This window comes from Malaclemys terrapin, chromosome 5 (genome assembly GCF_027887155.1).
Source record: "Malaclemys terrapin pileata isolate rMalTer1 chromosome 5, rMalTer1.hap1, whole genome shotgun sequence".
Classification (NCBI taxonomy): domain Eukaryota; kingdom Metazoa; phylum Chordata; order Testudines; family Emydidae; genus Malaclemys; species Malaclemys terrapin.
This window is the reverse complement of record NC_071509.1, coordinates 14,322,617-14,394,258: the sequence shown is the minus strand read 5'-3', so window position 1 is coordinate 14,394,258 and position 71,642 is coordinate 14,322,617. Positions and strand designations below refer to the sequence as shown.

The following is a 71,642-nucleotide window of genomic DNA, read 5'->3' as shown; positions in this document are numbered from 1 at the left end:
GCTAAACGAAGTCAGTCTGGAAATAAGGCCTACTGTACATTGTAACAGTGCAAGTAATTGACGATTGGAACAATTTATCAAAGGTCATGGTGGAGTCACCATCACTGACAATTTTTAAATTTAAACGCTGCTCTCTGGCCTGGGAGTATCTGGCTCAGCCGGATGGAGGGGAGTCACTTACTTTGACACACTGTGATGGTGGCCAGCAGGGCAATGAGGAGGAGCAGGCAGGCGCTGGTTAAGGGGACCCAGATGTAAAAGTCACAGGATAAACCCAGCCCCTTCTTTGGGGCTTTCGCTGCAGAAACAAAATAGCGTAAAAAATAAAACTAAACCAGGCGCTTCAGCAATCCTCCGCCCCCGGCTCCGCTCCAAGAGGAGGGATCAGGCGGTGGGTGGGGGTGCAGGATGCACTTGCTGCAGGGGAGGGACAGGTGCAGGGTGCACCATGTGCTGTGGAGACAGAGACGACCCGTGCTGGCCAATAGTGGGGGGAGCCGTTTCTGCTACTCGGCAGCGATCCCAGCGGGGAGGACGGGACTGGTGCTCATATGTGAGCCGCTGAATTTATCTGCAGGGCTGGTTTAATGAGCCGCCAGGTTTCCCTCCGCAGGGAAAACACGTGGCCGGCAAACCCGGGTTTGGGATCTGTCCAGCCCTGGAAAGCCAGCGCGAGCCCGGGAGTCAATGCTGCGTGCAGAGCGAGCAGCCAGGGCGTGTGCAATCACAGCCAGCCCCGCCGCTGGGGGCTCTGGCTCTCCCAAAGCTGTGGGGACGGGCCAAAGCCGGTACCTGTGTTCGGGGAGTGTTGGCAGGGTTCCTTGCTGTCAGTGGCGGTGCTGAGCTTGGGGGTGGACGCCTTCGTAGTGGGGGCTGTGGTGGGGGGTGCTGGAAACAAGAATGGAAACAACAGGTAGTGAAGTCAATCTCTGTCCCTTCATCTCCTCTCGCTGCCTTCCTCTGTCCCTCCCTCCAGGACTCACTCCCTCAATAGAGCCAATAGAGGCCGTGCTCCCACGTACTCATAGCCCATGTGGACAGCAACTCCTTCCCCAGCCAAGGCTACTGTGTAGGGATCTTCTGGGGCAATCCCAGTCCTCGAACAGACTCCAAACTCATCTATCTATCTATCTATCTATCTATCTATCTATCTATCTATCTATCTATCTATCTATCTATCTATCTATTCTGATTTTATCCTGCTGCCCATCATCATAATATCTGGGTATCTTCCAGTCCTCATAAAATCAGTAGCAATAGCAAAGCCCCTAGTGGACGTTACGGAGTCTCAGTATTCATCTCTCTTTGAAATGTACTGTGGATGGTGGAGGAACAAGCAAATGGCATTATGTTAATTCGCATAGCTAAATACAGGTGATGGACTTTCTTCAAAGTCATCCTAATTACCTTTTGTTCCCTGAGGAACTCCAACTTGTCAAAAGACATGAAATTGTATAAAAGATCCTTGAGGCCTGAATCTGTCCTCTCTGATCTGTTTAGACTTCATCAGGGGAAGTTTGAGTCGCAAGACTGAGGTCCCAGTTATGCTGGTGCACCCTGAATACTGTATAAGATTTGGACATTGGACTATGACCTATGAACTGAATTCTAAAGGAACTCTTTGCAACCACAAAGCTCCCCATCTCTGCTATGAATCTGCACCTAAATAAATTGAACTCATGTCTGTCTGTATATTGATCTTTTAACCATACTTGCTCTCTTTTGTTTTTTAATACATTTTAGTTTAGTTAATAAGAATTGGCTGCAGCATATATTTGGGTAAGATCTGAAACATTCATCAACCTGGGAGGTAATGTGTCTGATCCTTTGGGATTAGTAGACCCTTTTCTTTTATATGATGAAATAAGATTTTCAGAAATCATCATATTTGACGTGGGTACCTGGATGGGAGGCCTGAGGCTGGATCAGTTTAAGGAAACTGTGTTGTTTGGACTTCTGAGTAGCCAGTAAGGTAATAAAGAAGCTGTTTTATGCTGTCTTGGTAAATCTAAGTATTGGAATATCCACCAGCTTTATGAGGATTGTCTGCCCCATTCTTTGCAGTTCACCCGAATTGAGTGATCACAGCTGGCTCCCCACTGGGACCCGGGTCACATGCGGTTTGTTAGGTACCGGGGGAGGGGAGGTCAGTGATGGGGTTTGTTGGGTAGAAGGGGATGCCAGTGTTTTAAGCATCATTCCTACGGCATTATCCATGCTGAGCCACGACTGGGAACGAGGAGGGGAAAGTGAGCAGGCATCTATCCATTGTCTCCAGTCTCCTGAAAGAGGGGGATCATTAGGACCCTACAGGGAAACCTACACCATGCTCAGGACACCCAACTGCTGGAAGTTATGGGCAGAGAATGGAGGTGAAGGGGAGTGACGGAGAAGGAGGGTGAGGGACATGCCAGGAGTCCATGTGGCTGAGACATTTAGGGAAAGCGAAACATTGAGAGGGGCGTCCTGGGCAGAAGGCTCTGTACAGGGACCCCTGACACCTGCCCACCTGGGCACACTGGAAGAAAGGGCCAGGTCTGAGGGATGATGAGGATGATAAGGATGATGCTGGGCTGGAGGGAGGGGGAATGCTGGGGCTCCAGCCCAGGCAGAGGGGGCTGAAATGGGGTGAGGTTGGTGCTGACCTGGCAGGTGGAGTGGGATCCCGGAGCTGAAGTGCAGCCTCTGATTGTGGTTGACGATGCAGTAATAATTGCCCTGGTCCTGCTCCTGGAAGGACTTCACGGTCAGTCTGTAGTTTCTGTTTTCTCTTCTTGCGTCAAAGCGTGCGGGTGGTTTTCCATTCTCCGTCGGTGCCACCCGGCCGAGGGAGGTAATGAACAAGATGAACTGGGGGGCAGAGTCCCGGAGCTGGCGCATCCAGGAGACGCCGCTGTCGGACAGCCCAGGGCCTGAGATCACACACTCCAGCTCCACCGGGGCTTTCAGGGTTAGGGGGCTGCCGCCGCTGCGGAGCTTCACACTCATTTTGCTTCCCTGGTCCTGGGATCTGCAGCAGCCTGAGGGAGAGAAATTCACCCAGCACAGTTATCAGCACAGTCACACCCATCCACAGAGAGCGTCCTCAGCACCATCCCAAGCCGTATTCCCCTTACTGGGGTCTCAGACCTCACTCAGAGCTCCATCCTCGCTGATTAGTGCCATGGAGACACCCAGAGCAGTGAACCAAGAACATGCACAGGGCTAAGGGATTAACATGCTCTCAGGCAGACTCGGGTAATCCGTTTCAGTGACTGCCAGGATTCAGCTCTACAGTGTGCTCGGCGATTGCCCGAGTCCTTACACCGGCTGCCCTAGTTCAGTAGATCATCTGATGCAGAGAAGCCATCTGGGTGAAAGCTCAGGTTACACTGACATATACCAAGTTTTTTTAAATGATGCATTAGTTTTAACTGTGCTGGAACTCAAAAAAATCTTTGGGCCAGACTCTGCTCTCAGTCATGCTGGAGTAAATCTGGAGTAACTCCACTGGCTGCACCAGCATGACTGAGCTCAGGCTCTGGGCCATTTTCTCTATTCGCTCACAGAAACAAAGTAAAACACAAAACTGAAAATTAATCTGGCGGGTTTGTTTGCTTTTTAACCTTTGTTTTGACTCCTCATCCAGATGACTCTGGAGAGACCATCCTAAACTCCCATTATTAATTACCCTTCTTAAAGAGATTACACTAAATAGCAATTCTGTACTCACACAAGTTCAGACTGAGAAAAAACAGCAAAGAAAAATATCTGGCCATTATCTCCTTGTGCTGACTGTTCTCAAGAAAGGCGCAGCAGAGCAAAGATGAATTCGCTGGTCTGGCTTGATAGGACATAGTGCTTTTTGGGAGGATGTGATGTCAGCAAACATCATGGGAAAGTTTCTCAGCCTCCAAAATTAAATGAACCAAGAGAGAAGAATTTATCCCTAAGTCAGTCTTGGTTCATTTTTAAATATTGGTTTCAATTATCTTTCCATTTAATGCCAAACACCTTTGCATTGTAAACAGGGATGATCTGTCATGTATCTGTCTTCTTGACAGCTACTGTACTTTTCCTTTACCATTCACTCAGACGAATGTTGATTGGAGCAGCATTGGATCCTTTAGATGGGTGGCTCTCAATTTTTTCCATACCGGGATCTACTCTCACACTCTCCTCCCATCTAACTGGGATCTAGTTGCAACCCTCCTCCCATTGAGATATATGGGAAGTACAAAGTGGTTGTGACCCCAGGTTAAGACGCTATAGTTTTGATCTCAGCGTTTAAATCCCATATCTCCTATTTCCTGATGGAAAGTTCATTGCATTAGACTGAGGGCTTAGTTACACTGAAGGCCTGCTTCAGCGAAGATGTTACCCATGCCAATGGGAGGGCTTCTCCCATCGGCACAGGTAATCCACCTCCCCGAGAGGCAGTAGCTATGTCGATGGAAGAAGCCCTCCCATTGACATAGTATGGTCTACACTGAGAGTTAGGTCAGTATAACTGCGGCAGGGATGTGAATTTTCCATACCCCGAGTGATGCAGTTATATCAACATCAGTTTTTAGTGTAGACCAAGCCAGTCTTAGTGAAATGCCATAATGCTATAATGAGGATTACAAAACACACTATTTTGTTTACGCACTAAGCAGGATATAGCACATGATCAGATATACTTGTTGTACAGTATATTGTATCAAAAAAACACATAGTTGGAATGTAGGTTAGTTCCACCCATGCCTTCAGTCAGGTGTTACTGTGCTTGCAAACTCTTTGCAAAAACAACTTTGCGCAATGCTGAGGGTCTGTGCTGTATGAAACCCACCAAGAGCGGCCCACGACCCTCATGGTATTTTTTCAGATCTTGTGGTTTTATTCTCTTAACCACTGTGACTTCCGCCCTGCAGAAAAGGAACACATTCTGTTATGTACAAGGCCTTTGCTCTCTGCACCAGGGCTACTGCAGACAGAGGTGGAGGGGATGAAACGCCACAGGGTCTTTGCAGCACAGACAGCAGCTCCACAAGACAGGAGGGCATTGGCTTTTGTTACGCCATCTCTTGTTTCTTCTCTTGGCTGTTTCTGCCTTCCGTGTCTTTGAACACTGATGGATCTTGGAGCAGAGTCCCATGCATGGTGTTTTTGCATTAGACTCTGTGATCAAAGCACCCTTTTCCCGTTCATGTTGGAAACCTGGCACCTCTGACCTTTGATACAATTGTTATTGTGGCTGCTACTTTGATGAGATGGTTATGAGAAAAGAAACGTACAGACTCTGGGCTAATTTCATCAGACATGGAAGGATCTTGAGTGTAGGTGTGTGTGCGTTTCTAATTTGTGTCTTTTCCGGGAACATACAATGAGAACGCCGGTGATTTTCCATCATGTCTCGCTGAGCAAACATCCTTGAAATGGTGAAAATGGCTGCTGAAGTCTGCCCGAATATACCAGACATTTGCAATATTAAGAAAAAAATGTGCTACTTTGATAAAAATAACACAGCAATTACATGTTTCTGATTAAAAAGAAATGTTCCTAATTTCCATCAACATCTATGTCTGAATCTCAGAACTAAATTCATGTGAATTCTTTACATGGTTCCAATGTCATTGCAATTGTTCAGCATCATATAGATCAGTGGTTCTCAAACTTATTTGATTGTGCTTCCCCCCTGCCCCGCCTTGCATTTGTATTAGTTAACACACACACACCCCAGTGCCCGGTCAGCAGCCACTGTTCTCCGGCCACCCAGCTCTGAATGTGTGAGGTAAGGTTTTTTTCCCCTAAAGCTGTTGTAATTGAAGGGGTCTGACCCAAAAAGGAGTTGTGTGTGGGGGGGATCAAAAGAGTATTGTGGGGGGGTTGCGGTACTGCTACCCTTACTTCTGTGCTGCTGCTGCTGGTCGCACTGCCTTCAGAGCTGGGCAGCAGGAGAGCGGCAGCTGCTGGCCTGGAGCCCAGCTCTGAAGGCAGAGCCGCTGCCAGCAGCAGCACAGCAGTAAGAATGGTATGGTATTGTATGGTATCGCCACCCTTACTTCTGCGCTGCTGCCTGCAGAGCTGGGCCTTCAGTCAGCAGCCGTCACTCTCTGGTTGCCCAGCTCTGAAGGCAGCAGTGCAGAAGTAAGGGTGGCATGGCATGGTATGGTATTGCCACCCTTACTTCTGCGCTGCTGCTGGCTGGGTGCTGCCTTTAGAGCCGGACTCGCAGCCGCCCAGCTCTGAAGGCAGTGCAGAAGTAAAGGTGGCAATACTGCGATGCTCCTAAAATAACCTTGTGACCCCCCTGCAACTCCCTTTTGAGTCAGGACCCCCAATTTGAGAATCATAGAAGATTAGGGTTGGAAGAGACCTCAGGAGGTCATCTAGTCCAACCCCCTGCTCAAAGCAGGACCAACCCCAGCTAACTCATCCCAGCCAGGGCTTTGTCAAGCCGGGCCTTAAAAACCTTTAAGGATGGAGATTCCACCACCTCTCTAAGTAACCCATTCCAGTGCTTCACCACCCTCCTAGTGAAATAGTGTTTCTTAATATCCAACCTAGACCTACCCCACTGCAACTTGAGACCATTGTTCCTTGTTCTGTCATCTGCCACCACTGAGAACCGCCTAGTTCCATCCTCTTTGGAATCCCCCTTCAAGTAGTTGAAGGCTGCTATCAAATTCCCCCCTCACTCACGCTGGTCTCCCTCATGAAATCTGTATAGTAGGGTAAAAGCACACAAAAGACCAGATTTCATGGGGGGAGACCAGATTTCATGGTCTATGATGCATTTTTCATGGCCATGGATTTGGTAGGGCCCTAATGATGGGCATGTTATAGAAGCCTGTATAGAATAGGATAAAGCAATAAACACTATAATATTGCCTAAAGAGGACATACCAGTTCTCCCTTTTTCCAATCTTCATTGTAAAGATGCCTACAAATTTCCTGACATGAAGGCAGTTTCCTGAATCTTAATAATGATTTATCGTTTAGATTACAGCAGTGCCCAAAGGTCGTTGGGCTGGGTGTTATACCGGGCCATAGGAAGACAAGGTCTATGCCTTGAAGAAATCTCAATGGGTTTCCATGCATCACTGCTCGTTCCAGCAGAACTCTATAAGCTCCTAGGACTCTACAGATGCATTTTATCTTCATGGTTTGATTTGCTGAAATACTTTGTGACTCATGTTTATAAGGAAAACAGTATCAACCCCATTCATCTTTATTCACTCCTTTGCAATGCAGATGGGTTCGTAACTTGTACAAACACTACGCTGCGTCAAAGCGAATGACGTTAGAGGGTGCTGTTCATTTATGGTTGCTGCAGCAATGAGATCGCGAAAATATCCCTAGTTCGGGTGGGACAAACTAACACATTCTTTTTGTTTATAGTAAGAGTGCCCTTCATTTATTCATGATGGACCTGAAAACCTAGCCCTCTTGGGTGCCATCCCCTCCGTCAGACATTTAACTACTTGGATAGTAGCCATTTAACTGGTACTTAGAGAGCTGAATGACCTAATTTGTACAGTACCTGCAGAAATTTGTGGATGCAAAAACTGTACCTGCAGTTATTTCCTTCTGAAAAATTGCCAGCAGGAAAAAGGGTGGACTAGAAATAGGGTGACCAGATGTCCGCATTTTCTAGGGACAATCCCGATTTTTGGGTCTTTTTCTTCTATAAGCTCCTATTACCCCCCCACCCCTGTCCTGATTTTTCACACTTGCTGTCTGGTCACCCTAACTAGAAAAGACTTGGCTTCAAATGAGACCCAATGTAAATAAACAAGATAAATAATATGTAAACAGCAATACTGAAACACAATGGTCCAGATTCGGATTTCAGTTGTATTGGTGCCATTCGACTGCAGTCAATGGTGTTACTGAGGATTCACACCAACAAATCTGAGCTCAAACTCTGCACCAATGAGCCAAACCCTGAGTAAGGGTCTTACTTTTACGCATTGCTTACTCTGTCCTAGTTCTGGTACACCCCCATTGTATACGAACAAAGTGAAAATCCAGTTTGACGGTGCAAACATATCTAAATAGGAAACATATACGTGGCTTACATTTATGAAGCTTCCTACAGCATGTCCCAAATTAGCTCCAAATGGAGTCATCCTTTCTGTGCTGGGAGGGATTCTGAGTTGTGGGGAAAGGGAAATCTGCTGTCAAGGCAGCATATTCATGGATGGACTCCTTCCATTTACTTGGGTAGGAGTTGGGTCATGCCCAGACTCCCAAGCAGGGTGCAAAGCGGAACAATTTCCCTCACATTGGCTTGCAAAGTAATTAATAATAAAACAGATGTCTTCAGAATTTGCAGAGGAAATTTCAGTGGGTGAAGATAGGGTGGTCCCTTAGCGAAGGCACTGGCTGGGGAGGCCTGGATTCTGTGCTTAGCTCCGCTGCAGGCTCACATTATGATGTTGGTCAAATTACTGAGCATGTGTGGGCCTTACTTTCCCATGGATAAAGTGAGAGCAATGACAGTCGGTGCCTTTTGTAAAATGCTGGTCTAGCCCACTGGTGAGAGTGCATTACAGGTCCCCTCTCTGCGTGTTTGTGACAGCCTGGCTCTTTAGCTCAACCTTTGCCTGGCTGCACCAAGGGTCGCACTGATACAGCTACACCGACAGCTGTAACGCGGGCAAATCCCCGGTTTAGATGAGGGCTGGTCAAATTTATGCAAATTTGTATAGATTGATGCAAATTGAAGATCTGCTGGGTGTTTTTGCCTGCTGATGTTGGCAGGTATGCATTGTCTGCATACTAATATAACAGGCTCTCTCCAGTTCTTATAGTCTCGTGGGGCTTTAGGACTATGAGTAAATTAAGCCTCAAAGTATTATAATACTTATTATTATTATCTCCATTTTACAGATGAAGAAACAGAGAGAAAGAGAGAGAGAGAGAGAGAGATCTGTGCAGTCTCAGGTTAGAATTGTGTTAAGATTTCCAAGATTTGTGTCTTAGCCTTTTTTTTTTTTTTTAGCAAAATTATTCTTTTATTGCCATTCTGTGCTATTTTAAAAAACATAACATTTTGTTTGTAAAATAATCCCATATCCAGAGCCACAGACTCTGCTGAAAGGGAGCTAATCTGAATTAATCTTGCTGAGCCCTGACCTCTCTGCTCTGTGCTAGCTGCCTGAAGCTAATTTCTGCAGAGATTCCTGGGGAGGCCAGAGCAGTGAAATAGCTCAAAAAATGATTGTGTTGTTTCATCTGTCTCTGGAAAAGTCAAGTATCATATTCCCAACAATGGCACTCAAGTATTACAGCCACGGGAGCCATATTAGCACCTGGATAGATGGATGAACAACTGCCTCCCAATGGGACTGGGTGGTATTGCACCCTGCAGTATGGATCATATTCTGTAGATATTGCAGTGTGGTGTGGTTGGCAGCTGGGGCATTATTGGTGGCGCATAGCCCCATCATCCTCTAATGACCATCTGCTTCTGGGGTCAGTATGCAGAAAACACAAGGCATCACATTGTCAAGCTATATATACTACAGAGATGACGTGTTGGCGGAGCGTGTGCGGGGTCACGTTCCCCCCCCCCCCCATTTGCTGCTTGGCTTGTACTGAGCATGCTCACATGGACTGAGCATGCTCAGTAACACTGCTGAAGCCAGCTGCCCTCACTCTGCCCCTTCACTATTGGCAGACGTGTCATTTCTGATACACTGCAAACTATCTTGGGTGTTATCCTGTGGTAGCTATAGTTTTGATGGTCAGTATTACTGTACTAAATCAGACCATTTGGTTCATCCTGCCACTGACAGTGCCCCAACCTAATGCTTTTGAAGAAGGAGATTCCCTCTTCTCTGTCTAGTCAACTGTATAATGTTGAACATGAGTAAAAATTCCTTCCTTACCCCTCTAAATGATCATCTTATGCCCTGCAGCATGAGACATGATTGTCCTTATTTCAGCACTCCTAACTATTGCTATTGTTGGTTATTAAAATCACCCATCAGGAACTCAGAGATTAAAAAGAAATTGAAGATTTTGATATATTATTTCCAAATTTAGCAAAGTCTCAGGTCACAAGCTTTATGTTTTGAACAGAGAAAAACAAACTCAATTGCTAAGAACAAAATTGTTTGACTTTTCCGGTGTCAAATGTAATAAAACTGTGGTTGATGCGCTAGGTAGCTTGCTGCTCCCTTTCCTTTGCAAACTGCAGCACTAAAGAGGTCTTGAGAACGTCAAATGTGCCACTACCTCACTAGCTCTTTACTTTAATCTGTAACAGGCAAGTCATTTCTTCAAGGCAACCTCCTCTCATCAGGCTTCTCTTCCCAGTGAGTGGGCTCCTATCTGTTTGACACGCACCTCAATTAACTTTTCCTCTTCAGTAGCACTTGTCTTTTGCTATTAATAATGTGGACAGGGTGTGTTTTTCTGAGTTATTTTTATTTGGGACTTCTACAGTTGTCATTGCCAAAGGAAGCTGTGTGTCTGAACTGCTAATCACTAGCCCAGGAGCCAGAGACTCTGAAGTTCTAATCTACAATGTGTTATTGACTTGTCTTGGACAAGTCACATTGGGCTAGATTCACAAAGGGACTTAGGTTGTTTGTATAGGGCCTAGCGCAGCGGGGTCCTGGTCCATGAGTATACAGTAATAGAAATAATAAGCACATTTAGGTGCTTTGACATTCGTACAGCCACCCCTCATCTGTCACCTAACCCCAGTGGGTGAGCATGAAGCCACCGCAGTCCTGATCCCACCGTACAGGTAGCGAGCTGCTTGGAGCCTTTGTTCACAGCTAACCCCTGTGGGATTCTCAGTCTAGGTCTTGTCTCGCCCGTCTGGTAGGCAGGTGCTGAGCATGCCTAACCCGAACAAAGGCAGCCAGGAATTTGTGTGTGTCCCACCATAGGCCAGTGATTATGGCACTCACCAATGGGACAGACCCAGATTTAAATCCCTCCTCTGCCTGATTTGGAGCAGGGATTGAATTTGGGTGTCCCACATCCACATGCAGCGAGTGGCTGCATCAGCTGGCTCTAGACTCAGTCTCCCATTAATTAGCCTCTTAGAGTTGGTTGGGCAACTCCCACCTTTTCATGTTCTCTGTATGTGTATATATCTCCTCACTATATGTTCCCTTCTATGCATCCAATGAAGTGGGCTGTAGCCCATAAGCTGTAGCTTATGCTCAAATAAATTTGTTAGTGTCTAAGGTGCCACAAGTACTCCTGTTCTTTTTGCGGATACAGACTAACACGGCTGCTACTCTGAAAACAGTCTCCCATTGTTTCTCTCTGGCCCAATGCATATTTAATTATTTACTACAAAGTGGAACAGCTTCAACAGGAGAGACTGAGAGAGCCCCATGCCAGAATGTGCCTATGGACCAGAACAATGGGAGTCAGGCACCTGAATCCTTTTGTGGATCTGGGCCCCATGCCTTGCTCCTTTCCTCTGCATTTCACTGCTGGCAAGCATAGGTGGCTCCCTGATCAACATGCTGGCTTCTGTGCCTCCCTGTCTTAGGTGCCTAACTCACTCTATTCAATGCATGGAGCTGCAGATTCCACTGGGTGGCAGGACTCCTAGGAGTCAGCACGCGCCCAAGTTTCCTTCCTCATCATTGCCCTTCAGCCAAAACTTTAAAACTTGGGTGTCTAACGTTAGGCACCTGCAGCTTCCTTTGTCTTCATTGTACTCAGCAGCTCTGAAAAGTAGGTCACTTTTCTTTAGGTGCCTACCTCTAGGCAGCCAAGTTTGAAAAGTTTGTGCTAAGTGACTTGTCCAAGGTCACACAGTGAGTCATTGTCAGAACAGGCTGGGAACTGGACACTGCTCACTTGCTCCGATCACTCGATAAGGTAAGGTTTTCTTTGGAATGACATATGATTAAGGTCCAGTGCTTATTGTCCTTCTGTTGATCTTTAATATAGATCAGAAGAAAATATTCTGTCTCCTGGGAAGCACTGAAAGGGATTCTGTGAGATGGAGACCCCCAGGGAGTCTCCTTCCTTTGTAACTTCACATGTCCAGTAAAGTACTCGATAGATTTCTGTTATCTTATGACACTGGTTACTAACCACAAACACTCCCTCTCTCCCACCTACTGCTTAGTCCTGTCACCTGATCACTAAATCACAGCTCATTTATCCTAATGCATCTAGCTAGCCCAGCTGGTTAATTTCAGTGAGGAGAAAGGCATTCAGTAAAGGTGAAATTTACCCCCATGCACAGGCCTCCTGCTGGCTCTCAGCACAGAGGTGAATTTCACCCTTAATTATCAATATTGCAGAGCTGACAATCAGCAGGGTGGGTGGCGATTTGCTAACTAACCCGTCTTTTTGGTAGTGGTGGATTTTTAATACTGAAAGCAAGGGACTGCCAGCACAGCTGGAGTGAGGCAAGTGAAGGTAGATGCTTTTCAGCCATCATCCTCTAGGGGGCACTGGTGACTTTGGACTCGGTAAAGAATCACTTGAAGAGTGAGTTTCTTCTGGCACTGAACAAGGACCTTTATTAGAAGAAGGGAAACAGCATTATCTGTCAATCTACTCTCTAGCGCCCTATAGAGCTTTCAGGTAGAACCTTCCTCGGCTCCTTTAGGCGTGGCTCACTGTGACAGATTTAAAGAAACAGTGCACATTATCCTCACAGAGTTAGGAGCTGAGTTTTTCAGTCTCTACAGGTTTGGAGTCCCACATTCCCCAAAAGTTTGGACCCCATAACTTTTACCCCAAAGACCTTAGAAGGAAACTCTGGAAAGTGACCCTATGGAGTTTCTGGATCCCTTTGTGGATTTGGTGTGTTTATTTTTCCATGGGGGGTTTGATATGACCTTCAATTATTGTTAGTGAGGATTGGGAGGCTGCTTTGAGTTTAGACTGGATCATTATTTCTAGGGGAACTGGTATGAAAGATAAAAAAAAATGCATTCAGGAGCTTGAACTAAGAATTTGCTGATGTGTTTCCAGTACTTATACCAGTGTGCTGTTCTGTATCGCTAGCCCCATCTATTTTCCAGTATTATTAGTGACTTCAGACTGACTTGTGGAAATGTGCTATTCCATCCTCTTTTCACATTTTCTTGAAGAAAACGTGTAGAATTTTCTCAATAATAATAATATTCTCCTGGGACTGGTTTTGTTCAACATCTTCATTAATGATCTGGATGATGGGATGGACTGCACCCTCAGCAAGTTTGCGGATGACACTAAGCTGGGAGGAGAGGTAGATATGCTGGAGAGTAGGGATAGGGTCCAGAGCGACTTAGACAAATTGGAGGATTGGACCAAAAGAAATCTGATGAGGTTCAACAAGAAGTGCAGAGTCCTGCACTTAGGATGGAAGAATCCCAGGCACTGCTACAGGCTGGGGACTGACTGGCTAAGCGGCAATTCTGCAGAAAAGGACCTGGGGATTACAGTGGACGAGAAGTTGGATATGAGTCAACAGTGTGCCCTTTTTGCCAAGAAGGCTAACAGCATATTGGGGCTGCGTTAATAGGAGCATTGCCAGCAGATTGGGGGAAGTGATTATTTCCCTCTATTTGGCACTGGTGAGGCCACATCTGGAATATTGCATCCAGTTTTGGGCCCCCCACTACAGAAAGGATGTGGACAAATTGGAGAGAGTCCAGTGTCGGGAAACAAAAATGATTAGGGGGCTGGGTGACTTACGAGGAGAGGCTGAGGGAACTGGGCTTATTTAGTCTGCAGAAGAGAAGAGTGAGGGCGGATTTGATAGCAGCCTTCAACGGGGTTCCAAAGAAGATGGAGCTAGGCTGTTCTTAGTGGTGACAGAACAAGGAGCAATGGTCTCAAATTGCAGTAGGGGAGGTCTAGGTTGGATATTAGGAAAAACTATTTTACTAGGAGGGTGGTGAAGTCCTTGAAAGGGTTACCTAGAGAGGTGGTGGAATCTCCATCCTTAGAGGTTTTTAGACAAAGCTCTGGCTGGGATGATTTAGTTGGGGTTGGTCCTGCTTTGAGCAGGGGGTTGGACTAGATGATCTCCTGAGGTCTCTTCCAACCCTAATCTTCTATGATTCTATGAAATACACTCTTAAAAATATCTTCTTTCAAAAATACAGAGGAGGTTTTGGCTTGAAGCAGCAGCAAATGGAACACTTCCACTGCTAGTGACAAAACCCCCCTAAACCAATATTAAAAATAGTTTCAGTTTTAGCAATCTGAACACTATTATTACTATTAATAAAAATAATGATCACTGTGGTAAATCTTTCTGTAAGAAAACCTCAACTGAACAAAGACTTAAATCGAATAATCTCTACACACACAAACACACGTCTATTGTTACCCCTTTTCACCTGAGTGACTAGTCAAAGTTTGGGACCTCGTGGGTTGTTTCCACTAGAAGGAGAAATTGACGACAGAGCCAGGTATTTGATGCAATCTTGTATATTTACAGAAGATGCACATAAAGTCCTGTTTGCCTGAACACAGTAGGAATAAATTAGCAGGAGACTTTTCCTTTGCTTGTTGTTCCAAAACTGCCTTTCCAGCCAGCACTCTGTGCCCACAAAGCGTTCTCTCTTCGCTTTCTCTCAGGGCCACCTTACTGCCACTTCTGTTACTGTCTATTTGGCTTTCTGGCCACTTCTGTCTCTTTCTCACGCATACACAGGGTTTGTCTGTACATACAGTGCTATAGCGGTGCATCTGCACTGCTGCTATACTTTAGTGAAGCCATCACTGCGCTAATGGGAGAACATCTCCCATCAGCGTAGTTAATCCACCTCTGTGAGAGGCAGTAGCTATGTCAGCGGGAGAAACTCTCCTATCGACATAGTGCTGTCTACATCAGGGGTTAGGTCGGTATAACTATGTCACTCAGTGGATTTTTCACACCCCTGAGCGAAGTAGTTATACTGATGTAAGTTTGTAGTGTAGACCTGGGCACAGACAAAACCAGGTCCACCAATCAAAGCCCTAGCTCTGGCATTTGAACCCCTTGGGCCACATGATTCAGCTTCTCTACTCAAGCTTTTCCATCTGCCTGTGCTTTCAGTACTACTGTTATTGTTCCAGCCACGTGTTTACATTTATCCTGAATGAAAGGCAGTGGTTATGTCCAACCCACAACAACATGGTGTAGCCCAACCCAAAACAATGTATAAACATACCGTGACACTCTATACCTTGGGGGAATGCCCTGTAACCCCCATATTCCTCATCTATGTATAATTGTGATATTGCATATAAAACATGCCATGTGAGGTATCAGGGGAAAGGTTATGATCTGCTGAAACCCACTGTTCCATTTAAATATGTATATCATTAATGCTTATGAAGTTATGAGAATGTGTTGTATGGCTGTCACTAAAATATGCTGTGGGTTGGGGAATTGCCCAGATATTAGATCCCCAGAGATGAGGACAAGGGAGCTAACCAACACCCAAGTGGATGTCAAACAACCATCAACAGCCATTGTCCTGCAAGAGAGCTACAATTCAATGACTCACTTGCACAAGGCCACACCAGGGGAATTGCTCAACCTTGCCTGGTGACTCAGCGTTGCCCCCCAGACATGCCCAGACTTACGTTCTCCAAACACATGGACTGAGGGTATGAAACAGTGGCCCCATGCTTTATGGGCCTTTTCTCCTCCCCGCCCACCTATGCTGCAAGCAACAAGGACACGGAGAAGACTGAAGACTCCAATAGAGGCAACTGGCCCAGGTCTCAAGGGTGAAACCTGCGTACTATGAACTGTAATATCCAGTGGGGTGAGAAATCTGCCTAATATAGATGTTGCCCAATCTAATAGGGTTAAGAGTTTAGACTGCGTGCTTACATTTTGGTAACTAACTCTGACTTTTTGCGTATCATTTATAATCATTTAAAATCTATCTTTTGTAATCAATAAACTTGTATTATGTTTATCTTTACCAGTGAGTTTGCCTAAAGTGCTTGGTAAATCTGCTCAGGTTTACAAAGGCTGGTGTATATCCACTTTCCATTGAGGAAGTTGTGAACCAATTAATAAATTTGCATTTCTCAAGAAAGGGTCTTGAATGGTGCAAGCCAATATATTCCTGAGGTACAAGGCTGGAAGCTAGGGGGATTTGGCTGGTGCCTGTGTGATTCATGAGTGGCTCTGGGAGCATGCATGCAATCTAGCTGGGTATGGGGCTCCACACGTGGTTGTGCTGAGTGATAACAACACCTGGAGAGATTTGCTGCTTGTCATAGCAAAGCATTTTGAGAGACAGCCAGGCTGGAGAGTTAAGGGGGCACAGCGGTTTCACAGTCCTAGGTGGCATCCCGGGGATCCCATCTCTCTCTCTCTCTCTCTCTCTCTCTCTCTCTCTCACACACACACACATACAGATTCTGCAATACGCACACATGAACACACACACACTCTGCAACACACTTACACTGAACAGCACTGAACAGCACTTATTCACACAAGCAGTCCTGTTGAATTCAGTGCTGCTCTGGTGGTAAAAATGCCTGCCCCTGGCCTCCACTACAGCTTATACCATGTGTTGTACATTTTCCTAGTGCAGACCAGGACAGGAGAACTATGGAGGGGTGAAAGTCACACTGTGCAGAGAACCATGCAGCATTTAAGCCCTCAAAATAAGGAGCTAAATAGAGAATAGGTGATGTGTTGGGCCTCTGCACAGAGCTGAATTTCACCCCAGGGGAGTACATGTAGCTCAGTGCAGGTGAGAGTTGTAGAATCACAGTATCGCCAATGCCACACATTCAAAAATCACAAGTTGGGCCCCCAAAATCATGAATTGCCTTCATGAGATGGTTTAAAAAGACGAATACAGTTTGAGTTCTTTTTATTTTCCTTCCTGTTTCTGAGCCTTTAGAGTGCAGTGGGGTCACATTTTCAAGCTTTTCTCTGCAACCAAGAGGGTTAGAAACTTACATTTTGTAAATGGAAGCTGAGATTCTTGTGCAGTCTCTGTTATGTGCAGGGCCTGAGGGTCAGGCCTAATGGTTAGACCGGGATAGTCAGAGGCCAGGAACAGCCCAGAACATCAGAGCTGGAGTCAGGGACCAGAAGTCCAAGCTGGGGTCAGAAGTCTGAGAGCAAGCTCAGAGGCAGGTCCATCACTACAGCTAGCAGGAGAGTCCATCTCATTGCACAGACACTTCCCGTAATGCCTCCTGGGCTTAAATAGGGCACCTGGACCAATCAGGGGCCAGAGGGAAGCTGTCAGTCTGGGCTTCCAAGGTGGTACTTCCTGTTGTATTTATCTCCACAGGGTCTATTTGGTAAAGTATGCATCCCTACCCTGGCTGCTGGCTAGCAGCCTAGGGGCATTGGCTGTCCCACAGATCAGAGTTCTACTCCCGTCTCCGCTGAATGTCATGTCACCCCTTCCTTCAGGGGTGCCCCTATGGTGCTGCTAGACCAGGCTTATCCAGGTCGTTTTTATGGACGGCATCCATGAGTTTGGATGGACATGGGAAGCTGTTTCCCAGGACCATTCTTTAGGGCCGTCACCTTCCCAGTCAATGAGATACCCTAGTTTGTTCTACCTATAGACGCCCTTTTGGCCTATTGAAAATGTTAGTTACCCCCTGTCACTGATGGTCTGCATACCACTTGTAGGCTTTCTTTGCTTCCCTGAGGTGGCTTCTTATCTCCTCTTGGATCTGGTGGATCTGTTGAACCCAGTCGCTTGCTGCTAGGTTTGTAGAGGCTATAGCTAATGCCAGGTGGAACTCTGGGTGGAATCCATAAGAACCACAAGAGGTGTTGTTCTAGAATTTGGTTTACTCTCTCAGTATGGGTGTGGAATGCTGAAGTGTCGTAAGCCTGGATCTCTTAGAAGCCAGAGGGTTTTGCGCCAGAAGTGCAAGATGAACCGCGGGCTTTGATCTGAAGTGATACAGTCCGGAAGCCTGTGGAGGTGGAGGACGAGTTTCACTATCATCACACATAGTACTTGTATAGTGCTTTATATTTTAAGATTCTTACAAACATTGTCTAATATATATAAATACATGTAGACCATCAGACATTCAGAATTGCTTTGAGATCACCCTGCTTAAAAGATGATACATAACGTAAGATTTTTATTACAATGATAATCTTGAACAAATAGTTCATTGAAAAACTCCACCTCCATTCCCTATAGTAAGTGAAAATACTCTGAAAGACTATTTATTTTTGAGTTTACATGTTCAGATTACATCTTGCTATAATGCACTGCAATGAAACTCTGGTTGTTGGTTGGACACAAAGAAATGTCCCTTTCACAGAATTAATCTTGAAATCTTGCCAGGTTACTCCACCATCTGATTCTCCATCCTCCGAACCACAAAAGCTGAACAAAAAATGGCAGAGAAAGGAAATGTTCCTAATTCTTTAATGTGGTTTCTGTTGCTTAGAGAAAGAAACCACTTTCTGGGTCTTTACATATTCAGTATGCAGTATCTGCTTAGCATCACTTGGATGGTATGCGGTTTTCAAACCTGAATTGCTGGTCATGGAATCAGAAAACAAAATGCGGGGAGAAGACGGATCAGCTTCCAGGGAAATTATTTTTGAAGGCACAAAACTATTTTCTCTTGACCACAGGCCGGACAAGAGGTACTGGTCAGATATTTAAGAAATGCTTTATTCGATGAAGGATAAATGTTCTCAATAGCTTTGCAGCTTTTCTCTCTATTTCACTGGATTTTCCTTCAGTTTCTTTCTGTCTGGTGGTATATAGAATTTCCAGCCCCCCAGGATACTTTTGGGAATTGGGTGAGGAAAAGTTCTATTTTAGCAAGGAATCTCTTGCTATTTTGATTTGTTTCTTATGGTAGGAGACTCGGGACCAAAGTAATTCCTGGTTTTGCTTACTCCATTACAGTTGATAGCATCACATCAGCGGTGAGTCTGACCCATTTTGTTACTTATGTTATTGTCACAAAAGCCAGCTCCAGTCAGACAATGAAGTCCATTGACAATGCAACTGCTTTTATCGTCTCCCGCAATGGAATCATCCAGATTACTTCTGAAACACAGAGGAGGCCAAAACACTGAGTCTGGTGGTCTCTAAAACAGGGTAAGTGATGTTGGCATGTGAAAGAGAATGATCAAAGCCAGTTGGCAGCAGCAGTTAAGGATCATGATGTACCTGATTGAGAAGAGGACACTATCTACTCTTCCCTGCCCTGAAAACCTGACAGTGGAAGATGCAGCTGTATTATATGGAAGCTTAGGGCAAGAGTCTGCCTTGGGCTATTACCTGGAGTTTTCAAAATCCAAAGCCGTGGTAACTTAACTGTTTTTCTCCAGGCGGTGTCAGGAATAAATCAGTGGGGATGCAGCTCCTCCGTCTGATAAATGATTGATACAAACCGGAGTGCCTGTACCTAAAACTACTCTTTTATTAGGTCTCAAGCACACACACACATGCGATATAGCAATAGGCTTCTTCCCCCCCACCCTCCCGGCACTTCTGACAGGATTGGGGCGCTGGGAGCTTCCACCACTGCCCCATGGCTTCTGCCAGGGATGGAGTCACGGGGTGCAGGGGCTTCCACCACTGCCCCATGGCTTCTGCCAGGGAGGGGGTCACGGGGTGCAGGGGCTTCCCCCACTGCCCCATGGCTGCTGCCAGAGAGTGGGGTCGGGGCATGGGGGCTCCTCTTGCCGGGGGCTCTGGGCTTCTGCTGCCCAGTGGCAGATTTTTTCTAGGGCCCCCCAGTTGCCTGGGGCCCCTGGGCATCATTGACTCTGACCTGGATGCACCAGCCTATGATAACAGGGGAGTGGAGTGCAGTGTCTGTGACCCACGCAGTCCTTGTTTTCTGTGCTCATCCCGCCAACGTGTGTGGAAATGCCTGTCTATTGCACAAGCGTGGGAACCAGGAACTTCTCTGTTCTGGTTCTCGCTCTGGTGCTAACTTCTCTTGTGGCCTTGGGCAAGGCACTTCACCTCTCCGAATCCGTTTGCGCAATGGGGATACTGCTATTTCCTTACCTAATGCACAGGGCAGGAGACTGATTAGCTAGCACTAGATTCTGCCACCCTTACTCTCGCTGACTTGTAATTTACTTCCAGGATAATCCCAGGGCTTCACTTGCCAAGCAGCCTCCCCTAGTTCCTTCTCCCTTTCTGGTGGGAGCATCTCAACAGCAGTCCCTGGTCTGCTGGGGCCGTGATTCGGAGCAGCCCTAAAATAGGCCATGTGAGAGGAGGAAGGCGCCTTACTCACAGACCATGCTATGCAACAGTGTAAGGATGGGGCAAAATCTGGTTCCAATTATTAATGATCAGAGCTGGCTCTGAATGCTTCTCACAGTTTAGATTTTTTCCCCTGCAGATCAGTTTCGCTGTGTCCTGACCAGCGAACCAACGTTCTTCAAAAATTCAAAATCGGGAAAAGAAACGTTCATGGAAAATGTTGAAACATTTCTGCAAAAAATTGTTCGGCATTCTCTGACCAGCTCTGGCGATAGCTATTGTAGTGGCAGCGGTTGGTATTGTGAGGCGGACACCGGCATACTGGGAACAATTCCTCTGCTTCTGTTTGCCGTGAACAATGTTCCCATCCTTTGTAGTTCGTGGAATATAGGTAGGCTGCTGGTATGCTGAGATCACTGTCTGTCATGCTGACCAGTGTTGTCTCCTTCGTACTCCCTGTCTGTCTAGATCCATCTGTTGTCTCTTGTTTTATGCACAGATTGTAAGTGCCTTGGGGTAGGGACTGTTTTGTGTTTGTACAGCGCCTAGCACTATGGGGTTCTGGGCTATGCCCAGGGCGCCTAGGTGCTATGGTGCTACACTAATATAAAATAACCTAATAATCCTTCCCTTTTGTTATTCTTAAATTGTTGCAGTACTTGCCAGACTAATGACACCACTTAGCGCTAACAGGGATATTTTCTATGACGAACACAGTTACTATACAGTGGAATTTGAATAGCTGAGTACAATGCTGTGAGCTGTATGGGATAGTTTCACTCACTGGGGTGAATGACAATCTGTGATGAAAAATTCATGTCTTCTATCTCTTATTAAAATAAAATGGCTCTAGCTGTGCGGTCACAGGGGCAGAGACATGCAGTGGATAAAGTGACATGATTATTGTTGTTTTTCTTTGGAGCTTAGCAAACCAAAATCCTTTCATCAGCTGACTTTAAACACATTTTGGAGACAGCTTGCTTGCACCGAACCAACATAATAGAAGAGACAGTTTCTAAGAACACAAGAAGTGGCAGATTCAGACGTAGCAGCAGCTGCTGTGCGGTGTGTCCTACATAGCGCTGACCACATTAAAGCATGCAGTCAGGTGTGCAGTGCACACTGATATTGTAGGTAATAGCATAACTGGTCATGTTGTAACCCCCAGGAGCCCTTCCCGGTGTAAGTCCTTCCAAGGTAAGAACTTCTGTAATGTAGCTGAAAAAAATATTTGTATTCATTATTGTTTAGTTTTGGGCCTTGCCTGTATAATAGTCTCATCTGTTGCACCGATGCAGCCATTAACTGTCACAAAACCCCCAGGCACGCGTGGTAGATGTCTGTGGTTAGATTGTGGTTCCTTTGTGATCACAGCAGAGCAAAATGGAGGATTTAAGAAAGTCAAGTGAATTCTAAACCCAGGAGACACTTGGCACAACGGTATCAACAAAACCCCGTGTTATTGAAGGAAAGGAGAACGGCTCTTCATACACTGAAACCCCACTTGAAAAAAAATGGATCAGTTATGCAACTTTCTTGGCTGGAGAACATAGCTGTTTGGGTTCAGGAGTTACTGGGTGAAGTGTATTTGGATAGGAAGCAGCTTAAAAGGTTGCACTCTAATGCAGATGTTAACAGTGAGCTCATTTGCTTTTATATCAATTATATCAACAGATCAGCACAGCTGACTATCACACATTCCATATCTCTGGGAAAATTATTCTGCCTTAACTCTTCTGAGGTCACTGTTAAGGTCTCCTTTTTCCTAGCGCGGGAACTTTCCCTTAGGAACAGGTATTTGATGAGTTGTTTCCCTGCCCCAGAAGTGGGTGATGGCGTTTGTGCCCCAGCTGATTATTTGGTGGGTTTACCTTGGTGCACATGTTTTCTTTTATGGCTAAAATAGTAGGAAATGCTCTATAGACAAACATTCCTGATGTATCACTTATATCTTAAAAAGCAACAGAGGGTCCTGTGGCACCTTTAAGACTAACAGAAGTATTGGGAGCATAAGCTTTCGTGGGTAAGAACCTCACTTCTTCAGATGCAAGGCTACTATGATACTTATATCTTAGGAATCAGTGTATGAGCAGCAACAGTTTGGCCAAAGGGCTGATCCCAGAGTATTGTAGATTTCTTGCAAAAGTGGTACAAAGAAACGTGAGACAATCCAGTGAGAAATTACCAAAAGGGCTTATTTTCTGAACTCTTATTCTCTCTGTGTCGATTCATTTTTCAATAATCACCATGAGAAATTCAAACCGGGCTCAGTTTATATACTGTGGTTTGGTTCTTGCTTTTTCATTGAGATCTTTACAAAAGAAAGATTTAAAGCTCCTGTTAAACTGAACTGTGTAATGCTGCTGAAACCTGGTTATGCTACCAATGCACCATAATTAGGGCCCTACCAAATTCACGGCCATGCGTGTCACAGACCGTGAAATCTGGTCTCCCTCCATGATATCTGGTCTTTTTTGTGCTTTTACCCTATTCTATACAGATTTCATGGGGGAGACCAGCATTTCTCAAGTTGGGGGTCCTGACCCAAAAGGGAATTGCCGGGGGGGGGGGTGTCACAAAGTAATTTTAGGGGGGTTGCGGTATTGCCACCCTTACATTTGCACTGCCTTCAGAGCTGAGCAGCTGGAGAGTGGCAGTTGTTGGTCGGAGGCCAAGCACCGAAGGCAGTGCCTCGCCACCAGCAGCACAGAAGTAAGGGTGGCAATACCATACCAGGCCACCCTTACTTCTGCATTGCTGCTGACAGCTTCTCTGCCTTCAGAGCTGGGCTCCTGGCCAGCAGCCACCACTCTCCAGCTGCCCAGCTCTGAAGGCAGGACAACCACTTTCAGCAGCACAGAAGTAAGGGTAGCAGTACTGCAACCCCCCCTACAATACTCTTGCAACCTCTCCCCCCAACTCCTTTTGGGGTCAGGACCCCTATAATTACAACACCATGAAATTTCAGATTTAAAGAGCTGAAATCATGAAATTTAAGATTTTTAAAATCCTATGACCGTGAAATTGAGCAAAATGGACCATGAAATTTGGTAGGGCCCTACCCATAATGATAAAAAAGCTTTGTATTGACATTCAAACCAAAGCTTGTGTTTTAAATAAAGGCCCAATCCTGCTCCATTGGGAATCAATGGCAAACTCCTAATGACTTTCTTTGATAGGATGGTAACTAGGTTCTCTGTTTACATGCTTGTTTCCTTCTTAGAGGGCCCAGTCCTGCAGAGTGCTCAGAATCTCCAGGAGATGCCCAGCCCCTGGCAGGATCAGGCCCCAGATATTTCAATTTCTGAGTGATACTTGCAAATGATAAAGATGTTTTCCTTTTTGTGTCCAGGTCATTAATTGTTCATTAGATACAACTAATTGGTCAAGCAAAGCGAGGTCTAATAATTCTCCATTTATAATAATAATCATTCTCCATTTGTTTGCACAGGATTTGCATGCTGTATACATTGCACCTCCTAGTTTGATGGCTCTCAGGCCATTGCTTGGTTTTTCCCCTTCTTGCCTGATGTGGGCAACCGTGGAGTCAGCATATTTAAGGAGGAGGATTCCTTCTGACAAGACATTTGCACAGTTAGTTTTGTATTTATGTTCTACGACAGACCTGGTGGGGGTTGGGCGGAGGGACATTTGAGCAAAACAAAAGTACAGGGTCTGTCTGTCCGTGTTTGTGTCTGTAGGGTTGGCTATTGTTGATATATGGACAGTTCCCCATCTGGGATCACGTTAAGTGTACTGGATATTGTTGGTTTATGGCAGGTGTTTTTTAAAGGATGACATGAGTGATTTGAGGGAACTGGGATTGTTTAGTCTCCAGAAGAGAAGAATGAGGGGGGATTTGATAGCAGCCTTCAACTACCTGAAGGGGGGTTCCAAAGAGGATGGAGCTCGGCTGTTCTCAGTGGTGGCAGATGACAGAACAAGGAGCAATGGTCTCAAGTTACAGTGGGGGAGGTTCAGGTTGGATATTAGGAAAAACTATTTCACTAGGAGGGTGGTGAAACACTGGAATGCGTTACCTAGGGAGATGGTGGAATCTCCTTCCTTGGAGGTTTTTAAGGCCTGGCTTGACAAAGCCCTGGCTGGGATGATTTAGTTGGGAATTGGTCCTGCTGTGAGCAGGGGGTTGGACTAGATGACCTCTTGAGGTCCCTTCCAACCCTGATATTCTATGATTCTATGATTCTATGATTTATTTACTGGAGTTTTCACTAAGAGACATGGGTGGTGTGTGGCTAGGGCTAAGGTGGGCACAGACCACCCAAATCTACATTGGGCGCATGGCCAGGTTGGCAAGCAGAGCCCCATGTTTGGTGGTGCCAGATCTGGAATGGGGTCAGGGTGTCACTGGGGGTAGGCCCTGCCTGCGCACTGGATTCCCTGTAGATGGAACTAGATTATTCAGCCCATCCAGGGACGTGCTGGCTCCTGAGTGATGCTACCAGGGAAGGATCTCTGGGACTGGATGAGGGTCCCGGGGGAAGGAGGAGATCCAGAGAGGATTGGGAAGGGAAGGAGACCTGGGGGAAGGATCTTGAAGAGATTGGGGGGAGGGGAGAAGATGTTGAGGGGATTGGGGGGAAAGCAGAGTCCTGGGGAGAGAAGGGTGATCTTGAAGGGTTTGAGGGGGGTGAGCAGGAGTCCCAGGTGGAGAAGGGGAGATCCGGGTCCAGGAAGAGGGTGGGGGGGTGTCACCTATGCATAGACCTGTGCATCAAGTGATGCTGTGGCGGACTCCTCCCAATCTGCCAGCAGTGAGAACCAACGGGCTAGAGTGGGGAGTCAGGCCCAGCCCCGTGGGACAGGAGCTGCTGCTGCAGGGTGAGCATGGGGTGGGCTCAGTCTCCCCAAGGAACATTTTCACCAGCTGCTTATGCTAAGAGAAGACCACCCCACCAGTTACGGCCTGCTACTTTAATTGGGTCCAGCTTGAAGGATCCTGCTACTATAGGTTTGGGGAGCCCTTGTTAACGTTTGGGTGTCCATATGTACCCTGTGCGTGTTGTTTTCTATAAACTGCAAATTTATTTTGTTGGAGGTTGCAAAATGGGTAAAGCCTTTCTGTCTGGTAAAATCTGTATTTTACCTATAATCTATATATTACATCCATGGCATACACACCAAGAAGTTAGATAGCAACATCAAGTATTCTTGCTGGAAGGCTGCAGTGTAACACAACTTCATTTCTTCCAATTCTGAACAATAACACACAAGAACCCCAAAACAGAGAGAGAAAAAGCAGGCTGCTCCCTAAGGCAGCAAGGCACAATTCACCCCACCTTGCTTTTAGCTGGCTCTTTCCAGCTGGACTCCCACACTTTGGTACAGAGCCCCAACACCTGCAAACAGTGATAGCTTCCAGTTCCCACAGGCCTCAGTACACATCACTGTATATGCATCAACTTTGGCAGGAAGCCTGCCGTCTCGTTTCCCCTTTGGTTTATGAAGTGTTAATCCTGTCAGAGTTTGTGTAAAGAGAAGGGGGGAAGGGAAGGAAGGTTACTCTGCAAAACCTGTGTACCTTGCTGACAGCTCGGGGGCCAAAACTGTCTCTCTGACTCATTGTCAGTAGGCAAAAAGTATCACAAAGGCTAGAGACAGCTTTTACTCTCAGGTCTTGTGACAACATTGAGGAAGAGAGACAGACAACCAGCTCTTTCTGAAGTGACAGCTTGGGAGCATTTTAACATCTGGTATTTGCAGGTCTTCTTTTTAGGTTAACCATCAGCCACTATGTATTTTCATTGTGTGTGTCTGTGTGCGGGTTGCATGCTATAGGTATGTATATAGAGCTGTATTTTGCTAAATGACCCAAATAAGTTAGTGCAAAATATTTACCGCTAAAGCCCTTAAGATATGGTGAACCTTAAGGAAAACAGCTTGGTTTTGATTACTGTAAAGCACCGCTGTAGCTTTGCCTAATGTTTCAAGGCGTTTTACATTTTATTTAGTAAATAAAAAGGTGACCATTTTCATACATATGTATTCCATTATTTAAAGGCACAGTAAAATATAGTACCTGTCTATACTCCTGTGTACCTTAAATTCTGAAAGAGTTACAGGTTTAATTTACCAAAAAGGCATAATCTGTGGTAAGAATAATCAAAAACGTGCTCAACTCCTTTACATAGACTAGTTTGACCAAGAGAGAACAACTAATGTTTTAGTTAACTTTACTCAAAGGTTAGATAATTTGTAGCTTTGATAGCAACTTAGCAGATAATAAAAAGATGGTTTTGTATATTTCTAACACAGATTTCTTTTAAGCTAGGCTGTGTGTTTTCTATAAAATATTGCTAAAAAAAGGATGACTGTGTTTGTGTACTTTGGGGTTTAGCTATGCAGACACTGGATTCATACAGGATAATCTATATAGCCTTTGTATGTGAGATAGCCTGATTTTCTCTGAAATTGTTATTAATCCCTGGGTACAGGCAGTGCCGTGGGTGTCTGGAAGTGTTCCTCTATATGTGTATGTTGTTTCTATTTATGTGTATCTGTACGGATTGCATTTGGCGTTCAGATGTGTCCTCTGTGTGTGAATATTTTTCTAAAATACTGAAATATTACTGTGTTGGAGGGAAGCTAAAGTTGGTAAAGCCTGTCTGTTACGTAAAATCTGTATACACGTTAACTTTTGCACAGAGACTGCCCTGCACTGTTCCCCATTATTGTGACGCATTAAGCCTCTCAGAGAGGAGGAGAAGGAAGGTGACCATGATGGAGTAGCGAGTCCTTGCAGGTCTGGCTTCAGAGAGTAATTTGCACCTTTCCTTTGTGTTTTATACAAACTAGGTTCCTGTGTTATGAAGAGGGCTGGAGCCTTTAAAACAACATTGCTGCCCTGAAGGTCAGACAGAAACCACCGTTTTCCTCAAGGAACTTTTCTTAGGAGTTTGGATGGCTTAACATCTGCTGCTTGCAGTTCTATTGTTAATTTGTTAGGCAGCACAACCAAGATTATTTTTTCTAATATTTTCAATGTGTGTCTGCGGGTGACATATCTGTAAATATACAAATTAGTTTTGTAAGTAGGCTTAAAGAAGTGTAGTTATAAAATAGCATCTATAAACTGGTTCCGATGGGTGTGTGCTGTGGATGAGGTGTTGCGGGGTTGTTTGTGTTATATGCGTTGCTGCTGAAAGAAATATAAAAGAAACTTAAATATATGTCAGGGTGTTTGCCTCTGTGTGTGTGTTCACGGGTTTATAAGTAAGTTAGACTGCACTATGTGAAAATGTGGACATTTTACCCAATTCCATCTCCCTTGAGAATAAATATATTTTTTTCTCAATCTTTGTCCTGCTTGCATGACTTTCAGTAATAATGTAAGTTTTAGGAACATTACAAGTGCTTTTTCCATTCACTATTACAAATATACCAAAAAGGCATATGTTTATGAGCTTGCACATATTTTCTGTGTGGCTTTAAAATCAGATATGGCTTCTGTGCAGATGTTAGAAAATACATGGAAGAGTAATTTGAGGGGCCACGTCCCCCAGTACCTGCGGCCCTGGTGTAGGCGCACATCCTGTTGTGTTGATGGTAAATAAGGAGAGATGCAGTTTGGAATGTTTGTGACTGCACCCAGTTTGCATCTTGTCACTTTGGTTGCAAAAATAAAAAAAATCATCCATGGAAATGGGATTGAATAATGAATGTGAATAAGAGAAATAAGAAAAATTGAGCAATTTACTGCCTGTATTAGATTAACCGTTGAGCTATGGGAGGGAGGGAGGTTGGGGGGGGGGAATGTGTGCCAAATGGGATGAATTGATTTTTTAAGCACTTTACAAAAACAATATAAATATCTGTTGCAAATATAACTTATAATGTCTCTGCTCTGCTGTATTTCCTTGCCTTTTACACTTACATCCTCTCTTTTAATACCTAAGGAAATTACATGTGCTATCAGCAATTGTTTGTTTTTAAATAAAAAGTCTAATATTAGTTTTCTAACAAAAATGTTTAATAAAAATATATAACTCAGATTATTATGCGATATCACTATAAATACCTGGGTCTTTTCTCTCCAGGTATTCACATGGGAAAATGCAGTGGGGTATTTTAGTTCATATATAGATTTATGAATGTCCATTTTTCCTTAACAGGTCTCTTTGCACATTTTTTAAACACCACTCTCTTAACATTCTATCTCAGGGGTCGGCAACCTTTCAGAAGTGGTGTGCCGAGTCTTCATTTATTCATTCTGATTTAAGGTTTCGCGTGCCAGTAATACATTTTAACGAGTCTATAATATATAACTAAACTATTATTGTATGTAAAGTAAATAAGGTTTTTAAAATGTTTAAGAAGCTTCATTTAAAATTAAATTAAAATGAGGAGCCCCCCAGACTGGTGGCCAGGACCCGGGCAGTGTGAGTGCCACTGAAAATCAGCTCGAACCCATTAACTTCCCTCCCTAGATAAGGGGGACCTTGCTTTTAAAGATCAGCTGGTGGAAGGGGGTATGTCAGGCTGAAGAAGGGAAAGGGTTTAGGACACAACATCACATCCAACACAATGTCATGCGCAGCATGGCATGAGGTCTGGTGACGTCGTCACTCTTAGCCATCAGTCTTATTTTGATATTTACTATGTGTATAGTACTCCTAGCAGAGTCCCATGACAGCTGTTGTTCCATTAGACTATGTGAGCAAGTACCCTTTTCCTGTTCATACTGGAAACATGGCGCCTCGGACTTTCAATGTGCTTGTTCTTGAGGTTGCTACTTTGAGCTGGGTATGAGAAAAGAAACTGAAAATATCTGGGCACAAGGCTATTTTCATCAAACGTCCTGTGTGTGTGCGGTTTCCTTATTTGTGTGTTTTCCAGGAAGAGTCTATGAGAAAGAAGGTGAAACTTGCTGCCAAAGTCTGCCTTGCTTTAGCAGATGTTTGCAATATTCAAAGAAAATGTGCTGCATTGATAAAAAGTAATGGTGATATGTGTAATCAGTACTCAAATATTCATAATTTCTATTAAAATACATACATGAGTGTCTCCAAACTAGATGTAGGATTCTGGAGTTTTGTTGTCCTCCTCAGTCAGCACTGCAACCATTATACTGAATGGAGACGAAAACCCTTTTTCTAATAATCGCAACAAAGCAACAATATATTATTCAGGCAAGTTTGTTAACATAGTGCCCCTTGTTACTACAATAGATCAGCATCAGTTTGGAAGATGGTAGAGAAATAAATGCACAGCAATTCAGCCCTTAAATAACTGCATTCTGGACTAGTCGATGTTCCAGTGATTGAAATCTATAAACGTGAGGCCGTGCCAAGTTCCAAAGAGGATGGAGCTAGTCTGTTCTCTGTGGTGGCAGATGACAGAACAAGGAGCAATGGTCTCAAGTTGCAGTGGGGGAGGTCTAGGTTGGATATTAGGAAACACTATTTCACTAGGAGGGTGGTGAAGCACTGGAATGGGTTACCTAGGGAGGTGGTGGAATCTCCATCGTTAGGGATTTTTAAGGCCCAGCTTGACAAAGCTCTGGCTGGGATGATTTAGTGGGTGTTGGTCCTGCTTTGAGCAGGGGATTGGACTAGATGACCTCCTGAGGTCTCTTCCAACCCTAATCTTCTATGATTCTATGATGCTATGAAATGGTTGCTTCAATATTCAGTTACCATGGTGATGGGCACAATGTAAGAATCTGAATAGAATAAAGGATGAAGCAGTAAGAACTACAATGTTCCCTAAAAGGAAAATACCAAGTGTCCCTGCTGGTGTTTGCCCTTTTCATTTAACAAATCTGCTTCATTTTAAAACTGCCCAGTAATCTTCTGACATCAAGGCAGTTGCTCGATGAAGACTTCAATGAAATATCATTTAATATCCCTACTCTACAGAAAGAACAGGAGTACTTGTGGCACCTTAGAGACTAACAAATTTATTAGAGCATAAGCTTTCGTGGACTACAGCCCACTTCTTCGGATGCATATAGAGTGAAACATATATTGAGGAGATATATATACACACATACACACATACAGAGAGAGACTTTCCCCACCCAGAGGAATGAGGGAGGACGTGTTTTTATGGGAGTGATTGACAAGTGTAGCAACTTTTCAGAAGTAATATACCTCTAGTATGGCCTGATCCTGAAGGGAACTGTTGAGTGCACTCAGCTCCTGTGGAAGTGACTGAGAGCTGAGGGGAATCATGACTTCATAGTATTGGGCCAACAGAGGTGCTGAGCACCTGAAACTCTCACAAAGGTCAATAAGTCAAACCCTGAGGTAACAACTCAGCTTTCCTTCAGTCAGCACGGAGGTAAATTTCCTTGGCAATCAGTGGGGGCTTGCTTAAGACAGGAACTCTAGACTTGGCCCAATGGAACCTGCCGGTGTTCAGCCCCTGTCAAGCTCTGGCACGATGACAATGCACTGTTTGGCACAAAGGGTGTGATCCTGTGCTGACCACCTCCTGGAAGGTGATGAGCGGCTTCAACTCTCATTGAAACCAGGGGCGTTCAGCATCTTGCCGGATCAAGACCCTTTATCGTTGTTAGGGAACGGAGTCACAGTAATCGGGCCCAATCCTGTAAACTCTGACTACGGGCCATACTACGGGTGTCAAAGTCAATGGGAACTGAGGATGCTCAACACCTTTCAGGAGGTGAAGTCAGAGAAACCACGGTAGCAAGCACTACCCCTAGTAGTACATATTTACAGGGTTGAGCTCAGATGAATACAGAGCTGTATGTCACGAAACATATAGAACTTCTTAACAGTCAGAGTTCTGGGAACTAGGCATCCGAGTCCAAAATCTTGTGTTGACAAATGTTCTCTGTGGCCTTGGACACATTTTTTAAACTCTGCGTTATTTTCCCTATTTATAAAATGGAGCGAATGATATTGATTCTGCATATTGAGGCTGCAGTCAAGAGTGGGGGCCCATTGTGCTTGGTGCTGTACAAAGTCCTAGGAAGATACAGCCTAGGAGCAGTGTACCCTTTAAATGGTTCTTTCTGAATGCTGCACACCCTGCCTGTCAGCGCAGAGAGCTCTGCAGATGCTTTTCCTGTTTTTATCCTTATTTTCTGAAATACTTTGTGTCTTGCCTTGTCATCTCTGGTCACTTCTTTAAGAATCACATTGGGCTGTAACTGGTACAAACCCTGTCCCTAGTCAAAGTGTGATTGGGGGGTTACCTCACACAAGGCCTGAGGAAGTCAAAAGGGCCAGTTAACGAACCCCGTGGCAGGCTGCCCCTGGAGGAGAGTCAGGGCTGATAAGCTCCAACTGATGATGACGCCCAGCCGGGCAGGTGCAGGCTGGGCTGATAGATAACCAGGAAGTGATGTGCAGGAGATGGCAGTATGTGAAGGTCTGCAGTCACTTGCTGGGCTGTGTGGGGGACAGGTGGAAACCAGGGGCAGAATAGAAGTCCTGGTATCCTGGCCTTGAAGGAAGGGAGTACCCAGAGGAGGGTGGAGAAGATAGAGGCAAAGTGGGAAGTAGCCTAGGGTATCAGCAGCAAGGTTTGGCTCAGTGCAGACCTTGGTGGCTGGTTGTAAGGTCCCTGGGCTAGAACCCAGAGTAGTGGGTGGGCCCGAGTTCCCTTACTGGTCACCGGGGAAGTGGCACAGGTTGGGCAGTGGAATGGGAGTCTGCCTGAGACAGATTGTCCAGTGGGACTTTGATACCCCCGGCAGGGGTGGGCTATGTAGTGACCTAGCCAGAGGGCTGAATCACGAGGAGGGAATTGCCCTAGTGATGAAGCGGGAGTAATCTGACTCCAGAGACAGTGCAAGTCTATGGGGTGAGAAACCGCAGCAGGGGGCATCAGACCTGAGTGGAGCTAATCCCTAGAGCAGCCAGGAGGAGGTGCTGCCTAGCAGTGAGTGAACCTGTGACACAAAGAGAATGACATGAGGGGGAGCTGTTCGTTTATGTTTGTTACCCGGATAAGATCACTAAGATCACCCATTTAAAACAGAGCAAACACCTGCTGTCTTGCTCTTTGTAATAACACTTGCCTGATCTGTTTGCTTGCAGACCCGATTTTACAAAGCTAAGTCTCCCTGGGGGCAGCTTGGGCCATGTAGACATTCAAGTACCTGTTTGTACACACATGTTGGGTAACCCTCAGATAGCTGGGTGAGCTGTCTGAATGATAACACTATCCTTATTGCTAACAAAGATAAAGGGGCCCCTGGCCTCAGTGGGAGTGAAAGGTACTCACTGCTTTCATAACCTTGGAAATATCACTTCCTCTGCTCCCAGCCCCACCCCACCATGCCCCCTGTGCTGAGGCCTGCAAGGAGCTCCTCACTTCCTGCACCAGGGGAATTCTCCTCTGGCTGGATCTAGAGCTTTTAGAACAGCTTTTCACTGCTCCAGCTGCTTTACCCAGGGTCTGAGCCTGACACTACTTAGTGGTATCAGTTTGCTCATTGAAGTCAACGGGAGAAGTCATGTGAGTAAGGCTTTACAGGCCTCGGCCCCTCCTGGATACCTGCAGCTGCCACTGACCTCAGTGGGTGGTCCACACCTTGCAGCAGGCTCTCTGCACCACACAGAATCAGGACCAATATTTTCAATGCAACGTTTAGTGCCACTTTCTCTTTAACAAAGGAATCTACAGGCAGGCCAGGCTAAAAGAAGGACCTTCCAATCATAGTCAGTGATCACTGAAAAGCCAGCAGTGGTGGAAAATAAAGTTGCTAGTGCTGGTCCTTGGGTCCAATCCTGAAATGTTTTGTGAGGAGACCTGAATCAGGTGCATTGTCCCACAAACTTCTGAAGATCAGTTATCATTCAAGTCAGCTGAATTATTTGCATGAGTGAGGGTTTATAGGGTCAGAGCCTTAATTATCATCAGTAACTCAGATATAAACATTATTCACTGACACAAATGCAAAGGCTGAAACTCCTAAGATTGCAAAAAATATATAAAAAGGTACTTTCACTTGCTTTTCAAATGCTTAGAATTTTCTCGAAAATATTCTTTCTGGCTGGGAACTTCCCAGTTTTTGGTCTGAGCCCAAAAATGAATTCTGGGAAAGTTTGAATTAAATCCATTTAGCTGTTTTTGAATCTAGATGGGTGCATTTGTGTGTGTGTGTGTATTCTCCATTTCTTCCATGGTTTCTCTTTCCCTACAAATAGTGCATTCCAAAATTTGGGTTTTTAATTAAAAAAAAATACATGTAATGAAGACATCAGTTTTAATGCACATGCAATAAAACTATCTATTACATATTTAGCAGTTTTATACACCTACTGCAGGTTTACTGTTGCTATTGCCTATGCATTAATTAAAGTACTTTTATGGCATGAAATATGATTTATTGTTCAACAAATTGTGCAAGAAGTTTTTGAACTACAATTTGGTTGAAAAACGAAGTTTTCAGCTTCTTAGATTTGAATCTTCTCCTGGATTTCTGAATGAAAAAGAAAAAAAAATCAGTTAAAGAAGTTAGAGAGATTCATTGCTCAGGAAATAAGAAACTGCAATAGCACACTGCTGATATTATCTCAGACACTCATCGTCTTTGACTTGAGTTCTTACTTGGGTTAGATTTGGATCAACCAGTTACTTTTGCTTTGGGCCCTGATTTTGCAGCAAATCTTATGCATGCAGATAGTCCTCACTCACGTGAGCAGTTCCAATTAAGTCAATGAGAAGAACAATTACTTATGTGAGTAATATTTGCAGGATCAAACACTTGTTTTGTATAATGTTATATTTATTCAGTAGTTTAAGGAAACTACTTCTTTCTGTGCTCACAGTGACCCTGTTCGCTACAGCGTCGCACTCGGAGCTCATGTTGAGTTGCTTGTCTACTTTGACTCCTGAATCCTTTCCAGGATACCGTCCCCCGGCATTTCTTGTTCCTAGATATATTAAATTGCATTTTGTTTGAATGTGCCCAGTTTACCAAGTGATCCAGATCACCTCTGTATAGTTGCCCTGTCCTCATCATTATTTACAACTCCACTAATCTTTGTGTTATCTGCAAATTTTATCAGCAGTGATTTTATATTTACTTGAATGTCATTTATGGATACATTGAATAGTGTTGGGCCTAGGACCAATCCCTAGTGAAAGGCCTGCTTTGATGATGATTCCCCACTGATGACTACTTTTTGAGATCTGTCATTTAGTCAGTTCTTATTTAATGTGTTCATTTAATATTGCACAGTGCTAGTAATCAGAATGTTGAGCGGTACTACCCTGTTTCCCCGAAAATAAGACAGTGTCTTATATTAATTTTTGCTCCCAAAGATGCGCTAGGTCTTATTTTCAGGGGATGTCTTATTTTTCAGAAATGAAAAATGCCTTATTATCGGTGGATGCCTTATTATCGGGGAGGTCTTATTATCGGGGGGATGCCTTATATTACAACGAGAGGCAAAACTGTAAGTAGGCCTTATTTTCGGAGGATGTCTTATTTTCGGGGAAACAGGGTAAGTGCCTTACAAAAGTCTAAGTATATTACATCTGTGAAGTCACCTTTATCAGCCAAACTTGTATTCTCATCAAAGAATGAAATCAGGTTTGTGTGACAAGACCTATTTTCAATAAAATCATGTAACCGGCATTAATTCTATACCTATCCTTTAGGTCTTTATCAATTGAATCATGTATGAATCCTTTCACTGCAAAATATTTCATTTACCAAACACCGTGTTGTCAGTAAACAAAAAAAGTTGATAATGATTTTAATAAAAAATTTGATCTAAAAATCGTAATTTTTTTGCATAAAATGGAAAATGTAGATAATGGCAACAGTTTTCCATGAAACATTGTTTTAAACATCTGCTTTTTTGACAAAAAAGTGTTTAATGCAAAAAATTTCAATAAGTTTAATTTACATCTAACAGATAAGGTTGACCCTGGAATCTTGATCTGGCCCCCTTGTGCGTGTATGTTACAATGGTCTTTAATTACATGATCATGAATTATTTTTTCCACAGGACCCCTGTCTCAATCAGTGCAAAGGATGGACAATGTTCAGGGAACAAGGAACTGTCCAATATATCTTTTTAACCTCCTCATTCAGTGTGTGGCCTCAGACCTTATTTACTGCATGCCATCAAACTCTGGACAGAATAAGGGATAATGAAATTTTCTGTGTTGCTCATCACTACAGTACCTGAGTCTAACAAACATTAGTAAATTTATCCTCAGCCCTGGGGAAGTGTTATTAGCCCCACATTCGTAAAATAGGGATGAGGTACAGAGAGCCCACATGGACAGCTCTCCCCCCCTCCCTTCTCCATGGCTTCTCCCAGCTGGGACCCCCACAAGGATCCAAAGAGCAGCAAAGTCCCTGAACTCCTACTGGGAATGTAGAGGGAGGAGAGGGAAGTGACCAGGCATCGCTGACCTCTTCAGTCTTTGAAGGGGAAAATTTAAAAAGGAGCACCAAGAACCTGAGAACCTCACTCACTCACTCTGCAGGGACGCCAAGAGCCTGGCAATACAGACAGTGAATGGAAGTGGAGGGGATTCAGAGATGGAGGGTGAGGCAGATGCCAGGAGTTGGCCGGGCTGAGTCATTCAGGGGAAGAGAGCCAGTGAGAGACAAGGACCCCACCATCCATCCGCACATCCCTCCTCTTGGGCACACAGGCATTGGGGTCTGCAGGGTGATGGACATGATGCTGAGTTGGCATGGGATGTTGGGGCTCCAGCCCAGGCAGAGGGGGCTGAGATGGGGTGAGGTTGGTGCTGACCTGGCAGGTGGAGTAGGAGGCTGGAGCTGAAGTGCAGCATCCGGTTGCAGTTGATGATGAAGTAATAATTGCGCTGGTCCTGCTCCTGGAGGGACGTCACGGTCAGTCTGTAGTTGCTGGATTCTTTCCTCACCTCTAAGTGTGTGGATGATTTTCCATTCCCCATTGGTGCTGCCCAGGACAGGGAGGAAATGTACACGATGAACTGGGGGGCAGAGTCCCTGTGCTGGCGCATCCAGGAGACACCGCTGTCGGACAGGCTGTGGTCTGAGATCACACACTGCAGCTCCACTCAGGCTCCCAGGGTTAGGGGGCTGCTGCCGTTGTGGAGCCTCACTCATTTTGCTCCTCTGGCCCTGGGCTCTGCAGCAGCCTGAGGGAGAGAAATCCACCCAGCACAGTTATCAGCCTAGTCACACCCATCCACAGAGAGTGTCCTCCGCACCATCCCAAGCTGTATTCTCCTTACTGGGGTCTCAGACCTCACTCAGAGCTCCATCCTCGCTGATTAGTGCCATGCAGACACCCAGAGCAGTGAACCAAGAACATGCACAGGGCTAAGGGATCAACACACTCTCAGGCAGACTCGGGTAATCCGTTTCAGCGACTGCCAGGATTCAGTTCTACAGCGTGCTCAGCGATCGCCCTGCTGCCCAAGCTCAGTGGATCATCTCAACCAGAGAAGTCATCTGGGTGAAAGATCAGGTTATGGCCACATTTATCAACTAAAAACGATGTAGTATTTCCATAGGCTTTAGAAAGCAGAAGTAATTTGGTCAGATTCTGATTACAATTACACTGGTATGTATCCAGAGTATCTCAAATGATTATACTGGTGCAGAATCTGCTGCATTTGTTCTCATTTTTGGTTCCTCCATTTGGATAGATGTCCACACAAGCCGTCCTAAGTTTCCAGTACTAGTTACTGTTCTAAAAGGAAACATTGCCATGGTTTAAAAGTCACGAGAAACCATACTGAAAAAACACAAAGGAAATGAAGCTGGTCAGCTTCTCTCGGTATTGCATGTCCTCAAAGGCAGTGCGGATGAACAACGGCAATCTTGCTGAGTTGACCCAAGATGTTATATGTGTTGGTTTCACTCATGCATCCAACGATAGGATCCTATGCTGGCAAGCTCTTTGCAAAAGCTATATTATCCAGGACCGATGACTTGTGTTGTGTGAAATTCACCAAGAAAGTCCCATGACCTTACTGATAGTTTTGTAAATCTTGTGGTTTTTCTTCTCTTAATAACTGGTTTCCATCCTCCAAAATAGGAGCAGATCACCTACTGTTATGTGCAAGTCTTTGGCTTTCTGCACCTTGCTCATTATGCAGAGGGAGAGGATGAAATTCTGGGATGTCTTGTGTTGCTCAGCAACCATCCCCAAGACCTAAAGGACACTGATTTTCGGCATAGTTCATTTTCTTGGCTGTTATTGGTTTCCATTTCCTTGAACGTTGACAGATCTCAGGCCATAGTTACATGAGAGGCGTTTTTTCCGTTTGACGTTGTGATCAGACACCCATTTTCCAGTTCAGGCTGGGAAAAGAGCATCTTTGACCTTTGAGGCAGCATGTAGTTGTTATTGCGGCTGCTGCTTTGGAGAGCTGATTACAAGAAAAGAAACTGAAAATGTCTATAGCAGTTGGGCGAATTCCACCAGCCATGAAAGGAGGTTAATAGTGTGCATCTTGTAGCTCTAGTGCTAGAAGTCTGACCGGAAATGCAGACGGTCCATAGATCAAACCCTCTTGATGATGGGGAGACTGGTAGTTACAGATTATAGAACTTGTTTCCTTTGAAAATAAAACCAAGGATTTTACATACCAAAAATTATGTTAAATAAATATATTCAAGTTGCTGAGTCAAATACTCAAAAATTAAGAAATACCAGATGCAGAGTTGCTTTGCAACCTTAATTCAGCCCCCTTGTTTGTTTGCGTTTATAGTCTCATACTTTTAGACTTCAAGTATATGGGCACATACTAGCTTTTCCACAGTACCTCAATGCTGGTTCATTCAATGCACAGGATGGACCTGACTTGGGGATGAACCAGAGTTGTGTAGTGAAGGCGGCTGTTGTCTGTAGGACCTGCCTCATTTGTGAGTATTGCAGAAGGTGGAAGGTGTGAAGTGAATGAGGCAGGACACTGCAGGAGGTGAAAAGGCAGTCTCATGATTAAGGAAGTTGAATGATGCTCTGTAAAACTGGATTCTATCCCCGCCTCTGCCATAGAGTGTCTATGTGATGCTGGGCAAGTCTCTTAAAACAAATTAATTAATTGTATGTTCTTCTGGCTGCCTGCTTTGAGACACCGGAGATCTGATTTGCAGACGCACGGAGTGCTCGTGTCTGCATGTGAAGTCAACTGGAGCTGTGCTTTGAACATGTACCGTACTATTAAATTGCTACATACACTGGAAAATCAGGTCTTAGGTTATCTCAAATTGGGCACCCAAAATTAGTGGAGGATTTGACAATTTTAGCCTTACTCGCTCCTGCCCAGTTTTCCCACTGTAAAATGGGGCTAATAACACTCTCTCTTCTCCCAGGGGTGTGGTGCAGAAAAAATCACTGTCTTTGTGAAGCACTAAGGTACTACGATGAGAGCACCAACAAAATGCCTAGGAGCAAATGAATAATTCTGCATTCAGAGCAGCCTTCGGATGGTATGCAGTCAATTAGCCCTGGACCTCACACTGAATGAGGAGAGAAAAAGAAATAATAAAAAATGACCCATTCACGGAATTTGGCAGGGATCTTATGAAAAACCATTGTGATCATGTAATTAATAACTGTATCAAGGGGAGAGAATTACGGTTGGACAGCTAATCTTAATTCGGGCATTTCCTAACTTTTAGAGCAGGGGTCGGCAATGTTTGGCACGCGGCTCACCAGGGTAAGCACCCTAGCGGGTCGGGCCAGTTTATTTACCTGCTGATCGCGGCCCTCACTCGCTGCGGCTCGCCGTCCCGGGCCAATGGGGGCGGTGGGAAGTGGCGCGGGCGAGGGATGTGCTGGCCGTGGCTTCCCGCCGCCCCCATTGGCCCGGGACGGTGAACTGCGGCCAGTGGGGCCGCGATCGGCCGAACCTGCCGCGTCAGCAGGTAAATAAACTGTCCCGGCCCGCCAGGGTGCTTACCCTGGCGAGCCGCGTGCCAAACGTTGTTGACCCCTGTTTTAGAGCCTGACTTTGAAACCTCAATAATGTTATTTTAATGTAGTTTTGCTAATGTAATTTTATATAGCCTCAAAAATAAAATGGCTCTGGCTGGCAGTCACAGGGGCAGGTCTGGGCAGTAGATAAAGTGACATGATTATTATTGTTTTCTTATAGAGCTTAGCAAATCAAAATCCTTTCATCAGCTGCCTTTAAACACATTTTGGAGATAGCTCACTTGCACCAAACCAACATAATAGAAGAGACAGTTTCTAAGAATGCAAAAAGTGGCAGATTCAGATGTAGCAGCAGCTGCTGTGCAGTGTGTCCTACATAGTGTTTACCACATTAAAGTATAAAGACAGGTGTGCAGCACACACTGATATTGTAGGTAATAGCCAGCAAGGCATAACTGGTTACCAGCTTACCCCGAAAAACCCTTCCCGGTGCAAGTCCTTCAAAGGTAAGTATTTCTGTACTGTAGCGGAAAAAAAATATTTGTATTTGTTATTGTTTAGATTTGGTCCCTGTCTGTATAAGAGACTCACCTGTTGCACCGATGCAGCCATTAACTGTCACAAAACCCCCAGGCACGCGTGGTAGATGTCTGTGGTTAGATTGTGGTTCCTTTGTGATTGCAGCAGAACAAAATGGAGGATTTGAGAAAGTCAAGTGAATTCTAAACCCAGGAGACACTCGGCACAACGGTATCAACCAAACCCCGTGTTATTGAAGGAAAGGAGAACGGCTCTTCATACACTGTAACTCCACTTGAAAAAAATGGATCAGTTATGTAACTTTCTTGGCTGGAGAACATAGCTAGTTCAGTAGGTTATTGCGTGGTGTCTTTGGATGGCAAACACACAGTGTGTGGGCCTGACCCTGAAGTCCTTAGGCACAATTCCAATTGAAATGAATGAGAGTTTTGCTTAAGTAAGGACTTGGGCCGTGTATTTGAAGGCAGGATTGGGCCCTATATTTTAAGGTCCCATGAACCAGTCCATTTGACCTACGGAGCTGCAACCGTGAATAGTTAGGTGTGAATTTCTCGATAGAGATGAAATGGAAGAGAATATTGTGAATGAAGCAATAAATGGTCTTTAATGTGGGGAGCATCTAGTGTTCAAGGACCCAGATCCTTGTTGCGTTGTGACAGAGAGCTTTGTTCCTCAAAATATTTTTTGCAATTTCTTTGGGTTTCAAGTGACAGTTGTCAGAACTGCATGCAGTGGGTAATAGCATCTTCTTGTGCCCCGCTCTTTAGCTAGGTGGGTTTTTGTGTGTGTGTATCCCTACGCAGCAAATTTTGTGAGAGCATGCACGTGCGCGCAAGAGAGAGAGAGCACATTTAAGTGTTAAAAACTCATTAAGTCACACTGTTAGTGGGGAGACCAACTTCAAATGACTTAGTGTTGCAAATTACTGTTAAAGTGTACACGTGCAATACAAAAGGAAGGACAATGTATCACAAAATGCTTTGTTCATTCAGGGCCTGATCTAAAATCTGCTGGCTCCCATTGGCTTCAATGCGGCTGGGATCAAACCCAACGATAGTTTAGTATAATAACTCTTCATAAGGCACTAGCTGAACATACGGTAGCATACGTATAGTGAAAGCTTAGTAGTATGAGACCTCACGCCAGCATCTGTTGTTGAACGTGGTTGGGAGGTGGAAAGGGTTCACATGGGGATTAGGAAGCGTGCAGCGGAGTGAAATGTGACAGTGATGTTCTACTGAATGTTATTGCTAAAATAATTATAAGGGCCAGGTAAAGGGGGAGTGTGTGAAATCACAGATGGAGCCTATAATGCCTGTACTCCATTACCTCCAGTGGCTTCCAATTCCTCACCATAAAGGCTGCAAGAAGATGGAGTTCTTCAAATGGAAGACAAATAGTGAGACTCCTGCAGAAGGGAGATTGATTCTGAGCTTTCTTCTCTAGGTAACACTTTGTGAGGAGAAGTGCTGCAGAGAGGAGAAACTAGACCGGATTGGGCCTGTCCTAAATGGTGCCAGACCAGACTTGGGAACCTACAATCTCTGCTCACATAAAAAGTTTTGTATCTACACCCTTAAGAAAGGAGAGGGGCAGTTCTGCTGCCTTTGAAATCAATGGCAAAACTCCCATTGATTTCCCATGCCACTGATGGATGCTGTTCCCCTTTTTGTTTTATGATTCAAGGGCCCAATCCTGTGAGAGGCAGAAACTCTCCAGGAGATGCCCAGCCCCTGGCAGGATCAGGCCCCAAGTGTTTCGATTTCTGAGTGATACTTGCAAACAATACTTTTCAAGGCATTTTGTAGATGCCACTACAGGTCAAGCTGGCATTCAGCAAAAATGGCCAGATCCTGGGAAGTGCTCAGTCCCAACGTGCATCCGAGTCAGTGGGAACTACAGGTGCTCAGCACCAGCAGGATTTAGCCTAATGTTTATGTTAAAAAAAAAGCCGTCCTGACAGGCAGTCTCCATGCACCTGGCTGTGAGCCAGGAGCTGCTGCCCTATGTGCAGCATCTGCTTGTTTATGGCATTAACAAGAAGCCACTGGGCTGGTGCTGCTGACCTCACCCTGAAACTACCAGCTGTGCTTGAGGAATGCAGGCAGCCCAGGTAGCAATGGTGGGAAAATACCCTGCCTGGTTAGTGGTGATTCATCTGAGTAGTTAGCGAGTCTTCTTGGAGGAAACGCTGAGAAACGGTGTAGGATTTTAAACACTATCAGGAGGTTCTCGTTTGACTAAAGCTGTGTCTGCACTGCAGCCTATGTTGGCATAACTTATGTCGCTCAGGGCTGTGAATAAACCATCCGCCTGAGTGACATATGTTACACTCAACAGAGAGCCCTGTGGCACCTTTAAGACTAACAGATGTATTGGAGCATAAGCTTTCGTGGGTGAATACTCACTTCGTCAGACGCATATGTTACACTGACATTTGTGTGCACAGTGCTATGTCGGCGGGAGAGCGTCTTCAACAGACAGGCTGCACCGGTATAGCTGCTCCTTTGCAGTGCTCTACACGTAGACACGGCCTAGGAGCTGGCTTGTAGAAGCCAGTCTCTTCTCAAACCCTGCTGTAACAATGCAGTAGGACGTCTCTGCAGTTTGCCTATGAACCGCCCTCCAGCTCCGTCTCAGGTGTTGAGGGCCTGTGATGTACTGTGCACCACCTGCATTACATTACCTTCCTTCAACTTCAGCGCTTCCCAGGGTCAGACCTATCCGTTAACAGAACCTTTAGCAATGTAGGTTAGAGAGACCGGTGCTTCAGAGGGTTTCTCTGCCATCCTGCCAGAACAGAGACGCTGGCTGCGCTTCCAATGAAGTGTGTCGATAAAGATTTAGGCCAAGCTTTTCAAAGTGGCTAGGAATTTTTTGGTTGTCTGACTTGAAATGCCTTAAAAGAGCTTAATTTTCAGAGGGTGGATTCTCTGCACTTTCTAGTCATCAGGGCTCTTTATGGTGTCTCAGGTTGGGCATCCAAAATCACTGGGCTCTTTAGAAAATCTCCAGCTTTGGATGTAAAAGCAGGACTGTTTGTGTTAACTAAATACTAACGTATTTAAATACTGCTAGTTACCATGCTAAAAGATACCTATTGCAGACCTTTGACACTGCAATCCCTCAGCAGTGGCTCCTAGTTTAATATCTTTGCTAACTGCAACTAGCTGCATCTCTTCTGAGTCAATAAAAAAAGTATTGCAAAGTATTAGAGCCTGATCCCAAACACAGCATGGGTGCAGGGCTTACTAGTGCATGCATTTTCAAGGGGCTAACTCATGGTAGGAAGCAGGAAAGGTGGCAATCAGTGGTTTTCAGGATCAGGCCCTTAGATTGTAAAGTCCCAGGGACTTTTCTTTTAAGCCTTGGCTGTAAAGTAACGTATTGCGGTGCTTTAGAAAGAAGAATAAATACAATGCCAGTTAATTATGTCAAATAGTTATTGGGCTTTTAACGATAGTGTGATGAGATATTCAGCCTCAGTAAATATGCTCTTTGGTCAAATTGGCATTTATTTAACACAGAACTGGTGCTCACATACTGTGGTGATCAGCACTTTGGAATCCCTGAGCTAGTGAGATGATGGCTAGGTCTATCCAATACACTCAGAAGAAAGTGAAATATCTTACGTAGGTTTTTCCCTACCCACCTGTACAAGTATGAGTCTTTCTTTTCCACCCACAATGTGGAAATGAGGTTTACTGGCTCCCTTTCTGTTTGACTAAATGCAGGTTAAAACATCGGTGGCTCCTCCCTGCATTGGAGAAGAACTACCCTAGGCACAGCTCTGGGGATTACTTCCTGAAAAACAACCACCCGCCTACTACGTGTAAGAAGTAAGTATGGAAGCTATTGTGCTTGCTTCATTGAGGAGGCGGTTGGTGGTGATGGTGTGTGGAGGAGAGAACCGCCAAGTTCTAATAGGCCAGAAGAGTATTGCTAACAGGTTTGGAGCATAGAATCCACGGGCACATGTGAAACTAGAGACCATTTCTGGAGGGAGGCAGTGTAGTTTAGTAAACAGGGGGGCACTAAACTAGCAGGCAGGAAACATGGGTTCTATTTTGGGCTCTGCTATTAACCTGCAGTGAGACCTGCCCTCTGTATCTGTCTTGTCTATTAGACTGTAAGCTCTTCAGGGCAGGGACTCTGTCTTAAGCCTGGTCTACACAGTTTTTATTCTGCTTTAAATTTTTCATTTAAGGATGTGATTTGTGAAAGAGAGAGAACAATACCCTGTATTTACAGGAGTACTCTGTACCAGTATAAGCACCTTCATGATGCCAATATTATTGCATCCACGCTAAGGGGTTGGACCACTTTAACTAGACCAGTTTGGACCGTATCTAATTAAAATGGCAGAAAACTGTTTTTAATAAAGCTCTTGCTTTATTTTTATAGTGTCAAATAGCAGGGACTCCAATCTCAGCTGGGGACACTTGATGCTTCAGTAATACCAATAGCAATTTATTCTCCAAGCAACGTCAGGTGAAAGGTGGTCCTAGGCCTAGACTTTTTATAGCAGCACGCTTGGCCATGAAGTACATAGAACTCAGCGAATAGTTGTTTTTTTTACTTCGGCAGCTGAAATGAAAACCTTGAAAAAATTACATTTCATTTTAGGTTGAACTTTTTGTTTGACCTGCCATTTTTTTAATTTTGTTTCATTTTTCAGTTTTTTTGAACCCTCTTGGTTTTTTCTTTTTCAAATAAATCTCCCTAAATTTCTAAATGAAATCTTTCCAAACAAAAACTCAAAACATTTCATTTTGAAAATATCAAAATGAAACCGTTGGACTTTAAAAAACAACATTTTTTTCCCCATTGAAACTGTTTGCCAAATTTGATCCACATCCGTGAATAGTTTTGGTTGGTCTGAAGCTGCATTTTTCAGTCAATAAACTATTCATCCATAAAATTTTGCCGAGCTCTATAAATATATTGAGAACCACTCAACCTCCTAGATAAGTGAATTATCGATTCTGACAAAAGGCTGTTCTGAAAGTGACCTGCACATTCAATAAAATTCTAATCAATTGGCTTTAAGAGAAAAAAAGAATCTAAAATCCGCTCAAACGCTATTTTATTAGGTGGAATTGAATGTACAGAGTGCCATGAAGCTCGTCAGAAGAATTTTTCAGTACATTGTACAAAAACACTATTTACACAATATTGTACATGACAATACATCCAGCAAACCAGCGGTTATTCCTGTAAGGTGCCGAGGAGCCTCAAAGCCCGATGACTTTAGAAGGAATTGAAGGCATGCAGCAGGAGGCAGTTGGCACTTTGCGGGACCTGACCCTACAATTTGTAAGCTGTAGTAAGTGAGAGAATACTAAATATAGCTGTGGTAAATCCCAGAGAACAAATATCTACTCTGCATTTCAAGTCTCAGATTGTTTTCCATAACATTCCTCCTGGCTCATGTGTTCCAGGTGTTGATCTCGTGTGGCATTTACAGTAGCTATCTGATGTGCAACACGGAAGAATCCTCCAGGTATTCATCTTACTTAAGAACCCTAAAGTACCGGGAGATACAAAGATGTTAATCCTCTTGGCAAAGAGTACATGCCGCAAAGCACAAAGGTCCAGATCCTCCAGGTATTTGGGTGCCTGACTCTCATTGATTCTAATGGGATTTACATGCCTAAATACTTTGAGGGTCTGGGCCAAAGTCCAGGAACAAAATAGAAAATACTGCCCTTTTCAGACTATGCATTACTAGAGTCCTAGTAATAATGAACAAAAAACAGCCTGGCAAAGGGGAAACTGAGAACAATGAACAATCAAACATGATGGTGCTAAGCTAGCAAGTCATTTGTGACCCAGAACAACAGTTAATGATATGTGCTGATCCTACATCAACAAGGGCTGGACAAGCAAAGCTACCCGAGCAAGCCTTTCTATGGCTTGATTCCTCTGTAGCACAGAGTCTACATCCCACTTGCCTTACTGACATGAGCAATCCCACTGAAGACAATGTCTTGAGGGCCCTGTATGGAACTTGGTGGTTTTCTCCCTTAGTCTCAAGGTGGAGCACAAGATGGCTGCTTTCCCAAGCAGGCTCTCTGGGGGCTGCCCAGTACTGGTTGCTGCCTCCCAATCCATAAGTGGCATCGTGGTCATGGAGCAGAATGCACTCAGCCCTCCCCAGCCAATAACAGAGGGAGTGTGTGTGTGTGGGGGGGACACTCTCCTAAACTGCAAGGTCTGGGGAGCACGTTCTGGGGCACTACCAGCTCCTGAGCTAAGTCTAGCAGTCACTGCAATGGGAGATGGTGTTCCTTCTGTCGCTGCCCTACTGGAATGGCATGCGTACCCTGTCCACCCAGCAGACTCCTACGGACTGGGGGCAGGCAGCAAGAATTGGATGAAGGGAGGCAGCCACCTGGAATGCAGTCCTGATGAGTGGGGCAGGGGGCCATTTGAGCCAAGCAGGCGAGGGGACAGGCTAGCAGGGCAGGGCAGAGAAGGTGCACAGGCCTCTGGAGCTCAATGGGGCTAGATGTGGCTCTTGGAGCTGGAGTGAGAGTCCTACTTTCAGGAGGAGGAAGTTCATGGATTTTTTTCTGCTTTGTGAACAACCTCTGTTAAGGTTCACCAAGGGCTCATGGGAACATTTTCACATGGCTCTGCTATCATGGAAAGACTGTCACTGTGGTTCATCATTCTAGCCCACCCCCCTGCCACTCTGTTATCCCAGGCGTAGCAAGGGTAGCGTTAAATGTCCAGATATCTGGGGCTTCCTTTCCCCCTCCCTTAGGAGACCGTTCCTCAGCTGAACAGATCTCCCAGGCATCTTTGGACATAAAGTCCAGCTCTTCCTTTTTACTTTCATTCAGTGGCTGACAGTCATGCCTCCTTCGCAGTCAGTTATCCCTTGCTGGTTGAGAAGGGGAGCAGCTGTAGATGAACATCATTTTTGGGTGGATAAACTGTGCTGAGTTTTGCCCACATGCCACTTCTCACTTCCTGTCACGTACAGGGGAAGAAACCACATCCAGAGCAGCTTTCAGAATATCCAGCTGCTCGGGCAGGATTTAAAATGTGGCCAAGGCATAGAGACAGGGCCGGCGCTTCCATTTAGGCGACGTCGGCGGTCGCTTAGAGCACCAGGATTTGGGGGGGCGGCATTTTGCTGCCCTCAGCGGCAATTTGGCGGCGGGGGGTCCTTCCGCGCTCCGGGTCTTCGGCGGCAATTCTGCGGCGGGTCCTTCACTCGCTCCGGGACCTGCCGCCGAAGTGCCCCGAAGACCGGGAGCGCGGAAGGACCCCCACCTAGGGCGCCAAAAACCCTGGCGCCGCTCCTGCATAGAGAGACTCCAACTAAGTTTGTACAGGCTGGATCTTGTTTGCCAGAGGCACAACTTGGGAACTGATCTGTTGCCGTGTGACGTGTCCTACGTCTCTGTGGACCATTTAGTGCTATCTGCAGATGGGCCTGAGTTGAAAGTTCTGATTCAGATCTGAGCCCCTCCAAGCTTGGGAGTATTTGAGGATCTAGCTACAATATTCTGTCCAAATGCCCGAAGCTGTGGTGAGGGTGTGGGGAAGGGAGTTCTGGCCTGAGAGTTTGCTTCCAGCCCATCTCTAGTGATAACAGGTCCATGCTTAAGCTTTCGGCACATGAAACAGCCAACACTTGGGGAGAAAACAAAAAGAAAATGCCTTTTCTGGGCCTAGCAATAATGGGGTGAAAACTAACCCACCCTGCAGGAGGCAGCCAGAGGGGAAAACATACAGACTACTTCCCTTTCCTATGGGATGCCTTCATTATCAGAGTCGAAGGAGTTGCACAGACACACTGAATTCTGTGCGGTGTTGAGTGCTTCCTGTGAGGTGCTGAGAGTCCTCAATTTCCACTTACTTTACCAGGCGCTGAGGACACACAGCAGCATACAGGAGGTGCTCAGCACCTCGTGGGATTGTTAGCCCTAGCTCACGCATGAGAAAAGCACAGCTGTGTTCTTTGCAGCGTACGGGGCTGCAGAACGCAACCAAGAGCACTTACTGTTTCTTGAAGTGAAGCCGCAGTCTCCTGCGCAGGCCTGAAAGGAGACAGGCAACAGCTCAGGTCAGGAGAACAGTTCCTTGGCTCCTAGCACTCCCACCCCACAAGGGCCTCTCCTGAACTCCTGATATTCCCTGCTCCCACTCCCAGACATCTCTGCCTCCCCTTTCTCTCACTGGAGCTGTCCTGCGAGGGATTCCCAGCCTGCAGCTGCTCCTTGAGGCCCTGTCTGAAGGGTGCAGATGCTCCTCAATGCTGAGATGAGGAGCAGAAATGTGTGAGGGCCGCCATCTTGGTTGATGCACCTGGGATTGAACTGGGGACCTCCAGAGCTAAAAACGTGAGCAGTTGAAGTGCTGTAGCTGGGGGTTGTAACAGATGCATATTCTCCATGGATCAGCGGAGAGAGGGGGCCTGTAACACATTCACCACTGGGATATGTGTGCACACAGCCCCAGGCTGCATGCATTTTGGGGGGGGTGGTCCCTGTGGGATTTGGGGTGGATGATGAGTTTCCTGCGAGACCTGTCTCCCCCATCCTCTGCTTCCTTCCCAAATGGATCTTTGGACCCACCAGAGGCTCTCTGCAGGGTGCTGGGTCAAGGGAGAGTGCCCCCTTCTGAGCAAGAAAGGTAAGTTCCACGCATGGAGAACCCCCCCTCAGAGGCGTCAAGAGATCCGGGAGCAGCGTGACCCATTTGCTGTGCCCAGCACTTACGCTGAAAGCGACGGATGGCAACAACCAGAGACAGCAGTAAAATAACAGCACATGCCACTAATGGGGCCCAGATGAAGCTGCTGCAGGAAGAACCTAGAAACCAAAAGAAACATACAGTGCGTATTACAGAAAACAGCAGCAGCTGGCAGACTATGCCGGCTACACACAATACCTCTGACAGAAACTCTCCTGAGGCATGGGAGGGGGCACTGTGTCTCCAGATCCACACACAGATCTGTCCCCTTTCACGCAGAAGGGGGCTCAGCTACCTCAGGGATACAGTCCTGCCCTTCCCTGCCGCCCCCATGGGGCCCCTCCACTTCTCCATAGATCCAGGCTCTGTCAGACACAGACATGACCATAACTGCTATTAGCATCAGTGGGAGTCATGTGCCTGTATCAAGGGGAGAGACCAGATCCCTGTGCTTTTATGTACCTTGCATGTTTCAGTGAAGTGTTTCATGACTCTGTGTCAGGGCCCAGAGAGTGCCCTCCACTTCAGTGGAGTCACTCCAGAGTTACATCGGAGCAGCTAAGAAAATGGAATATATTGAGGCAGCTTCATTCCTAGTGACACTCCATTGGTTTAAACCGAATTGCACTCAGGATCGATTTGGCCCACGCTACATTTTGCAAAGATGCCCAGCGAAAGGCAGTGCCCTACCTTTCATTTTAGCAGGAGTTATGTTGGAGGTTTTGCACCTGGGTTTTGCTGGGGGCAGCGTTTTCTCTGTAGGTTTTTCAGTGGAAGGCAAAAAGTCGACTGAAATGATGAAAATAGGATTAATGTGACATAGCACAGAAGACATTTAAACGACACACTAAGAGTAATGAGGAAAAATCTTTGACAATCTTTAGGGCTAAAAGGAACCCCCCCCCCAAATGAACGGAATTGTTGTAAAACCCCAAATGAACAAAATTGGTGCACTCTTGTATCTCTCAATAACTTTGTATAGAAAAGGTTGAGGCTTGGCAAGTGGTTAGATCATAATATGGGACAAGGAGTTTTGACATTTAGGCCAAGATTTTCAAAAGTGAACCCTGATTTTGGGTGTCCAGATTGAGACACCTTAAAGGATCCTGATTTTCAAAACAATACTAAGAATTTACTCTCTGAACAGCAAGGCCCTTTAATGTGTCTCATGGATTATTATTAGCATTTGTACCTTGGAGCCCCAGTCAAGGACCAGGACCATGTTGTGTTAGGGGCTGTACAAACACAGAACAAAAAGATGGCTCCTGACCCACAGAGCTTATAATGTCATTCCAAAACAAGCATCGTCAGATGGATATAGACAGGTTGACTGAGGCATACAAGGCAGCAGAGACAATACTGGTCGGCAGGCTCTGGTCACCCAGCACACCAGCAGCATAACCTTTGTCACGTTTCTTGGAAGCCTCATGACGAAAGAGAGTTTTAAGGAGGGTTTTGAAGGAGGCTAATGAGGTGGTTTTGTGGATGTTTACAGGCAGGGCCGGCTCCAAGCACCAGTGGACCAAGCATGTGCTTGGGGCGGCACCTGGAGGGGGGCGGCGCTCTGGCCGGCTGGGGAGAGCGGGGCCATGGCGGGCTCGCCGCCTTCCCCCCGGTGCACCGGCCGCCGGGGAGAGCGGAACTGGGGTGGGCTCGCCGCCCTGTTCCGGCCGGCTGGCGAGAGCAGGGCCGCGGCCAGGCTCAGCGCCCTCCCCTGCTGCGCTCCCCACCGGGGGGGCCGGGGGCGGCGGGAGGCTTTTTTGCCTTGGGCGGCAAAAAAGCCAGAGCCGGCCCTGTTTACAGGGAGCAATTCCCAAGCCTGCCAGGAAACACTGTGAAAACATGAAAGTATTTGTTTGAAAATTTAACAAGGGGATGATAGAGGCTGGGCAACGCGGGTTGATCAGTGACAGGAGTCGATTTTTCAATACCGAATGAGAGATGATAGGTAGGGTGGGGATAAGGTGGGGTGAGTCATGATGTAGGGTATCCTAAATCACTAGTTGCTTTTGATGATCTTGGCCTTAGAATGTATGTGTGTGTGTGGTTTTTTTTTTTTTTTTTTAAACGGACTCTAAATATTTAGGAAAATAACTAGTGTGAAGGGGCCTGATCCTGTTCCCATTCCGTTCAATGGGAGTTTTGCTGTGTGGGTGCAGAATTGGGCCCTTTCATTATTTTTCTAAACACCGTAATTACTAGTCATTAAGTTTCTGAAGAATTTCAATAACATCCAGTAGAACGTCACTGTCACATTGAATTTCAATGACCTCAAATTCTGCCCATATCTGGTAGGTGAATTTGTAATTATACAGGACCCCAGATTTTAGTGAGTAAGATACTACTCAGTGTTAGTAAAGAGAGCAAGATCTAGCCAATAGCAGTTAAAGAAATGCCCAGTATTACAGTATACTGAATGAACAAGGGCCGTGATATCATGATATCCTGGTGGAAGAAGCATACTGGTAGCTATCTCCTGAGCTGTAACACTTCCTACCAGGAATAGTACTTACCATTGGACATAGCCCACATCTTGTAATAAGTGTTTATAGGATCTGGCCCTAAGATTGGGTTAACACATTTTCTGCTACATTTCCAAACCATATCTTGCATTTTACAGTATCACAGGTTATTATTTTCCATGATAGTTGAGAAAGTGTGTGTGTGGGTGGGTGGGTGGGGGGGAGGGGACTACCAGAAATATATTTCTGCACAAAACCCTATATTGGGGCTCGATCCTGCAAAATTCGCTAATCTAACTTCAGCTCACATTGTCTTCAGTCTAATATGGACTGAATATTTTCCACGTCTGTCATAAGGTTTTGGCCTGATATCCATCATGGTAGTATCCACGTACATATCACATCAAACCAATAGCAACAGCAACATCCCAAGGGGATTCAAAACATCTCCGACTCTGGTCCCTTGTCAGCGTATAGAAAGCTCTGTTTGGAGTAGTTTTTTGCTGACTATAACAGTGATTAAATAAGGCCTGTGGCTTATTATTGACTATATGAGTTATAATTGAACATATTTATCTCTCTAAGAAGTCAGGCCAGAAATGACAAAAAACAACCAATCACCCAAACACACCTCCCCCCATTATACAAATACAGATAAAATCTGATCATTCAAACATCAGTTAACGAAAAGTCTGGGCTATCCAAAGTTCATTTCTTTCCCTCTGGAACTGAAATTCATATAGAAACTACAATTTATTTTAATGACATGGACATGCCAAAAGTGTCAGATATCCCGTGAGACATCTGGATCATTGGGATTTACCTGTGTAATTTCTTTCCTATTTTTGTTAAACTACTTAACAATAGACATTAAAAAGTGAAATCAAAGAGTATTTTGTCACGGATGCCAAAGGAAAAAAGAAAAAACTCCCAGGGAAGCGTGATTTTGCTTACACATGATAGGGGAACCCCTGTTTCTTTAACTAAATCTATTAGGGTTTAGCTTTAAATCTGAATGTTTTCATTCTGACTGGATGACAGCACCATGTTTTCGAAAGCACAGTTTTTGTGTAGGGCGCATTACTATAGCTGCTCAGGTAATTCTCCTCTGTCTTCAAAGAGCTTTTCTTTCAAGTAAGCAAGGATAGAAAAGGGACACACTTAGCCAACACAATGGCAGTAAATGCCAGTGTATTTATTTGCAACAAGGACTGGGGATTCTTCAAGATGGAAGACTGTGAACATTTTAAAGCCAATGACCATAATTATACCCCTGCTAAACATACACTTTAGATTGAAGGTTTTTATCACCTTAGGACGTACATAGCTCCAAAGTGAAGCCACGAGGAATGGTTTTAAGCACATGATCATGTACTGTGATCAAAGTGCAGTGCTTTTTCTACCCTTTGCTACATAGTGGAGAGGCTGTGGATTGAAGAGTATTGCTGAATGCCTGAGAATTTCAAAGAGGTTCTCAAAGGCCCTACAATAGGATAATATAGCTCAGATCCTTAAGCCCACATAAAGTCCCACCGATTTCAATTTAGAGCTCACAAAAGGTTTTGGCCTGACAGCCCCGGGGACTGAAATTCTCTGTTTACGCACAGAACAGACACAGGCAGCACTGTCAAACCAGCAGTCGGAGCCAGGCGGGTGGACCCTGTGCTTCTGAGGAGCACCACAGATTTCATCAGCCCAGCACCAGGGTACTGCTGGATCAGATTGCAGGAATCAGCAGTGCGAGCTTCCCCACACAGATACACCAACGTGCCTCAGCTCTGACCTAGCGGGACCAGCTCTAGGAATCAGAAGGTAGGTCAGTCTCCATGGCCCCATCAGTCCTGAGCGCTTTCCCCGCTGAGACTGCCAACCAAGTTGCCAGGGTGTGCCAGGTGTGACGGAGAAGGAACTGGATTGAGACCCATTTCACACGGGGTCCTAAGCAGTCCCTGGATGGTGAGAGCTGTCGGCTGTTATCAGCCTGTCATGACTTGCCAGGGGAGACCTGGATATGAAAGGCTCAGTATCCCGTCACCAACCCTCTGAGATAGATGTCAGCCCCCCCAGGATTTAATGGGGGTGTTAGGATATCAGTAAATGCCAGGTGAGAAACAGAATCAGTGCGTGAGAATAAACTGTGAACTCAAGTGGGGAAATAATCCAAGTTAAAAGCAAAAACAGCACTGGAATTAGAGAAAGATAATAAACGTGAATCTTCCAGGTCTAGTAGCGTTCCTTTGAAAGGCTCCTTTACATAACAAAGATCAGAGCACAGCAGTGCTCATGCTGTGATCAGGACTGAGAAATGGACAGTGGTGAAAGGTTACAACTTATTAGCAGCCTTATAACACTGGAAGCAATTTCCCTACATTTCACACAGTCCTGTGAAGGGACCTGTGATCATCTAATCTGACCTCCTGCATAACACAGGCCATAGAACCTCCCTGAAATAATTCCTGTTTGAACTCAAGCAGATCTTTCAGAAAAACATCCAGTCTTGATTTAACAATTGCCAGTGATGGAGAATCCACCACAACCCTGGGTAAATTGTTCCAGTGGTTAATCTCCCTCCCTTTTGAAATTTCACGCCTTATTTCCAGTCTGAATTTGTCTAGCCTCGTATTCAAGCCAGCGGTTATTGCTATACCTTTTTCTGCCAGGTTTTCTGGCTAATATAGTCTCTAGGATCTCTTCAAGCACATTCCAGGGCCCAAACCTTTCATGCCTTGCTCATGTGGATAGTCTCAACGAAAGCAATGAGAAAGGCGAGCAGGATTTAGGCACCGATTTGTGCCCAGTTACCTTTTCTATCAGGGTTATTTTTATTATTCTAACCTTTCTATTGTAGCAGCATCTCAGCCAAGCCCTGTGAGATTTTGGAGTGGATGGGCCAGTCTGAAACAGCACTTACCCACGCTAAGCTCCGTTCCATTGCCAAAGAGCAGCTCCGAGGAATGGGAGACAGCGCAGTAATATGTGCCGGCGTCTAAATGCTGAAGCTTGCTGATCTTCAGAGTGTATGAGTTCCCAGAGCTTGCTTTACTCACATCAAACCTGTCTTTGTCGATGTTGTTGCTGATGGTGCGTTTCTGAAAAACACTTGAAAATAGTACATACTGGTAGTCTTGGCTCTCCTTGCTCCATCGGTACCAATAGATCCCTGATTGGGTAAGTTGGTCATTTTTCAATGTACAGACCAATTCCATCGTACTGCCGTTCAGGGCTACAATACGTGGTGGAGTCTGATATATAAGTGGGGGTTTCTGGCAACCTACAAGGAAGAAAATAACATGTTTATGGTCAAGATATTTATTTCTACACATATTAAATAAAGGATTTCTTCGTGAGCTTAGTAGTTTCTCTGTTCATGGAATTATGGGGGTCACACAAATTAGAGATATAACAGACCTATTAGGAAATCTAGCCCCTATTTCAGGGGTAGGCAACCTATGGCACGTGTGCCGAAGGCAGCACACGAGCTGATTTTCAGTGGCACTCACACTGCCCGGGTCCTGGCCACCCGTCTTGGGGGGTTCTGCATTTTAATTTAATTTTAAATGAAGCTTCTTAAACATTTTAAAAACCTTATTTACTTTACATACAACAATCGTTTAGTTATATATTATAGACTTATAGAAAGACCTTCTAAAAAACGTTAACATGTATTACTGGCACACGAAACCTTAAATTAGAGTGAATAAATGAAGACTCGGCACATCACTTCTGAAAGGTTGCTGACCTCTGCCCTACTTCATGCCAGTGGTGGATTGTTCCCTATTAATCTTCTTGCCATACCAACATTTTGTAACCAGTGCCTAGATACTACCGTGGGTGGTGCTCTATATGTACCCATATAGACAGGTAGAGAAGATTATAGCTAGCTCTATTTCTAGTCCGATGTCCAGACCACTTTTAAAAATCCCAATCAATGGGGCTTCCACATCTCGCTTAGGGAAATTATTTTTTTTGCCTTTCCTTCTCTTTGGTGCTATGCCATTCTTTGGGCATGTTTCAATTTCTTTTGCCAGTTCTTTTCAAGCGTGTTAGCTTGTTCGTTGGATTTTCTCTGCCTGCAAAGGCAGCAAAGAGGCTGAAGATGACCCCAGATAAGGTATCAAAACATGCCAAAGAAGAACTACAGCTCACTCAAGTGATAAATGCAGCAAGCAACACACATAAAAATAGACAATATACTGAAGTCAATGGGAGCTGAAGGCACTTGGCTCCCCAGAGGATCCAACCCCCTTTGGGTTTTTATGCATTAATATACATTTATTCATACTGAAAATTCTACCATGGGCCAGATCCTCAGATGGTGTTAAAACAGCGTAGCTCTACTGACATTAGTGGAGCTCTGCCAATTTATACCAGTTGATGATTTCTCCAAACTGCTCCTGTTATTTAATCATGGATGAAAACAACCAGAGACTTGGTGGTTGAGATGGGCAGTTATTTTGCTTACTCTCTCACCCATTGCATTCGATAGGCTGTGTGGATTCAGAGGTTTGCAAGCACCTGGAGCTTGGATAGTCACAGAATTAAAATAAAAATAGATAATAAATAAGGGCCAGATGTTGATCTCCTCACTCACATTGAGTAGCACCGTGCTCTGTGAATGGTCTCTTAAAGGCAGATTCAGTAATACCCTTATGTACATGGACTTGTACCTTACGCTCAATGACTCCCACTGAGCTCAATGGAACTATTTGAGGACTAGGGTGCTACTTAGTGGGACTATGGATTTGCAGTTTTGCCCAGTAACTTCAATGGGAATATTTGTGGAGAAAGGTGCTACACTTCTTGGGTAAAAGTATCCTACTCCAGCCTTTTTACTTACTGTTCTTAGAATTTATTTTTGAGACAAGTAAATGATTCCATGTCATGAATCTTCATAGCTGGAAACATGAGCAACAGCGGGATAGGATACTGGACAATAATATTAACACAACGTTGCCAACTCTCATGATTTTATGGTGAGTCTCATGATATTTAGTTTCAGAGTGGGAGCCGTGTTAGTCTGTATCAGCAAAAACAACGAGGAGTCCTTGTGGCACCTTGGAGACTAACAAATTTATTTGGGCATAAGTTTTCGTGGGCAACTCCCATCCTTTCATGTATTTATACCTGTTCCTGTATTTTCCACTTCATGCATTTGATGAAGCGGGTTCTAGCCCACAAAAGCTTATGCCCAAATATATTTGTTAGTCTCTAAGGTGCCACAAGGACTCCTCGTTTTTTTTTTAATGATATTTTTTTTTTCTTAAAGCCCCAGTGCCTGGAGCCAAGAAATCATGTGAGAATCTCAGCTTTCATTACAAAAGTACCGTTTTTAACCTTCATGATTGCTGAGGAAAGCTGGAAAATGTCACTCCACAGACTCAAAAACAAGCAGGAAAATAAAAAGGAAGCCAATTTCATTTTCTCATTAGTGAACTATATATCTACTTTGCAATTTGCAGGGCTTGACTCATGGTTTTTGAATGCTTAGGGTTGGCAATACTGAACTCAGCCTTTGGAAAATATTACCTCAGTTACAATTTTCTGCCTTGGTGTGCAGGTGTGTGTGTGTACAGGCTTTGGCGAGAATAATAGAGGGGACTCCGTTTTTCAGCAAACAAAACAACAAACTCTGGATATGATGCAACAGAATAAAAACAACACTGAACAATCAAGAGCCACTTATTTCCTGTGCATGTTTTAAGGGCCTGCCCTTGGTAGTCTTGTCTCATATTTCTTGCCCCTTTACTTTAAAGTGCTCATGTTCCTTTAAAATCCTGGGCTCATTAACTTTTGGTAATAATAATGCTTAGGCCCCTATCCTGCACACTAATCCACACACATGTGCGCCTGTATGGAGCCCGATGAAGCTCAGCGGGTCTCCAAGTGGAACCTCATTAACGTGGGGCTCCATGTGGATGAAGCGGGCTGCCTGTTTGGATCAGCTTGCAAGATCAGTGTCTTGACTTTGATACAGGACTTTTGACCTTCCCAATGCTTTACAAATATTGGGAGCCAGCCAGCTTCAAAACTGGTATAAGTGGCTACAAGTCCATTGACATTAAACCAGCTCTGTATTTGATGCGCTGTACTGAGGAATTTGACCGCAGTAAAGTCTGCTGGTAGTTAACATTTTAATTTTCGATTCTCTATCGTCTGGGTCTCTTAAGCCAGCATTGGCTTAACGATATGCTTGATTGATCTATGAACGCATCTGGGAGGAGCACCAAAACTATCCTTATGACAAAGAAAAAGCCAAAGCTGGTTGTCTTTATTCAAGCAAAATTTCCATTGGGTCACTGGGTATTTTACCTGAGACAGGCTTGCTGAGTATGGGCAATATTTACTAGCAGAGGAAATGTTTCTTGCCTTCCTCATGTTAATAGTCCCATCAATGTCAATACACTGAGGAAGGCAAGCAGGATTTAGCCTCTAATAAAGATGTGGCCTGTGACTTTGTAGTATGGCTCCCGTTCTCTCTCTCAAAAATCTCTGACATTGATGAAATAAAACTGAAGGGAAGGAACACAGACAGCTGTGCTGTAAATATAACATGATGGTGAACAGTATATTATATTTTCATGTATTGAAGGCCAACTCTGCAAACCCTTATTCTGGCAAATACTCCCTTGTGCCTGTAAAGTCTATGGGACCACTTGTATAAAGGTTTTCAGGATCAGTCCCACAGAGAGTTTGCTGGGTAACCTTCTCGTTCATAGATTCCAAGGACATAAGGGACCATTGTGATCAGCTAGTCCAGCAGTTCTCAAACTGTGGGTCGGGACCCAAAGTGGGTCGGGACCCCATTTTAATGGGGTTGCCAGGGCTGGCATTAGACTTGCTGGGGCCCAGGACCGAAGCCAAAGCCTGAGGGCTTCAGCCCTGGGTGGCAGGGCTCAGGTTACAGGCCACCTGCCTGGGGATGAACCTGCTTTGGCTTTGCCCCCGGCCCCTACACACACCCGGGGCAGCAGGGCACAAACTTTGGTCCCCTCTCCTGGGGTCGTGGAGTAAGTTTTGTTCTCAGAAGGGGGTCGCGGTGCAATGAAGTTTGAGAACCCCTGATCTAGTCTGACCTCCTTTTTAACACAATCCATGGAACTTCCCCAAAATAATTCCTAGAGCAGAGCTTTTAGAAAAACTTCCAATCTCAATTTAAAAAATTTCAGTGATGGAGAATCCAGCACAACCCTTTGGTACATTGTTCCAGTGGTTAATTACCCTATTAAAAATCTACCCCTTATTTCCAGTCTGAATTTGTCTAGCTTCAACTTTCAGCCCTAGGATCATATTATCCCTTTCTCTGCTAGATTGAAGAGCCCATTATTAAATATTTTTTCATCACGTAGCTACTTATAGACTTCTCTACTCGTGGTTGTTCTGTCCTTCTGAGTTACGTGGTCACCCCAACATTCATAAAAAGAAAAGGCCCATTTCATATTGAGGATGGGATTTTTCAGAAGCGCTTAGCATTAACCTATCTCTGCTCCCTTTGAAGTCAATGATAAAACTCACATTGACTTGAATGGGAGCGGAGTTAGAACAAAGCTGAGTGGATTTGAAAATCCCCTCTGGAGTAGATTATAATGGCGCACTTCTCTTTATGAATATTCATTTGCAGTCAAAGTCCATAATAAAAACCAGTCCATTTTCCTCCCCCACATTAGAAGTATTTAGCAGTTTCTAAGGTGCACACCAATTGTTTGGAATTTCTCAAGATGCGCATGTGACCAGATTCCATTCGTAACTTGTTTCTGTCATCTCATAATGTATTAATTATTCCTTTCATTGACTCCCTACATTCTGTCCTGATTTACATCTATTGTGACCTCATTGTAATCAGTGGGATTGCAGACGATGTAGAATAAAGTCAGGGGAGAATTTTGCCCTGTCTCTGTTCCTGGAAAGAATAAATAAAATGGTTTGTGGTGCCTGATCTGAAAAAAATGGGTGACATAATCTGCAATCTAATGGTGTACTCGACATCTGTATCCTTATAATAAACCAACAATAAAGCATTTTATGCAGTATATAATGTACCTATAAATAATACTATAATATAAAGGTATATATATAATATACCATCCTACTACATATATATCATTGGTATTTCTATAGCTCCCAACACCCTGGTATCTAAATGTTGATAAAATGTATGCTATACTGTAGCTGTGATAGCCTATGACTATAATATAGTGTATATTTAATCAACACATTCTATAACATATCTATGATAAAACATGACATCCTATATCAATATTTTCTGTGATTCTAGGGAGGAAATCCAACAGTTACACTGGTGTAAGTCTAATCTATCTTTGCATTTATATAGCCTGCCATGACCATATTATCTCAACATCTGAAGCTATATGCTAATTTAACTGATTACAGAATTTAACCTGATGATTCTTGAATATACTATATTCTAAACCGATAACATCCTATAATATGGCAATCCTAATAGCTCTGAAATAAAATAATCCCAAATTATGTCTAGAACATTGGTCTATAATATTATACATAGATATGTAATATTGTACATACATATATAACATAAAATATATTAAATCTATAACCTACTGTAATTTATCTACATTATAAACATCCCATTCTGTAGCTGTGATATAACATGATGGAGGGGAGGAGGTTACAAAGTTACTACAGCATTTTGCATCCTCCCAGTCTCCTGCACTTCGAGTTCAGCTCTAGTTAACACTATACCAAGGCCTCGCCGTGTTCCTCTGTTACCTGTGATGTGTAGAGAGAGGTAGAGAAAGAGCCACGGCCACTCCATCTTGGACCTGAGGGCACCTGAGAGCTTGTGAGTTTCAGCCTGGAACAAGAGGGCTTCTGAGTCTGCTGAAGCAGGGGGAGTGGTGGGGGCGGGCTGTGTGACAGAGCCCACAGCCTGTGTTTGAGCTGCTTCTCATTAGCCCCATAGCAAGGCAGCAGGGAGGGGATGATAAGGGACACGTGGTTAATTGAGTTATTTGTTCGCTCCTTTAAGACGTGTAAATTGTATATAACCCGCCTGGGAGTGGGAAACAGACACATCTGACCCATCCTGTGTTCAGACAAAGACCTAGACAGTGGATGTCTCTGCAGCATGGGAACATGAACTTTAATGCTATTTCCACATAGATTTGCATATATGGCACTTTCTTTGGCATGCAAAGTATCTCACCCATCAGACCCCTCTCCCCACACTTACATGCTCCACCTATTGGCAGCAGGGTCTCTTGCTGTAGTAGGGAGTTCGGTAGCAACTCACTGACATCAATGGCATTCCACGGGTATAAATGAGATCAGAATCAAACTCTGCATTACAGCATCAGGGGGCTAGAGGTATCCTTCTTGCACTCTGGCCCCTGCTCCATCTCCAGTGCTGAGCTTGCCCACTTCCTCTTTCACACCACAAACCTTCTGATACTTGTGAGAAAAGAATTGGTCACAGGTTTTAATCGGAAGGGGGCGGATGATTAATCATCTGGTGGTACCTTCCTTGGTGAGTCCCCAGAAGCAACTACCAGATGGATGGCAGAAGAGTTAGAACAAAGGAGAGGTCCAGATGGAAAGATGGTGAGCCTCTCTCCAGGCCTTGCACAGAGCTTGCCTGACAATCAAAGACCAAACCATGCCTCCAGAAAATCCCACAGACTCCTACCAAGCTGTTGGTCACAGACAGTGCTTAATTTGTGCTGGGGCTTGTCAGGGCTGAGCCCTGGCCCCTCTGGGCTTGCAGGGTCAATTATGATAGTAGAAAAATTGCTTGAGCCCCGCCACCTCTTTCATTACAAATTAAGCACTGGTCACAGATCTTTTCCCCTTAATAGCTTGGTTTTCTAAAGCACCGTGGGCCCAATTCAAAGCCCACTGAAGTCAGGGGGAGACTTGTCAACTTCAGCAGGCTTTGTATTGGGCTTTGTGTGAATAGGCTGTTCATTCTTTTAACCTCGTGCTCGCAACAGAACGGGTCAAAAAATGTTTTTTGAAAAATTTCCCATTTTCTCAATTTTTTCATTAAAAAATGTCCAGGTTTTTGAAGTAAAAATCCAAAACCTGACATGTTTTTGTTTTTTCAATTATGGTTCCCTCCTGCCCCTTTTCTCCTCCTCCCACCCCCTTTTTCATTTTGCCACTGAAAAGAAAACAATAATGAAAAACCAGTTTGGGGTTTTCAGTGTCAAAAGATGTTGGATTTTCAGGGTTTAATTTTTAAATAAACAAAACATTTGCTGCCATTTTTCATTTTAAAATTTTGACTAGCTGTATGATTCACAAGGAGAATCTACCTACTCAAACTTTGGTATGAGGTAAAAATAGCCTTTTAATTTTCTACAATGGGTATTTTTTCTGGACCTGGATAATACTGAAGGTGAAGCTTACTCTCCATTATCCAGATGTCAGAGGCATTAAAAGAATTACAGGAAGTTTTGACAACAAGAGCAAGAAACCTCAAATACATTTAGTGGCTGACAAACCCACAAAAGTAAGGAAATTCTGCTAAAGCTCACCTCACTGTGTCTGGGTGTTGCTGTGTTAGACATGCCACTACATGGCTTAGGTGTTGTAATATCAAAGCATAAGAGATGCTCTGAAATTTTGGCTTTGCTAGGTTTTTATCATTCAATATTTATGCTTTTAATAATGAAATGTCCCCAGATGAATTCACTGTTTTACATGGGGGTTGGCGGGAGAGTTCAGCAGTAACCATCAAACTTCTGTATCTTCACACATTTACCAAAAAATAAATAACTAGTCATAATAATTTTATTTGTACAAGTCTCACCCCTATCCCTTCTGCTGGGGGCTGAGAAAGCTCCTTCTTAGAGCTGGCAGAAAAATGGGGAAATGATTTTACAAAAAAATTTCAAAGCTGTTTCTATTTTCTGGGTTCAAAACATACTTCACGTTCATAGATTCACCCAATACTTCCTTTTCCATGAAATTTTAATATTTTTTGTTGAAATATTTTTGAAAATGAAACTGGATTTTTGATAAATAAAAAGGACTGAAACAATTGTGTTAAATATTTTCTTAAATTTTTTGATACAAATGGAAATTGGAAAATTTTGATAAAAAGAACAATGGAAAGTTTCTATCACGTGGACACTTTTTCATTAAAAGTTTTGCTTATTGAAAACGTCATTTTTTTTTTTTAGGAAGAAACGTAGTGTGAAAAAATTCAAGGAGCTATACTGCAACGAGTCTTACAGTCCTCCACACTAATGATGGATGAAAATGGTATTAGTCTCCTGTCCTGCAGTGAGTCAAGAGCGTAAGTACCATCCTTACAAAACAGGGCACAAACCCCACATTGGCTGTGAGTTCTATACTTAGATTTCACCAACTGATTATTAAGTGTAAACTCCTCAGGCACTAGAATAGCCTAAATGTGGAGTCACAGACAATCCTCTTGGATACTCCCATCTGTTTTATCAACCTGGTAAGCCTGCATTTGTGAATGATGGTTCTTTATACCAAGTATCACAACAATATTCAGGTTACTCTCAGTTCCAAAAGACCAGTCACGTACCCTAGCTCAATTGCACTTTAGATCTCAAACCAAAGAACGCTTGTAGCCAATCCTATAATAAACTATCTCAAGATTTATTATATAGGAAAAGGAAATGAGAGTTATTTATAAGGTTAAAGCAGGTAAACATAGATACACACAAATGAGTTCTTCTCTTACGTTTCAGAAGTAATAGAACCTTTTATGATAAACAAATGCTATCCGTCCTTTAGAGCTAACCCAGGCTAAGCACTGGGGATCTTTTGCTTATGCCCAGTAATCCTTGCCCTCCAGAATCCAAGCAGCATTCAGATCCAGTTCCTCCTTGTAAAGGGTTTTTATTCCCTTCCCCCCTTCTGCTTTGAGTTGCAAACTCAGCTGATGGGAGGAATTCACGTGCAAGTCTCATCTTCATGGTGGTGGTGAGGGAGAGCATAAATAACAATGTCTTATGTGCTTGTGAATGTTTCACTCTAGTAAACAAAGTCTTCACTTGCAAGTCTCATCTTCATGGATGGGAAGAGTAAACAACAAAGTCCTTGGTCCCTTTCAATCTTCCACTCTAGTCCATCTGGTGTCAATGGGTCTTCCTTTTTGGGCAGGACGTACCACCTTCTGTTGGACACTAGCATTTCACGCTAACTAATGTCTCTCTCCTGTCTGGTGATGTACACAGTTACAAAGGCTTACAATGCAAATGCTCAAACATTACCTTACAATGTGGGATACAGAGGTTATGAGTGAGATTAAGGAGGAAATTATCGTTCTAATACCTATTTTATCAATACTAACACACAGGTGACCCAGACTGGTTCCAGCCGTATATTTGTCAGTGCTTGGTGGAGACATGGGGATCTGAGCATGAGCTGGTACCTGCCTACCAGCATCACAGTTGGGTTTCTGAGACACTCCTTTTGCACCTTGAGAAATCCTGAACCACCTGGAAACATGAGAAGAGGGAATCTTTCCCTTGATTTCTTGACATGTGCTATCCAAGGAAATTTAGTGTCAATTAAAAAGTTCCTCAGTTTTTTTGCTACAATGAAAACAAAAATGGAATGAAATATTTCAGTACTGTAAACATTAACAAGACCTGTTTTCAATGACATTGTTTAATCTATGAGTGAACGTTATACAGTTACCAATTCTGTAGCCTGTACATGGAGAGTCAATATAGGGGATTTAAGGATTCTTGAAGATTAATTTCCTTGGCTTGCAATCCCATTTTGGGGAACATTTTATTAAATCAGTTGCAATGCTAAGAGAGAGCTAGTTCTACCATACAGATCCTTTTAGTATATTGTGCTATTAAACAGCACATTTGAATTCCCCTACAGTGATCAAAAAAAGCTAGTCTAAGGCTGTTTTTTATGCTAGTACTTTCCTACTTGTGCGGGTTTGGTTTCGTTAGAAGTAGTTGCTTTTCAAATTTGTGGCAAAAATACTAGCTGCAGAACTAAATATGCTTTCAGAACCAACGTGGAGATCTGAGCCAACGTGCAGGAAAAACATTGAGTAACATCAACAGCCTGGCTTCCCAATACACCAAATGCCAGATTCTCAGTTGCTGTAAATCAGTGTAGCTCCACTGACTTCATGGAGCTACGCTAAGATGCATCAGCTGAGGACCTGGCCCTACATCTTATGGCTGTTTTCATTGTTGTAGGCAGTGTTGTTGTAGCCATGTCAGTCCCACGATAGTAGAGAGACAAGGTGGGTGAGGTAATATCTTTCACTGGACCAACTTCACTCTAGTAAACAAAGTCTTCACTTGCAAGTCTCATCTTCATGGATGGGAAGAGTAAACAACAAAGTCCTTGGTCCCTTTCAATCTTCCACTCTAGTCCATCTGGTGTCAATGGGTCTTCCTTTTTGGGCAGGACGTACCACCTTCTGTTGGACACTAGCATTTCACGCTAACTAATGTCTCTCTCCTGTCTGGTGACTTACACAGTTACAAAGGCTTACAATGCAAATGCTCAAACATTACCTTACAATGTGGGATACAGAGGTTATGAATGAGATTAAGGCAGAAATTATCGTTCTAATATCTATTTTAACAATACTAACACACAGGTGACCCAGACTGGTTCCAGCCGTATATTTGTCAGTGTTTGGTGGAGACATGGGGATCTGAGCATGAGCTGGTACATGCTTTCGAGCTACACAGAGCTCTTCTTCTGGTCTAGGAAGCGTATTCAGAGTGTCACAGTTAAATATAAGGTGGAACAGTATTTAGCTGCGACACTCTGAGTACATTTGCCAGACCTGAAGAAGAGCTCTATGTAAGCTCAAAAGCTTGTCTCTCTCACCGATAGAAATTGTCCAATAAAATATATTACCTCACTCACTTTGTCTGGCTATTTTCACACAGTTCAGTATCTTTTTGAGTTAAGTTGTTTCTTTTTGAGTTAAGTTGTTTCTTTTTGAGTTAAGTTGCATTTCAGCTGTATGGGGGAGCATGCCATCCATTTGTTTGTTTCCCTTCTCTGGTAATGGTAGAATGGTATCTCTTCTGTGTGATACACTCCCCCTGTTAACACACTCTGCGCCAAGGCTTATTTGAAAAGAATGGTATCTCCTGGGTACTTCTGCAGAATTTGGGTGACATTAATGACATTCCTATAATGAAGGATTCCACCTGGTTATAAGTGCATTTCTCAGAACTCATAGAGGACTGGTGCCCTTCCAAATTTTTTAATTTGTTTGAGAAGCTGAAATCAAATGCTTTTCTAGCCAGGCTCAACTCAAGCATTCAGAATTTCATAGTTTGAAGGGGTAAAAAGTTTAGAAGTTTCTAAGTGCTTTCAATGGACTTAGAGTCTTAAGTCACGGAGGCATTTTTGAAAATCTTATTCAGTGTATTTACCCCCCCCCCAATCCCACACAACCACCCTCTGGATGTCTTAGAATCAGTGCTTAATTTGTAATGACAGAGATGCTGGTGCTCAAGCAATTAGCTACCAGGGCTCAAGTAATTCTTTTACTTTCCTAATTGACACGGGAAGCCCAGAGGGGCCGGGGCTGTGAACTGCCAAGCCTAGAGGTGCAGGGGCTCAGCGCTGGCAAGCCCTGGCACAAATTAAGCACTGCTTAGAATAACATATTACCATTACAGGATTGATTCCGGGATGAATTTATCAAGAGAGATTTGTGAAAATATCTAATACAATTGCACCTCTGAGATTTTATTTAAAGAGGGGCATGGCATTTCATGGGATATGGCAGCGGCAAAGACACCCATTTTTGAATCTCCTGCCACACTCTGTGAACTCAAGAGCATTTCCAGTTTCATCAGTGCAGGGACACTATTGTAAACCTGCTGTAAACGAGAGCAGAATAAGGCTCATTACCCTTTCCTGGGTTCTACCTTTCTAGCCATTATAGTGTCTCTTTTCCCTTTCCAAGTGATACACTGGGGACGATTTATTATTTAATCTCCATCACACATGGCACTTTAAACATACCTAAGACAAGATTCCCTGTCCAAGGACTTTATGCTTTAATTCAGACAAGAAAATATGATATACAAGATAGTTCTTGCCCTAATTGGCAAGGGGAAAGCTGTGGCAGCAAGATCAACATGGAAAGGTTATATAAAAGTAGTTTTAAAACCTAGCAATCAAACATTCTTGGCGCCTACCAAGTGGATTGCTCTTCCAGGCAAACAAGATCTATAGGGAGTGGGAGAAGCAGGCGAAAGAAGAATTTAGGGTTGGGATGAAGGAAGGGAAGGAAAGAGGTGTGTAGAGAGAGGCACTGTAGGGAAGGCTAATGCACTGGACTGGGACTTACGTGAGCTGGGTTCTAGTCCCTGACCTGCTGTTGGATAAGTTGGGTAAGTTGCTTTCCCCATCTGTAAAAGGGGGTTAATGATACTTACCTAATTGTAAATTGCTTTGAGATCTACTGATGAGAAGAGGTAGATATGATTGTTGATGTGAAATTGTGCACAATTGACCTTGAATTTGATGTAGTAAGATTATTATTTGTATTACAATAGTGCCTGGAAGCCCCAACCAAGATCCAGGCCCCATTGTGCTACGCACCGTACAGACACATGGTAAGGGACGGGTCCTGCCTCAAAGTACTTACAGTCGACAGCCAGCCAAAGAGAGTGTGTGGGGAAGGAAGGTGATCTCCATTTTACAGATGGAGAACTGAGGCACGGCGAGATCAAGTGACTTGCCCAGAGTCACACAGCAAGTCTGTGATAGTGGAACCGACTAACCTTCAATCTCCTGGGACCTCAGTGCAGTGCACTGTCACAAGAAAATGTTCTTCTTGGTAGGAGACAGGATTCAAGTGAGAGGATGCGAAGTCCAGTGATTTAGAGGACGAAGGAAGACGAGGATGATCTTCACAGTGGTTTTACAGAGAAGAAATAAAAGAAAGCCAGAGACTGAGAGGTTGCCATGCTTAAAGCAAAAGATGACTAATAGGGAAGTAGAGGAAAGGATGGAGTCTAATGATATTATGGAGGAAAAAGCCCCAGAACTGCGTGACAGCCTGGATTTCAGAGGTTAGGGGAGAAGGACATGACATGAGATCTGAAACTGCATGCACTGTCTCATGACTGCCATTTGCAATATTCACTTTTCACTCTACCAGTGACCCGACTCTCCGGGCTTGGCGCTGAACAGAGAGGTACAATGAACACGTGGCTATTGAAGGAAGTGGTTTCTTTAGCGATGATAACGCTGTCAGCTCTCTCAGAACTTCCTGTCATGCTCTTGCAGCTTTGCCCCCACCCCCCCACACACAGCAGTTCAGTTAGGGTGGCTACAAGAATCTGAGACTAAATATCTGCCGGAGACGTTTTGCTTTTGGTGGCATGGCAAATGGGAACCCACACAAGAGATAAAGCTGCAGTGCTTGCGAACAGTTACAGCTAACTGAGGGAATTTTGGCCCCCCATTTCCATAGTATCTGAACACCTCAAAACCTCACCACAGCCCGGAAAGGGAGGGACGTGCTATATTTACACATGCAGTTGCCATGCCAGCGTGGGCACCTCCAAGAACTCAGGGCAGACCTGTGGTCAGCCTCACTTATGGAAATGAGTTCTTTAGTACTGAAATGAGCTGGGTGAGGAAGCCCAAGGTCTCTTCTTCCCCACCATCGGCGGTTGGGGAGATTTGTAATCCTGAAGCCCTTTCCCCGCCAAGTGATCAGTTCACCAAGGTGGTTTGGAAACTAAACTTAGTTGAGGCTAGTTGCATTAGCAAATTGTAAATATGGTATTAAAAGCCAAGAACACAATCTAGTTATTGGCCTAGAAGCAGGAATCATTGGGTGAAATTCTCTGGTCTGTGTTATGCAGGAGGTCAGGTTGGATGATCATTCTTGTCCCTTCTGGCCCTAAAATGAATGAATTTCAATGAAGTGAAAGCCGTTTCTACGCAAATCACAGAATAATGTCACTGGGGCTTATGCAACTGTTGCAACAATGAAGGGCATTAGATACAACTAAGCCATGGTACAATAAAAGGGAAGAGTAAGTTAAATCTCTTAAACAAAGAAGACATTCTGAATTAATTCTCCTACAAACTGAATTGAGGTATGTCCACTGGGATATCCATGTAAAAGTAGCAGTGAAGGGGTTAATTCTCCCCCCCGCTCCGCTGCCCCAATTTCAGATAGGCCATATTTGAATGCAGGAAGGTGTTACTATTATTTATTGTTAGTGTTGCAGTAACTCCTACATGCCCCCACTCCGATCAGGAGCCCTTAGGGCCAGCAGAATCCTTGCCCCAAAGAGCTATCTCTTCTCCCCCTCATGCAGAACAGCTTAGCTACAGGGTTTGGTTTTGCTGCAAGCCATAGGTGCTGACTCAGTGGGTGCTCCGGGGCTGGAGCACCCACGGGGAAAAATTGGTGGGTGCTCTGCTCTGCACCCACCGGCAGCTCCCCGCCCCAGCTCACCTCCGCTCTGCCTCCTCCCCTGAGCGCGCCACGGCTTTGCTTCCCTCTCCCTCCCAGTGCTTCCCGCCGCGAAACAGCTGATTCATGGCGGCAAGCGCTGGGAGGGAGTGGGGGAGAAGGGGAAATGCGGCGCGCTCGGGGAAGAGATGGGGCTGGGGCAGGGATTTGGGGAAGGGATTGGGATGGGAACAGGGCAGGAGGGGGCAGGGCCAGGGGCGAGCACCCACCGGCGCCTGGAAAAGTTGGCGCCTATGCTGCAAGCCACAGGAGATTGTAGATCTCACACAAGCAGGAGAAAGGAAAACAAATCTCACTGTAACACATGGGCTCCATGCCATCGGTGGGAACTTTAACTAGGCTCTTTCCCACCCCCTCCATGCATCTGGTCATGACTCCTATAGAAGGCAGTTGTATGGGGAGTTTGCAATGTAAGGGTTTAACACAATAAACATGTACTAGAATATTACGTTCAATCAGTTTTTGAAACCACCATGTATACATAGTTCAGCTGTTTACTGATGAGTGAACAATGCCTAGGCCTGAATGGCTTTACCACTAGAAAACATTTAGGAAGTGGGTAACATGTTAACCTATTAGACAACCCATTACAAAGAAGTACTACAGTATTCTACAGGATTGGTAAACTATTGCTTATAATAGTATCACAACACTGTTTCGGGCTATTACTGTTGGGGTTTTCTGCAAGAGAAAACATGGGAGGGGGGAGAAGCGTTTTAAGTAGGGCTGGTCAAATAGTTAAACAGACAAAACCCAGATACATTAATATTTTCATGACTAAAAGTGCCAAGCTTGGTTTGCCATGTTTTGCAGGGTTGTATGATTGGTTATTCATGAATATTTGTATGATCACGGTGCACAGGTGAAAATGGTTGTGAACTATGAACTTTTCAAGAGTTTTAGCATAAATGGTTACTGGTCTGAAAATTCCTACTGGGAGTTTATTGTTCTCTAGAAACTATACTGTCATGGTTCCAGGGCTAGCTGCACCTCTACTGACCTTCTGATCTATTTTAGTGCCCACTCCTTTTTCCCCATAGCTGTCTCACAATCATTGTACTCTCAGACCAGGACCCATTGTATCCCGTGTATGCCAACCATTTATCACCTTACAGGCCCAACTGGGTTTCAAGCTGCCATGTTTCCTCCCAGAGGTGACCAGTGACAGTGACCAATGACTTGCTTAAAACAATGTATTTATGTTTAGTGATTGGAACAAAGCATCAGAGGAAAAGGTATTTTAAAACTACAATGCTCACTAAAGAGAGCTCCGATCCAGGAGGTTACTAGTGGAGTTCCTCAAGGTTCGGTCTTGGGACCTCATTTAATATTTTCATTAATTTTTGGCTCAAAAAGTAGGAGTGTGCTAATAACATTTGTGGATGACAAAAAGTTGGGAGCTGTATACCAATATGGAGGAGGACCAGAATATCAGACAAGAAGATTTGGATGCCCTTGAAATCTGGAATAATAAAAATGGGATAAAACTTAATAGCACAAAGTGCAAGGTCAGGCACTTAGGGACTAACAACAAGAATTTTTCTATAAGCTGGGGATGTATCAGTTGGAAGTGACAGAGAAGAAAGACCGAGTATGTTGGTTGATCACAGGATGACTATGAGCTGCCAATGTGATACGGCCCTGAAAAAGGCTAGTGCAATCTTAGGATGCATCAGGTGAAGTATTTCCAGTAGAGACACAGAAGTGTTATTATCATTATACAAGGAACTGGTGAGACCTCATCTGGAATGCTGTGTGCATTTCTGGTCTCCCATGTTTAAGGAAGATGAATTCAAACTGGAACAGGTGCAGAGAAGGACTATTAGGATGATTGGAGGAATGGAAAACCTACTTTATGAGAGGATATGTAAGGAACTTGGCCTATTTAGCCTAACAAAATGAAGGCTGAGGGGGATATGATTGCTATCTATAAATACATCAAAGGGATTAAACACCATGGAGGGAGAGGAGTTATTTAAGTTAAGGGTCAATATTGGCACAAGAACAAATGGGTATAAACTGGCCATCACTAAGTTTAGGCTTGAAATTAAATGAAGATATCTAACCATCAAAGGACTGATGTTCCGGAACAGCCTTCCAAGGGGAGTAGTGGGTGCAAAAAACCTAACTTGTTTTAAGACTGAGCTTGATAAGCTTATGGAGGGGATGTTATGATGATGTTGCCTACAATGGCATATGGCCCATCTACATCTGCTATTAGAAAATAGCTCCATGGCCAGAGATGAGACACTAGAGGGAGAGAGCTTGGAGTTAATACAGTGAATGGTTTGCCAGGTGTCTGGCTGGCAGGTCTTGCTCACATGCTCCGGGTCTAACTGATCACCATGTTTGGGGTCGGGAAGGAATTTTCTCCTAGGTCAGAGTGGCAGAGACCCTTAGGGGTTTTTTCGCCATCTTCTGCAGTGTGTGCCATGGGTCATTTGCTGGATTGAACTAGAGCCCATGGTGGATTCTCTTTAACTCGACGTCTATAAATAAAGAGCTGAGGACTTCAGTAATTCAGCCAGAGGTTATGGACTTATTACAAGAGTGAATGGCCTGCAATGTGCAGGAGATCAGACTAGATGATCATGATGGTCCCTTCTGGCCTTTATGGGTATGTCTACACTACAATGAGACTCCTGTGGTTGGCCTGGGTCAGCTGACTTGGGCTCATGGGGCTGCTTAATTGTGGTGTAGACATTCGGGTTCTGCTCTGGGGCCCTTCCCCCATTTGTGGAGTCCCAGGGCTTGGGCTCCAGCTCAAGCCCAAATGTCTACATTGCAATTAAACGGCCCCTTAGCCCGAACCCCATGAGACCAAGTCAGCTGACTTGGACCAGCCGCAGGTTTTTAAATGCAGTGTAGACATACCTAAAATCTATGAGTCTATGAAAGTGGCTATTAAGGCTACCTGCTCTGGCATTGTCGGACTAGATGAGGGGGTCTCTGGTCTGTGTTTTAAGTGGAGCTGGTCAAATAGTTAAACAGACAAAACCCAGATACATTAATATTTTCATGACTAAAAGTGCCAAGCTTGGTTTGCCACATTTTGCAGGGTTGTATGATTGGTTATTCATGAGTATTTGGAGGATCACGGTGCACAGTGAGGGGGTTGGACCAGATGACCTCCTCAGGTCCCTTCCAACCCTGATATTCTATGATTGTCTCTTAATGATCCTTAAACATAAGCTGTTGGGTGGCTCTTTCCTTAGGATACCTAAATAGATCCGTTAGGGTGAAATATCATTTCATTATATGGTACAAACACACCACACTAGTGACAAACCCCGATACAATATTAATAATTATTAAAGAGCAACCCCACATGTTATCACAAATGCCAGGTGTCCTCAGTGACTAATCGTACAGCGCAAAAAGCAAACTTTCAAAGAAAACAACCAATGAGATTGGAAGTTATTCATAGAATGCGTCAGCATATACGTATGAGTAATGAACACAATCACAACAATCAGGATTAGTTCAGCATAATTCTCTAACCACAAATGAC

At 44.5% G+C, this 71,642-nt stretch overlaps 2 protein-coding genes and 1 long non-coding RNA gene across 4 annotated transcripts in view; 1 reads left to right on the top strand and 2 right to left on the bottom strand.

The window, feature by feature from the left end:
* LOC128838275 (T-cell surface glycoprotein CD8 alpha chain-like) overlaps window positions 1–3,778 on the bottom strand; it is a 12,126-nt gene extending 8,348 nt beyond the window's left edge. Inside the window, exons 1-4 of one of the 2 annotated variants that reach the window (XM_054030327.1) lie at window positions 3,713–3,778; window positions 2,646–3,020; window positions 793–888; window positions 182–298 (exon numbers count right to left, since the gene is read on the bottom strand). In XM_054030327.1, the coding sequence (XP_053886302.1) occupies window positions 182–298; window positions 793–888; window positions 2,646–3,020; window positions 3,713–3,758 (634 nt within the window). In that variant the 5' untranslated portion in view covers window positions 3,759–3,778. The remainder of the gene's footprint in view (window positions 1–181; window positions 299–792; window positions 889–2,645; window positions 3,021–3,712) is intronic. The other variant, XM_054030328.1, reaches the window with a different exon arrangement.
* A 21,918-nt stretch (window positions 3,779–25,696) lies between these two features.
* LOC128838434 (uncharacterized) lies at window positions 25,697–27,441 on the top strand. Its single transcript, XR_008445182.1, has 2 exons — window positions 25,697–25,840; window positions 26,943–27,441. It is a non-coding gene; the product is annotated as an uncharacterized LOC128838434 (long non-coding RNA).
* Window positions 27,442–44,598: 17,157 nt separating this feature from the next.
* On the bottom strand, window positions 44,599–59,499 carry CD8B (CD8 subunit beta). The gene is made up of 6 exons (XM_054030837.1): window positions 59,422–59,499; window positions 53,588–53,947; window positions 48,905–49,003; window positions 48,241–48,333; window positions 47,523–47,559; window positions 44,599–45,030 (listed from the first exon to the last, which is right to left on the bottom strand). Exons 1-6 carry the CDS (start codon window positions 59,465–59,467, stop codon window positions 45,018–45,020), a joined length of 648 nt encoding a protein of 215 aa, XP_053886812.1. The 5' UTR covers window positions 59,468–59,499; the 3' UTR covers window positions 44,599–45,017.
* Between the last annotated feature and the right edge of the window lie 12,143 nt (window positions 59,500–71,642).

What these genes read in the sequence shown, in the direction of transcription:
- CD8B (XM_054030837.1), bottom strand. Translation starts at nt 59,467, where the DNA reads ATGGAGTGGCCGTGGCTCTTTCTCTACCTCTCTCTACACATCACAG. An exon ending in CCTCTCTCTACACATCACAG is followed by an intron (nt 53,948 to 59,421) that starts GTAACAGAGGAA and finishes TCTTCCTTGTAG; the next exon opens with GTTGCCAGAAACCCCCACTT. An exon ending in TGCCATCCGTCGCTTTCAGC is followed by an intron (nt 47,560 to 48,240) that starts GTAAGTGCTGGG and finishes GTCTCCTTTCAG; the next exon opens with GCCTGCGCAGGAGACTGCGG.